Here is a 70,501-nt window from a genome sequence, read left to right on the forward strand (position 1 = left end):
CAAGCACATCTAAAGGGCCCAAGACTTCCGCAGGACAGGAACAGCTTCTGTACGTTTCCCAGCACTGGATCAGCTACTCAAGTAGTGTGAAAATGCCCAGTCATCCTTAGGGAAGCTTTAACAGCCACGCCCTCCGCCCTTCAGCACTGTCCCTGCCTGGCTCTGCACCTGCCCCGCACTCATACATTCTATGGAGACCTAGGCGAACACTAGAATTCTCAAGCTTTTCTCTGTGAAGCAGAGAAGCAGCAGGGAGTATCTTTTTTTTTTTTTTTAAGATGTATTTATTTGTATTGCTAAGTCAGATATACAGAGAGGAGGAGAGACAGGAAGATCTTCCATCCAATGATTCACTCCCCAAGTGACTGCAATGGCCAAAGCTGTGCCGATCTAATGCCAGGAGCCTCAGAGTCTCTTCTGGGTCTCCCACATGGGTGCAAGGTCCCAAGGCTTAGGGTCATCCTCCACTGCTTTCCCAAGCCACAAGCAGGGAGCTAGAATGCAAGTAGGGCCACCGAGATTAGAACTGGTGTCCTATGGGATCCCGGGATGCAAGGCACGGACTTTAGCCACTGAGCTACTGTGCAGGGAGGGCCTTAGCAGGGAGAATTTTCTTTACCAGTTCACATTTAATACTTTGACCAGAACCAACTTCTGGCTACTCAATCAAATGTAAGAGAAATATCCTAGTCATACAACTGAGCTGTCTTCTTAAGACTATCTAAAGCCAGATCATGAGAACTTAGAAAATGCTATCAAGTAATCTTGGTATAATGGGTGTGTTAAAATAGTTTAAAACTCTGCATATGGGGCAGTGCGTTGGCTCAACTGGCTCATGCTCCACCCAAGCCCAGGCATTCTATATGGGAGCAGGTTTGACCCCCAGCTCCCCCACTTCCCATCCAGTTCCCCTACTGAGGGCCTGGGAAAGCAGTCCAGGATGGCCCAAGGCCTTGGGACCCTGCACCCAAATGAGACCTGGAAGAAGCTCCTGGCTTTAGACCAGCTCAGCTTCAGACGTTGTGGCCATTTTGGGAGTGAACCAGTGAATTAGCAAATCTGTCTCCTTCTAGCTGTAAATCTGACTTTCTAATGAAAATGAATAAATCTTTAAAAAAACAAAAGAGGACTAAGGAAGTAATTTTTACAACCTCCAATCAATGTGAAAAATGCCTGTGTGGCTTTGCTTTTTGATGGGTCCCCGTCTGTGTCAGAGGAATACCTCAGCCAAGTACAGCTCCAAGGGTCCTGCTGAGTCCTCTTCCCAGATGGAGCGTGGCAGGACACGGGAACTGTTAACACGGCTTCCCGCTGCCACGTCTCCTGCCTCCTCACCCTCCTGGGAGCAGTGGGGATGCCACTCAGGAGCCAGAACGTCCACCTCGGAGTATGGCTAACTTGTTTCTGGAGGTCACAGCTGAAGGAATTCTGAAGCTTACTGAATGAGCAGTGATTGCAACCAGGGCGGTCAATCCTTCCTTTTGCATTAACCTAGCTTATTGAGCTGCTAATGAAATCATCAAAGCACACTTAGTAGGCATCTCCTGTTTCCATCCACCCCAGCACTTCTGAGTGTTAATCATGCCAAACTCACATCCGTATCAATACATTTTCCAGGCAAACAGGAAGACAGCTAATCAACTGGCAAGATATTTAATTACTACTTTCCAGTAGCTTTAAATCTCATTTTACAAGGATGCAGTGGGACAGCCTGCCAGAGGCTCGCAGGTCCCAAGGGCTTTGCCTTTCTTGGTGTACAGCACAAAGGCTCCAGGGCACATCTTGTACATCTTAACAAGATTTGTGTTTAAAAAAGAAAAAAAAAAAAAAAAAAGAATCACACACTTGGTCCAGGGCAACACTTAGGGCAGAGAGCAGAGCTGTGATCATCGGGTTAGGGCTGCTGTTAGCCCAGCAGGATGAAAAGCCCCTTTTCACAAGCCCTGGGCCGAGGCCCTGGGCAACGGTGGGGGAATGCTCTTTAATAATTTAAATTCTTAAATAGCTTTTAGGCTGTCCCCTGGATCTTTTCCATCTGGCTCCGACAGCCCTCAGGCCGGCCAGGTGAGCAGGTCCAATAGGACAGGTGCCCCCAGCAAGGCCCCAGTTCTCCAGGTGAGGGCAGGCTTGCCAGGAGCTCAGTTTACCAAGGTGGAAGTGAGGAGGGCTTCCACGGACACAGGCAGTGCGACTGGCTTCACACGCGGCTTCAGCTGATGTGATTCGTTGCCTGACCTCTTCTTTTGAGGTACCTCTTCCTGATTTTGATCATCCATTTCACACTCAGTTTGGCAAACTCCGCCGCTTTAAATAGTGCCAAAAAGGCCCCACAGAGAAGCGCGATCGTGTTCCAAGGATTGGCGGTGATGATCTGTGAGACAGAAGCAGACCAGGGTCACGGTCACTACCTGCCGGAGCCGCACTAGAGTTCTGCCTGCAGCATCTCCACGTCACTGGGACTGCAAGCACACACCCCCTCATGCCTGAAAGTGCCACCCACTCTGTGCTCACAGTCCAGACCCTGACCAAGGCAGCAAGCCCCTCCTGAGTGCAGTGGTCCTGAAAGACGGACATGCCTCCTGAGAGCCCGCCGGAGATGGCACGGCCTCTGGCCACTCCAGCAGTCGGGAGCAGCCTGGCTTGGAGATCAATCACCCAAACCACCCGGGGGTCAGCTCTCCTTTCTTCCACCTCACACTTAGCTCTGTGCCACACGTCTGCTCCCCACCTTGCCCCAGTGACTCCCAGGCTGAGCCTTGGTTCCCCCATGTGCCCTTCCCCCCACCGAGGCTTTCCTTCATGCTCCCAGGACTAATCCTGCAGCAGTCCAGGGCCCTGGGCACTGAGCCAAAGTCCTCGGTGATTTCAGCACACACAATTCCCTCAATACTTATTGTCGGGAATAAGCAATTTAAATCAACAGACTTCCCCTTCAACTAAACCTGAACTTTAAAGCAGAAGTTCTAACTTGGATGGCTGAATCTTGAAGCATGGAAAAAAGAAACACTGTTATGTCCAGGTCTGCAGAGTGACCTTGGCCAAGCTGAGCATTCACCCATGCAGAGAGGTCTGTCACCACTGTTCTGGAACTGCTGGGAAGCTCACCAGCCACCCAAGGAAAGCTGGCCTCTTGTAGGGGTCTCTGCTTGGTTCGGGACACGGTCTTCGTGCTGAATACAGCTGTTGAAGATTTCAGGAGTGGGTGCTGTGGGGCAGCACGTTAAGCCACGACTAGGGACGCCCACATCCTGTTGTCAATCCAAGTCCTGGCTGCTCTGCTTCCAATCCAGCTTCCTGCTAGTACACACCTCAGCCGGCAGCAGGTGATGGCTCAAGTGCCTGAGTCCCTGGAACCACGTGGCAGACACTGACGGAGTTTCTGGCTCCAGGTTCCACCTGGCCCCAGTCCAGCCGCTGTGGACCTTTGCGGGAATGAACTATTGGGGGGTAGCTTTCTGTGTCTGTCCCTCCCTCTCTGTTACTCTTTCAAGGAAACAAAAATAAAATTTTTTTTTTAAGTTCAACCACACAGCTCACCTACAGAGTTAAAAAGTATTCTCTCCACCTCAAGTTTCTGTCCAGGAAGCCTCTGCATAAGCCCCTCCCACAGCCTCCCAATCCATAATCAACAGCAGAAGTGAGTGACACAGCACGCAACCGCCTCACAAGAGCCAGAGCTGGGGCTGCAAAGCTTAGGAGTGCGAGACTCAGCTAGGAAATTTCCCTCCTAAGCTGGGATCTTATCAAGATATTTTGTGGTAACCCAAAAGCCAAACCAGTGCCAGGCTAACACTGGCTCGGGTGGGTGCTGGGTCCTGAAGGCTCCTTGAGCACAGCTGTCCCGTCACCCACCCTGTCCGAGACTGGGAGTCGCAGCTGGCTAATCAGTGTACCTTCCTCTCTTCCTAAAAGAAGTGGCCTCCGTTGACAGTCATCGGTGTGGTCTTTCTACCTAACTTATCCAGCTAGTATTACTAGGCAGACTCAGCAGATACTCTGGGCAAAGCACTCTGCCAGATATCAAAGGAACAGCAGACAAATGACGAGGACTCCACCTTCACAGAGACAATGGTCTGAGTGGAGACAAGATGAGCTAAACACGCCACGCCACGCCACGGAAGAAGGCGGGAACAGCTCCGTGCGGCTGGTGGCCAACAGTGCAGCGCAGGGAGCGTGCTCAGGCAACAGTACTCACGTCCTGGACTTTCTGGATGAAAGGATCTTTCCATTCAAAGACCACAAAAAACAGCTGGGCACTTCTCTCGGCGGCTGGCCGCTGGTCAATGTAGTTCACCACACTCGTCTAGACACGGGAGACAGACAGTCACGTCAACTCTGGCCGTTCCCCCTCCGCCTGGGCCATGGGGGAGACAGAGTACAAGGGGAACCCGGGCCTGGGCTCCCCCATTCCACCAGTTCAAGAGCCCAAACTGATCCACACATCTCCTCACCTTGGCTTCCATGGTTCTTTAGGAAATGAGAATCGGAGATTCAGTGGGTACTGTTTCTGAAACCTGTCTTCAGGTATCTGATTAAACCATAGTTAGACCATATTCAAATCACCATGTCACAGTCACAATTAAACCAATGAAACACCCAAAACTTAAACTTCCTGATCTTAAGGGCTGGGTCTTAACCCTTCACAGCTACAGAGGAAGAAGCCCGGCTTCCCGACCTGCTCCGAGCCGGCCCACTGATACCCCCCAGGAAGGAGAACGCCCACATCACTGCGCGCTGGGGAGGCTCAAGTCAAACACCCTCCATCCTCAACTCTAAAACTTGAGAGACAAAGTTCTAGCGTTGTTCCAAAGATCTCACTACCTCAGCGAAAGACTACCAATTCAGATAACAAAAGGCATGAAACTTCGCAAGTTCATAGGCTCCCTGGGGCTTTCACCCCTCTGGCTTCCTGTCACAGCTGGAGCCAGCAGGAGGGGGACAACCAATTTTAGAGTCAAGAGAAAGAATTTAGGGTTCCTGGAGTAAAATGTGCAATCAATGTCCAGGAGAGAAGTTACCCTGCAAAGCGGGAATATTTTAGGGACCTTTCATGGCGGTGGGAGAGAGGACAGGAATGACGGCCGGCCCCTGGGGTAAGGCTCTCCCAGACATCACAACCTGGAGCAGTGCAGGGACCCAGGGGTGCAAAGCAGCAACTTCAGGGTTCAGGCCCCAGAGAGCCCAGGTGGTCGCCAGCGTGAATTCCTGTTTCAACACACACCTTTCCTAATGCTGGCTTCGGAGCCCAGGCCAGGCCACCTCCAGGAGGAACAGGTCCGAAGACATGTCCTGCTCCTCCTCCTCGGTCCCTGGCAGGACCAGTCACGCACAGGATGGCCTGGTCTCGATGTGCATGCAACAAGAAGGCAAAGCCACCAGGGGGCAGGGGAGCCTCAGAAGCAGGGATGGGGCCTTGCTTTGCAGGGGATGGAGCAACAGCCCTTTACACAGCTACGATCCAAGTCCACCTCTGCAGCCTTGCCTTGCCTCGAGGTGCTCCTGTATCATGGGCACCTCTTGCTGGATCACAGGGACTTCCCCCACAAATCACAGGGATCTTGTGGCCTCCAGCCCAGGGAGCTGAAAGCATTCTGATCAGATCTCTCATTTGAAAACGTTCATGTATGCACCCAGCACATTTAAACCCCTAACTCTGATATAGCACACAGTTATTGTTCTAATGTCATATGCATTTTAAAACATTAAAAAACAGGAATGTTAAAAAGTTAATAAACACAAAAGGAGTGATGCAGCACAGTGTGTTAAGCTGCCTCTCGTGATGCTCACTCCCACACCAGAGTGCCCACCCAGGCCTGGGCATAACTTCAATCCGCCTCTCTTCTATGGAGCCCGGGAGAGAGCAGACGAGGATACGCACACTGGCGTTCTGGACACCCAGCCGGGAGAGCAGGATGGAGCTCCCAGCTCTTGGTTCAGGCCTGGTGCAGCCGACACCTCTGTGATCATCTGGTCAGTGCACCAGCCGATCTTTCTGCCAGATATATTTGTCTTTCTGCCAGACTTTCAAGTAAACAAATAAATCTTCTGGGGGGAATACCACAAGAAGAGAACTCGCCTCTCCTGCTGCCTCCCAATGGGCTGTGGGAAGCAGGACAGGTGGGAAGCCACAGACTGCAGCCTCCCTGCCCTGCTACACCATCACAGTCTTTCAGAGCATCTGACAGCCTGGCCGAGGTACCCGACTCTACAGGACCCAGCCATCCCCGCCCCACACCCATGTTCTAGAAGCACTGACAGGCACATGTGCTGCCTAACGAACATGCCAATTCTGGCATGGCCTATGAAGCCCTCACAGGATCCCTGCTCAACCCAGAAAAGGACTCTGCTCGAAGGAGCTTCTCCCTGACGCCAGGCCCAGGCGTGGAGAAGGCACAAGCAGGCCCAAGCGCACCCTGAGCCACCCACCTCCTGCCGGAACTCCACAGCTTCTCGCCCATCCTCCTCCTTGGTCTTCACCAGCGACATCTTGACCCAGGTGCGGAAGCCCCCAGAGAACTTCCAGCTGGAATAGGCACTCTCACAGGCCTGCATGAAGCCCACCTTGTCTGGGCTTGAACACAAACAGTAGAAAGGCCCAGGTTATTCCACAGCAGGCAGCAGGATGCCAGGGTGGTCAGACCCAAACTCCACCCACCAATTCAAGTTGGTTTCGTTGTTAGCTCAAGCAGCGTGATGCCCACTGTTTCCCCAAGACTGCCTCAATGGGGATATTTGTCAGTCACCAGCCAAAGCAAGAACCCCTACATCTCCTAATGAGAGAATCCCTCTTCCTTCCCACTCACCACTCCCATCACCTACTCCCAAGGCAATGGGCAAAGTGTCCAGGGACACAGTGCTTCCAGCTCCATCAGGGCGCCCAGAGCTTCAGGCAGCCTGCCCTGGCTGGTCACCTCCCTCCAGAAGGACCAGAGGAAAGGGTTCCTCACGGAGCTGTCAGTCCGGGGACGCCCAAGGGCACTGCCAATACAGAAAAATCCAACCCCCAGGAGCAAGCAGAAGCTGCAGCCCAGCCACGAGGAAGCTCACCAAGCAAGCAGCACAAGCAGGACCCTCTGGGAACTCTCCCAGGGTAAAGGCAACAGGCCAAGTGTAAGAGGGAAAGAAGAGGGAACTGTGGGTGGCGGACTGGGTAGAAGACACTAAAGCAGAGGCCCTCAGCTCAAAGCAGCCACGGCCACCACCTCCCTGCCTCAGTGAGATGGAGTTCAGCAGGTCCAGCAGGACCTGGCAGGGGCCGAGTCCCCTGAACCCCAGCACACACACAAAACGCTCTGACTCCTGGGGGGCACCCCAGTTCCCATAGCCTCCAGAGCCCGGCAGACGAAGCAGACAGGAACCTGCTTACGGTGGGACACTCCCAAGCAAAGCCAAAAGCATCTGGCAGACCCACACCCCTCATACCCTCTTACAAGGGGGTATCTGAGACCAACACGCATGGCCTTCACAAGGGACAAATGCACACTGGAACCCTCGCACAGCAGGGCAAAGGGACATCTGTACCCTTTAGCTCCCCAGGCGAGGGTGTCTCCAGGAGCAGCCAACACAGTCCTCCTCGGCGGCCTCGCCCAACTCTGGCCCAGGAGAGCCAGCCCCCAGCTGCCGGATCCCCAGACAGCACCACTTCTCTAACTCTGGCCTCGCCTGTATGTCCTCAGCCCAGCGACAGGCGAGCAAGAGGGGAACATGAAATCAAGCAGCTGTGCGCCCAGCGCGAGCCCTGAGGCCACCTTTGCAGGAAGTCCTGGAAGGACGAGAAGAGGAGGTAGTCAATGGCGCTGAAGTCCTCGCTGCTCTGGTTCAGGCGGAACTGCAGGAACACCAGCTCCCGCTTCTTCACTTCCTGGGGCCCCCGGACAATGAGGGCCGACTTCTGCAGGGAGACAAGCGCAGACTCGGTCCCAGGGGCCCCACGGTTCACAGGCCACACATCTTCAGGTACATATGACCCCGTGCGGCCCCACAAAGCCCACAGCTGTGCGCCCTGCAGCCTCCCAACCGACTTCCGGCTACTGTCAGCTGGGCAAGGCGCACAGGGCCTCGGCCCAGGCTCCTGCTCAGACCTGGGTACTCAGCACCAGACCCAGAGCAAAACCCAAAGTGGCCAGTCTCGGCCCACTTTCCTTACTGGCAGACTGCGCCGTGGAAGCTCCAGCTCAGTAAGGAGGGTCTCTTCATTACATCCTATGGAATGTCTTCTCCCACTGTGTCATTTATGACTGTTTCTAATGCCATTTACTAGACAGAAGGTTTCAATTTGATATACTGAGACTTCCAGGTCTTTTTCTTTACATCAATACTTTAGTATATATTTAAATACTTTTTTTGAAACATTTTTTTTTATTGGAAAGTCAGATATACAGAAGATCTTCTGTCCGATGATTCACTCCCCAAGTGGGCACAATGGCCGGAGCTGAGCTGATCCAAAGCCAGGGGCCAGGAGCTTCCTCCTGGTCTCCCACATGGGTGCAAGGTCCCAAGGCTTTGGGCCATCTTCCACGCTTTCCCAGGCCACAAGCAAGGAGCTGGCTGGGAAGCGGAGCCACTGGGATTAGAACCGGCACGCAGATAGGATCCCATTGTGTGTAAGGCAAGGACTTTAGCAGCTAAGCTACCGCACTGGACCCTCCTTGAATACTATTTAAAATGTTTACATGTACATACCTTATAACCAAAGTTTTGCAGACAGACAGTATGAGGCCCCCTAACTCTGACCCCCTGACTCACATAGGTCCTCTCCTCCTTTACCACATGGTAAACTCAAACACAAAACCAACGTGTCTGCTGAGAGCCCTCCTGCAGGCCACCAGTCTCCCAGCCTGCTGCCCGCACTGCAGCTTCTGGGCTTCCCACTGCTCTGTCACCTAGCCAGGCAGTGCCCTCCACGTCCTCCTTCAAAGCTCTGTCACCTAGCCGGGCAGTGCCCTCCACGCTCTCCTTCGAAGCTGTCTCGGACCTGTCCTATACATGTGCTCTTCCAAATGTACTTGGAAACCAGCTTGTTCACTTCCACAAAAAACAAAAAACATTACACTTTGTTGATGAACTTAACTGATACATTTTCTCCTCATACTATCACCTTTTTAAAAAGGTCCTACAACTCAGAAGTGTAAGCTTTACACACACACACACACACACACCTCACACACACCTCCATTCTTTTCCTTACCACTCTGTGCCTACCTGATCTTGGGATTCCAGAAAGGCGTGTTCAAGTCACCCGCTAAGAACTGAGGCTATTTTTAATTTTGCACAGGTTTCGGCTGGAGCACAGAATGGTGCAGTCTTAGCCCTACCGAGGTCTGCTCAGCCTCCTTTACTGGGGGCTAGCGGCTGTTCTTATTCAATCCCCTGCCCTGGGATTCCATCCTGACTGGCAGCTGCAGCCCCATGCCCGGGCCTTCGGGGTACCTTTACGATCCTCATCCACTTGTGAACTTGCCCCTGTGTGCCACACTTAGTTCTCACAGTGCAGCAAGGCAGGTTCACTGTGCCAGTTTCCACTGCAAGGCCTTCTTCCAGTATGAGCAAACTGCTTTCCCATGCCAGACTGTGGCCCAACAGTCACCCTGCTGGCCCTCACTGCTGGCGCCTCGCACATGCTCATGTGATGGAGTTCCCAAAACCTGGGTAAAAGTGACTCATGCAACTCAGTGTCTTTTTTTTTTTTAAGGGAACCATTTAGAGGCCAGGGCCAGAATAGCCCACTAAGCCTCTGCCAGCAGCACCAGCATCCTACGTGGACACCACGAGCTTCTGCCCCAACTACTTCACTTCCCACCCAGCTCCCTGCTGATGGCCTGGGAAAGCAGTGGAGGAGGGCCCAAGCGCTTAGGCCCCTGCACCCACATGTGGGTCCTGGCTTTGGATTGGCTCAGCTCCAGCCATTGTGGCTGCTTGGGAAATGAGCCAGTGAATGGAAGCTCTCTGTGTCTCTCCTAATTTTGCCTCTCAAACAAAAATATTAAAAAAAAAAAAAAAAAAAAAAAGCAATAGCAAGCCCACTGTCACTTCCCAGGAGTGGGAATCTGCACACACGACAGCCAAGTGGACAAGGGCAGCTCCTGGGGACAGCACAGGGACAAGACAGAAGTGTCTGTGCAGAGTCCTTACAGCAGCTCTGCTCGGTGCACTGCCCGTGTTGTTCCCTAAGGGACATGGAGACTTGGCCCTGGGAGTCTCCCTGCTGCACAGGAATCGAACGCATGCTTGAACACAGATTTTGTGAGCTGGAAGCAGAATTTTGTACCCCAAACACCCCAAGAATGAGGCCCTGGCTTCACGGCTGGGGACAGCAAGCAGCAGGAAGGCAGACAGGGACCCTGCAGGCGGGAAGGCAGCCACCCTCACAGCATTTGGTAAAAGCTGATAGCACAGGAGGGAAACCACAAAAATTAGTGAAAATCCGGACTGCTGAAGAAGAGAGGATGAGACCCTGAAAAGGAATGACTTTTGCACTCTCCTGTATGCAAAACAGCCAGGAGCCCACAGGTTCCTGAAAAAACAGACTCAGTGACAACAAAGGCAGTGGGAGCAGGGTGGTAACAAGCCCCGGTGCTCAGTCCTGGAGCCGCCCTGGAGCCGCCCGACACCACACAGCCCTGCAGGAGGCTGTTCCCTAACGTCCACCGCAGATTCAAGGCGGAATCTCCCTGCCAAAAGGCCACACACACAGAGGCTACCCTGGGGCAACGCACTGGACACACAGACTTCCAGCCTGTCCCGCCATGGGGAGGGTCCCATGGGTTGCCCTGTCCCACACCTGACTGGGTTACAGGCTCTCGCACATTTGTTTATTCCACCACTGATCCCAAACTGTCTTACCAGCTTACACAACTCCCTCAAATGCCATTCTCACCCCCTCAGTTTGCACAGGAGTATTTCCAACATCCTATGGTATCCATCTTATTTATTTATTGGCAGAGGTGGGAACGATTTCAACAGGGTTCTAGAAGTATGGCGTGAAGAGCCTGGCGTGGTAGCCTGGCAGCTAGTCCTTGCCTTGAATGCTCCAGGATCCCATATGGGCACCAGTTCTAATCCTGGCAGCCCTGGTTCCCATCCACCTCCCTGCTTGTGGCCTGGGAAAGCAGCCAAGGACAGCCCAAAGCTTTGGAACCCTGCATCCAGGAGGGAGACCCAGAACAGCTCCTGGCTCCTGGCTTCGTATTGGCTCAGCTCCAGCCGTTGCAGACACTTGGGGAGTGAACCATAGGATGGAAGATCTTCCTCTCTGTCTCTTCTCTCTGCATATCTCACTTTCCAATAAAAATAAACGTTTTAAAAGAAGAAATATGAAGAGAAAACACACATACACACATCCCCCATGTGCCTATTTCATCTCAGACCTCCTAACAGCACCCCTTTACCCAGCCTGGCCCCCAACAGAATGCACATGGATTCTCCCATTTCCCACCTCTCTTGTGGGGTGGGGATACCGACCCCCAGAAACATGCTCCCCTAGAGCCGTAAAAGCTGCCTGCCATCCCTCCCTGTCATCATGGGCAGCTTCCTTTGCCTAGCAAACCCTCCCTTTTAATCTGCAAATCCCATATACAACCCTCTTCACCCTTTCTGAGGAAGGTGGGGCAGGAGAGGTCAGATGTTAATATAAACTCCCTCCCAGCCTGCTCTAAAGGTGCCACAGCTCCCCAATGCACTCAGGGCCCCAGCCCGGCAGGCCCCAGCTGAGCAGTGCTGTGTGTGGCAGCGCAGCCAGGCCAGGCCCACGAGTTCTCATCCCCACACCAGCGTTCCCTGTATACACTGGCTTACTGACGTCAAAGGAGGGGGCGTTGCAGCCGGGTCTGCAGAAATTACAATCCAGCTGGCCTCACATAGATCCTGTCAATCTGCATTTTCACAAAGTATCCTGGCAATTCTATCATGTCATCAGGCAGGGGACCACCTGACTGTGTCACAGCAGCCCCACTCCTTGGCCTTCGCTGAGCCATTCTTCCACCAGCGTCAGGATGTCACCCCACTGAGACTCTGAGGGGCATGCATGAAGCCAGGCACAATGGGAAGACCTTCCTGGGGAGGACTCAGGGCGATGGGTGTTACCAAGGACTGATTGGAGAAAGGGTCCGTGTAGTTGATGGTCCGTGTGGTGCAGTTCATGTCACCTGGCTGGCCGGGGCTTCGCAGAGGCGGAATGATCTCGTAATGGTGCTTACAGCTGAGCAGCTGGGCCTGACCAGGGTACAGGGCAATGCCTGTGGACACAAGACAGGGCAAAGAGGATGTCAGGAGTCACTGCCCCAGCCCCACTACTGAAACCATCTCACACAGCAACTGCCTATAGTGTGGACCGGCCAGGGAACTGCAGGGGAAGAAGGTTACAGCAGTGGTCAAGCCCATCTCTACTGCAGGGCACAAGACCCTCAGTAAACCCCCGCTCTGTGCTGTAATACAGCCTCCTGATTGGCTGAGCTCAGCCACACACTCCGCCTGCCCATCATCAATGTGCACATGTGCCAGGAGGCTCTGGGTTGTAAGATTCCCCAGAAGTCCCTTTGTCTCTCACCTCTGCTCTGACGGGAGTTCCCACAGGCAAATCCATCCCAGCAGGCCCAGCCTCTCCCAGCCCAAACACCTTGGGCACGGCTCTACTGACAGCAGCCACCCACTTCAAATGAGAGCAACATATGGCACCAGACAAAGTTCAGGGCGACCAAGAAACAAGGAGCAGCAAGGAAAACCCACAGTGATGAACCTGAAGCAGACACAGAGAGGCAAACACAGGATGACTGTGCTGGGAAGTGTCAGGGAGCCAACAGGGTGCAGGGGCAGCTTGGGCTCAGACTCTACGCCCATGACTAAGCCACTGGATGGTCACTCGGGGAGGCCTGTACACAGAACAGTTGCACTGCACCAGGTGGCCAGAGTCCAGAAGCACAGCACTCAGGCTTCCCCATCACCCCATGGCTTCCAGGATGCCCAGTGCCAGCTCCACGCTGGAGCAGACAGGACCCTCGGCAGCAGAGGTGACTTTCTGCTGGGAACTAGACACACAGTGAGACAGGCAAGGAGTATATGGTATGGCCTGGGAGCTCCTGCCCACCACTGGACGGCCTCCATGCCTCCAGCCAACCTCCACACCATGCAGTCCAGCCCTTACTCCTGCTTCTCCTCACCTCTGGCCTTTGGCTCCAGCCAGGCCAGCCTCCTCCTTTCTAGAAACCCTTCCCTTATGCCGATGGTCTTCTGAGAAGCACTCTCTCCCCACTCACAGACCTGTTTCCAAACCCAGCTCCAGCCCTCCCCCTGCAGAGCTGGCCCAACCTCGCCGGCTTGGTGCATGTCTCCCCAGTGCACAGCACACTCTGCAAGGCCTGCTGGCCATTTTCATCTAGACCGCAATTGGCTTCCTCCACCCTGCCCAGGGCCCAGCAGTGTGCTGGGAACACAGCAGCTGCTCAGGGAGGACCTGCCTGGCCCAGGCCGACCCTACCTGGGGCATCATAGCGATCCACTTCCTTGTAAGACACAGACATGACGGGGTGCTTGAGTTTCTCACGGAAGTCTGTGATGGTCTGGTAGACCAGGAAGACGGCCACAGCCATGAGCAGCAGGTAGATGAAGATGAGCAGGACTGAGAACACGTTCTTCAGGCAGGCCTTGCTGAAGCGGATACTGCTGGAAGCCGACTCGCTGTCCAGACCTGACAACAACAAAGCAAAGCTGAGGTCAAGGGCCTGGCAACAACTCTGGGTGCTTATCTGCCTCCCAGGGAGGTGACCACCCACCATACCCAACCCCCACACCCAAACCCTACAAGTCACCTGTGTACCTTCCCTACACAGCCTGGCCTGCCAGGCAAAGCAGAGTCACTGTGTAACGCCTTCGTGGAGACTGCTCTAATCCCGCTGAAACAGGCGCCCTGATCTCCTCGGCACTCTCCTTGCCCAGCTCCACAGCTTCAGCCCATGAAGGCAGCTCCCCATCTCCCAGCAGGCACTTGCTCTCCCGCACATGCTGCTCTGAAGCACTCATCATCACCCTGACTCCTTACTCTTCCAGTTTGAGGGATTTCTTCTGGGTACCCTTCTCCGACTCCTTAACCTTGCAAGTGCCCCCTCTGCCCTCCCAGAACCCCCAGCACGTCCCCTACTGCACCTCTCATTAGTGTCTGTGCTTTCTCAGGCCAGAAGTTCCATTTGAGGGCAGGGACAGGGCAAGTCTCGCCTTTGGCTGAGCTGTCAGCACATCACAATGTGCCTGGGACAGAGTAGGCATTCTGTATTTACACTCTGACCAGTAACACAGCCGCACCACACAGCTCTGCCTCCTGACCTGTCCTTCCATGTCTTAGCGACTGAGTCATGATCATTCTCTTGGACTCAACTCCCCCCACCATCTCCTCATCCTACAGCAACATTCCTAAGTGTAACCCCAGTGCTGCTGTGTGTGGAGACAGAGCCTTTAAGGTGGTAACAGATTAAGTGAGGTCATAAGAATGTCCTTAGAAGAGGAAAAAGAGCCACAAGCCCGGCACGCTCACATGGAGAGGCCACATGAGGACACAGTGAGAAGGGAGCCACATCTGCAACCCAAGAAGGGGTCTCATCAGAATAGCAAGCCTGCTGGCCCTGGGGTCCAGAATGTCTCACCTCCTGAACTGGGGGAAATGTATTCCTATGGTTTACACACACACACACACACACACACACACACACACGCTACACCTAGTGAGATGTCAGCCTTCTGCTTGAGGATACGCATTGATCCCTATATGGCCTGGTTCAAGGTACTAAGGACACAGCATAGTGCAGGGGAAAAGACAGAAAGTTAAGGAAGTTCTGGAAGGGAGTATCCAAAGCAGGAGTGAACCTCCAGGTCTGCTGGAGATCCCTGAGGGCCCAGGAAAAAAAAAAAAAAAAAAAAAACAGCAGAGGGAAGCAGAGAGAGACTGACAAAGGCAATACAGCCCAGAGCTTGCATGAACCCTGCCAGACCACCTGCTTCAAAAATTCATCAGCTCATAACAGAATCCTGATTCTCTAGAATATATCTTGCCTGAAGTTCAGTGTTCAATCAAAAATCAGGAGAGGTGAAAAGAAACAAGAAAATGCAACCCATACTCAAGGGAAAAAAATGTGATCTACAGACACTAATACTAAAATGAACCAGATAAAGCAATTACATAGGGATCTTCAGCACTTAAAGCAAAATACACAGATAAAGGGGGCTGATAGTGTGGCATATCAGCTTAAGCTGCTATCTGTGACAGCATCCTATATGGTTCAAGTCCTAGCTGCTCCGTTTCTAATCCAGCTCCCTGCTAACGGGAAAGCAGAAGACGGCCCAAGTGCTTGAGCCCCTGCACCCAAGTGGGAGACCCAGTAAAGCTCCTGGCTTTTGCCTGGCCCAACCACAGCCACTGCGGCCATTTGGAGAGTGAAGCAGCAGGTGGAAGATCTCTGGAAGATGTCTCCAGCACATGTTCACTCCCTAACTTGGCCCTTCGAACAAATAAAACCAATCTTTAAAAGTATACATATATGGGTAAGGAGTAAACAGAGGGCAAATAGAGAAACTAACGTCAAAGAACCAGATATAGCTTCACTTATACAGGATGAAGCATCAGTAGACAGATGTGCTAACAGCTGCACAGCAATGTAACCACTGGACCATACACTTAAAAACAACTATGATGGTAAATTTTGGTACACACATCTTGTCACAGTAAAACATTATTAAATTTAGAATGAATCAAATAAGAAATTCTAGAGCTGAAAATAAAAAGTTAAAGTTATAAAACCTTAACAGAAGATACCAAAATTGAGTGAAATGAGGTCAAATAAGCAAATAATCCAATCTAAAGATCAAAGACAAGTATGAATAGAGCCTAGATAACTGTGTCACAGCCTAGTCTAACACCATTAATAGAGAGAAAAAAATGAGGTATAGGGCCTGGCAGCGTGGCCTAGCAGATAAAGTCCTCTCCCTGAATGCACCAGGATCCCATATGGGTGCCAGTTCTAATCCCGGCAGCTCCCCTTTCCATCCAGCTCCCTGCTTATGGCCCGGGAAAGCAGTTGAGGATGGCCCAAAGCCTTGGGACCCTGCACCTGTGTGGGAGACCTGGAAGAAGTTCCTGGATCCTGGCTTTGGACCGGCATAGCATTGGCCGTTGCACTCACTTGGGAAATGAATCATCGGATGGACAATCTTCCTGTCTCTCCTCCGCTCTGTATATCTGACTTTCCAATAAATAAATAAATCTTTTTTTAAAAATGAGGTATAAAAGGTATTTGAGAAAGCAATGATCCAAAATTTCCCCAAACAAGAAAGACATGAGCTTACAGATCCAACATAATGCCAAACAGGTGAAAAAGAGCACCACAAACAAATCATAGTCAAACTACTAACACAAACGGAAAACTTTTTAAAGCAGTTTGAAAAAATGACATAGCATGTACACAGTATCGCTGCTACCAATGACTAGCTTACAATCAAGAACAACAGGGGCCAGGGCAGGCACTGGCACGGCGCTTACCTGTCACCTGCAACATCCGCACACCTGAGTCCTGGCTCCACTCTGGATTCAGCTTCCTGGAAATGCTCACTCTGAGACAGCAAAGGTGGCTCGGCACCCATATGGGAGACCCAGAGTGAGCTTCTACCTGCAGGGTCTCTAGATGCAGAGCATGGTGGTCTTTGCACAGGAACCTACTGGTAACTACTGCTTGGAAGGCACTCCCAGAGTTCATGTGGAATCACAAATGCACTTCAAAACATGGCTGATGGGGCCAGCACTGTGGTGTAGCAGGTAAAGCTACTAGCTGTGATGCCAGCATCCCATATGGGTGATAGTTCATGTCCTACCTGCCTCACTTCCAATCAGCTGCTTGCTAGAGGCCTGGGAAAGGCCACAAAAGACAGCCTGAGTATGTGGGACGCTATCACCCACATGGGAGACCCAGATGAAGCTCCTGGTTTTGGCACGGCCCAGCCCTGGCCACTGCAGCCATCTAGGCAGTGAATCAGAGGAAGGAAGATCTGTCACTCCCTCTTTAAAATCAATCAGTCCATCTTTAGGAAGGAAGAACACAGCTGGTGAAAATACACAGTCAGGAGCTGCTCACGGCTGTATCTGCTTGCTACAATTCTCATGGGATGTGAAAAGATCCCAAAACTGAAGCAGCTCTGAAGTGACTGATTTGGTGGCTAACATCTGAAGAGTCAGACGAGACTTACACAGGTGCCCCGCCCTCCTGTTCCAGATCCCACATCGGGTCAGCGGTACAATCAGAACTGGAGTCCTACAGTGCCAATGGCCAACCCAATGTTCTTTCTCCAAACAGCCTGATGAGTTCAGTCTAGTTATTAAAGAGCTAGCACATTTCAAGGCAAGCTACTCATAACTTTCAGGCTGGTCAATACAAATTCTAAATCAATCAATATAAGGCCCAGAAAGTTCACTCAGGACAACCCCTCCCTCAGATTCAACCATGGTATCTGGATGAGTTACTCTTGGGAACACCGACCACGCGTCTCTCCCTCAGTGTCCTCCACAGCAGCCAAGCCTAGCTTCTTTACAGGTCTTCTGATCCACAGATAAGCATGGAACGCAAATAAAAAGCATCCACGCACTGTCTCACCCACTAGGCTAAATGCTCAAACCCTAACACTTACCCCTTTTTAGATGAATACATTCAAGGTTTTGGTATATTCAAAGTGAGCAATCCTCAGAACTTCTAATTACAGAACATTTTCATTAATTAAATAGAAATCCCAAACCCCTTATGGTCCCTCTTCCTCCCACTCAGTCCCTGGAAAGTAACCTATCAACCTCTATGGGTTAGCCTGCTCTGGACATACCCACAACAGAATCACACAGTCTTTCTCTTCCGGTTTCTTTTACTTGGTATGCAATGAGCAAATCCTAGTCTCTTCAACTACTTAACAACCATTTGTGCATCGAAAGAAACACCCATCCAGAATACTTTGCTTGTTTTTTAAACTGGGTCTTTCTTGTTGAGCCATACAAGTTCTTCAAATATTCTGACACAAATCCTTTATCAGATATATGATATGCAAGAATCATCTCCCATTCTGTATTCTACCATTTCACTTTCTTGTTAGCTTTGATGCTCAACCTTGATAAGATCAAATCAATCATTTTCTTCCCTTAGTTATCTATTAGTTATTTACAATGAGAAGTGACTGCAATGACTAATTAGCCAACTGTTTTCCCCAATTTGATTCGATTTTGATGTGATAAGAATACTCTGCATGTTTGGTGTCATTCCTTCCTTTACAGGTCCCAAATGTGGACCTGCCCAAGATTTCGTCTTCCTGGCCCTCCCTGCTCATTTTCCATGTGGATGGATCTCAGCTCCACCCAGATCCTGCCTCTGTGAGTACTCTCCGACTTACACAGCGCCACCAGCCCCCCGGCCCCCCACCCTCGCTTCCTGTTCATCTTGCCTCTTCATTGCTCCTGGCCATCTGCCTCACATACACCACTGCAATGAAAGCCTGCATGGGGACACAGACACACATCTTCTCCCAGGCACCTGCCCATGCACACTTGACCTGTCTGCACAACAGCATCCTGTCACACACCTGATCTCAAACCTCAGAATCACTGACTCTTTTCACTTCCCCTTCTCCAGGTCAGAGCAGCCTCTCACCAGCTTTTGATGTGGCTCAGGTGTGTCCCTTTACCTTAACCCAGCCACACTGATTTCCCTTAAATATCCACTTTACTCCTACTCTCTTGTGCCACTCTTCAAACTCCCTAGTGAAGTACAAACTGATACGTTGGCCAGAATCTGACCCGGTCTACTTTGTCCTTCTTCCCTGTGTCATCTTCCTTGGTCCTTTCTCATTAACCCTCTGCTTGCTGCAGGCTTCTCAGAAAGGCCCTAATGTACCTCCTACCTCTTCACAGCTGCTCACACCATCCCTCCTCCTGGCCCACATGGCACCCTTCCCTTGATTAGCCCCACCATCACAATCCAGGCCTTTATTTTTGAAACACTCATCTGGGTCATTCTGGGAGCTCTCACTTCATTCCTTCCAGGCAGCTCAGTTCTTGTAGATGAGATATTTTCCTGCCCCAACCCCACACCTGCCTGCTCAGACTACAAAAGGACAGAGTACCCAGAGATGGCCTGGGTCCTCTACACTGAGCACTGGGGTACAATGAAATCTTTGTGGTTCACAGAACTTGGGCCAGGGACAAGTTGTTGATAACAACTGGTTAAAGAATTACACTCAGTAAAAAATGACCTTTGAACTGCCATTAAATACTACAAAAAAGAAATATCAAATGAAAATGCAAACACCTATGACAGAAAAAACTGAGATGCAGCAAAAGCAGGTCTAATAAGAAACCTACAGCAATGCATACCTAAACAGAAAAATAAATAAATAAATATATAAACACATTGCCATGAAAAACGAAAGCAAAAAACAAAATCAAATCCAAAGCTGATCAAAGAGAAAAAAAAAGACCAAAAACAAAGGGATTTAAATAAAGGGATTTTAGATAAAGCTGGATTTTTTTAAGATTTATTTTTCCTGGAAAGGCAGATCAGACCCAGGCCCCAGAGGGTTTTGCTTGTGTTTTTTGTTTTTTTTTTTTCTTTTTCATGTTAGGATTTTTTTATTAAAGATTGTTTTTTATTGGAAAAGCAGATATACAGAGAGGAGGAGAGAGGGGAAGATCTTCCATCCACTGATTCATTCCCCAAATGGGTACAATGGCTGGAGCTGAGCCGATCCAAACCTAGGCGTAAGGAGCTTCTTCCAGGTCTCCAATGTGGGTTCAGGGTCCCAAGGCTTCAGGCCATACTCCACTGCTTTCCTAGGCACAAGCAGGGAGCTGGACGGGAAGTGGAACAGCCAAAACACAACCCAGTGCCCATATGTGACCCCATAATTTGCAAGGGGGAGGATTTAGCATATTGAGCTATGGAGCTGGGCCCAGAAGTTCTTTTTTGAAAATAAGCAAAAATCAACAAAAATAAAAGAAAGGAGACAAAAAAATCAGATTAAAAAATATAACATTACAACTACAGAAATACAAAAAGGCATCAGAAACAACTATAAACATCTATATGCTAATAAATTAAGTAATCTAGAAGACTTGTACAAATTCCTGAACACACAACCTAACAAGACTGAATCACAAAGAAACACCTACGTGGTGGCACAGATGGTAAAACCACCACCTGTGGTGCAGACATTCCATAGGGCCGTGTCAACAGCAGTGGCCTGGAAAAGCCAAGGACGATCCAAGCCCTGGGCCCACGCACCCACATGGGAGACCCGGAGGAAGCGCTTGGCTTCAGACCAGCCCAGCTACAGCAGCTGCAACCGTTTGGGGGAAGAGAACCAGTGGATGCAAGCTTTTCATGTGCCTCTCTCTCTGCAGGTAATCTTAAATAAATACTTTAAAACAGAAAACCTGAACTGCTCAATAGTAATGAGATTCATCAGTAATAATAATAAAAAAACAAAAATACTTCTAGCAAAGAAAAGCCAAGACTCCACGGTTGAATTCTACCAACATCTAGTCCATGGCTAAACCACGCTGAACGCGCCCGATCTTGTCTGAATTCTACCAACACCTGAAGAAAAATACTACTTCTTTTCAAACTATTTTTTAAAAAATGGAAAAGGATTGTCCCAAATTCCCTCCATGAAGCTATCATCAACCTGATAGACAAAAAAAAGACACCACAGAAGGAAAACTACAAACTGATAACCCCGAAAAGCACAAATGAGAGAAAAACTCCTCCGCAATATACCTACAGAAGAGCAGAACAAAGATTCATCATGGGCCCGGCACAATAGCTCAGCCGCTAAATCCTTGTCCCACACGCACCAGGATGCCACATGGGCACTGATTCACATTCCAGCTGCTCCACTCTCATCCAGCTCCCTGCCTGTGGCCTGGAAAAGCAGTGAAGGACAGCCCAAAGCCTTGGGACCTTGCTCCCGACTGGGAGACCAGAAAGCAGCTCCTGGCTCCTGACCGGCTCAGCTGTGGTCACTGTGACTAGTTGTGGAGGGAGGCTGAGGATAGAAGTTCTTTCTCTGTCTCACCTTCTCTCTGTAAATCTGTCTTTTCAATAAAAATAAATCTTTAAAAATTCATTATAATCAATGGGATCAGTCCTTAGAATATCAGTGTTCAATAATCTGAAAACAAAGTTGAAACACTGCATGAACAGAATGGAGAAAAAATACTATTGCCTCATTAAGTGCAGAAAAACTATTTAACAGAACTCAACACTCATTCATGACTTAAAAAAAAAAAAAACACCAAAAAAAAAACCTCCTAGCAAATTAAGTATGGCAGGAATCCAAGGACCATGTGACAAACTCATTTCTAACATCTAAACTGGACCAAGAGGAAAGCTTTCTTCCAAAATTTCAAATAAAACAAGAACAACCACTCACCACTTTATTCAACTGTCCCAGCAAATAGGCTAGCAGAAGAAATAAAGGGTATCCTGGGGCCCAGCGGCGTGGCCTAGCAGCTAAAGTCCTCACCTTGAGGGAGGGATCCCATATGGACGCCGGTTCTAATCCTGGCAGCCCCACTTCCCATCCAGTTCCCTGCTTGTGGCCTGGGAAAGCAGTCAAGGACAACCCAAAGCCTTGGGACCCTGCACCCGTGTGGGAGACCTGGAAGCAGCTCTTGGCTCCCGGCTTCGGATTAGCACAGCACTGGTTGTTGCAGTCACTTGGGGAGTGAATCACCGGACGGAGGATCTTCCTCTCTGTTTCTCCTCTCTGTGTATCTGACTTTGTAATAAAAATAAATAAATCTTTAAAAAAAAAAAAAAAGAAATAAAGGGCATCCAAACTGAACAGTTCAACTGTCTTCACTCGCAGCCTAATCTCATATACAGAAAACCTTTAATATGCCACCAAAAAAATCAGCATTAATAAATGAATTCAGTAAAATTGCAGGATATAAAAGCAGCATTCAACAGTCAGTGGTATTTCTATAGCTAAATAGCTGGAAAAGGAATCATGAAAGGAATCTCACATGCTAAAGCTTATTTAAAAGGTGAGGGACCTGGTGCTGCAGCCTAGCGACTAAAGTCCTCTCCTTGAATATGCCAGGATCCCGTATGGGCGCCGGTTCGAATCCCGGCAGCCCCGCTTCCCATGCAGCTTCCTGCTTGTGGCCTGGGAAAGAGGTCGAGGACAGCCCAAAGCCTTGGGACCCTGCATCCATGTGGGAGACCTGGAAGAAGATCCTGATTCCTGGCTTCTGATCGGCGCAGCACCTGCCATTGCGCTCACTTGGGGAGTGAACCATCGGACAGAAGATCTTCCTCTCTGTCTCTCCTCCTCTCTGTATATCTGACTTTGCAATAAAAATAAATCTTTAAAAAATAAATTAAAAAAATAAAAGGTGAGGAAACCACAGACACATCTGGGTTGTGTTCAGTGGGCAGGGAGAGGAACTGTGGAAGCCAGACACTTCTACTTTCATCCTGTGTCTGCATGAGCACGCCCCTCCCCTGTGCCCTGCTGTCCCACCGCCCAGTCCCAGGGGAGGGCGAGTACAGCCTGAGGAAGCGGGCATGTGACCAACAAGCAGGCAGACAGTGCTGTGTATTACACAGGCTAGGGAGGTATGGCTTCCAAGTGGTAACCCTAAGCTAACTGCCTGCCTGTCCCATTTCATTCATTCATACTTCCAATGGAATCTCATTTATAGCACCTACAAAATTACCTAGCAATAAAATTAATCCAGGATATGAAAGACTTTACAATAAAAACAAGAAAATACTAATCAAAGACATTGAAGAGGACACACTGAAAGATGGAAACCTATCCCATGCTAACAAACTGGAAGAACACTGCTAAAATCCGTGCTACCCAAGCATTCTACACTCAATGCAGTTCCATTAAAGGAGCAATGACATTCTTCAGAGGTAAGGAAAACAAAATCCTAAAATTTGTACAAAACCACTGAAGAACCTGAGTCCAAAACAGTATTAAGCAAAAGGAGCAATGAACCTGACTTCAAAATACACAAAGGAAAAATAAAGCATGGGACTGGCATAAAATCAGATAAATAAACCAACAGCAACAAGTCTACAGCTTTACACCAACTGATTTTCAACAACGGTATCAAGAACACACTTTGGAAAACGGACAGTGTCTTCAATCACTGGTGCTGGGAAAGCTGGATAGCCACTTAAAATGACACTAGATCCCTCTCTTCAATGACAAGAATCAACTATAAATGGATGAAAAAACTACATGTTAGAACCAAAGTTATAAAAAACTAGAAGAAAGTAAAGCAGAAATGCTTTACGACATTATTCTGGATACTGATTTTTTTTGCAGCTCTGGGGGGCAACAAAAGGAGAAGTAGACAAATGGCATTATACCAAATTCTAGTATCTCTACAGCAAAGGAAACAGGAAACAGGCAAGCTACAGGAGAAAATTATCCACAAACTATGCATCTTATTAAGAGTTAATACTAAGAATATTTAAGGGGTCAATCAACTATCCTAGCTATGTGTTGGCAGTGAAAATCTGGGTAAACGGAGATGCTAAGGTGGACTATATCAGCCAGTAGATTCTGGAGAGACTTCTTTGTGCTTGGAATGGCAAGACTGGCAGCGATTCACAACTGCTGAACTATCAAAACCACTTGAGCAAGACCCTCAGAGCATGCCCCACATCGGGGACCTGGTTTTGGTTGGGAGGCTGAGTGGGGCTTCTCCCTTTATCTCCCCCTTTGCCCCAAATACAGAAAAAAAAAAAAGCAATAATGTGGAAAGAAGTCTTACCCACTTTCCTGTAGCCCTTGACCCTTTGTGGCCTAATCAACTATGTAAAGATTGTCAAAATAAAACAATTTCAAAACAACAACAAAGAAACTTAACGGGGCCAATGTTGTGATGCAGCATGTTAATCCACTGTGTGTAGCTCAAACCAGAGCATAACTTCAAGTCCCAGATGCTCTACTTTCAATCCAGCTTTGTTCTAACAGACCTGGAAAGGTAGCAGAAACTGATTTAAGTACTTGGACCCTGCCATCCACATGAAAGATTGGGAGCAAACATCCAGCTCCCACCTTCAGCTTGGCCCCGTCCTGGCTGGGGTGGCCATCTAGGGAGTGAACCAGAAGATAGAAGATCCAGCTCCATTCTCCCCCTGTCTTGTCAAATAAAATATTTTTTTTAAAGATTTATTTTTATTATTTTTTTTTATTGGAAAGGCGGATATACAGAGAGGAGAGACAAAGAGGAAGATCTTCCGTCCGATGATTCACTCCCCAAGTGACCACAACGGCCGATGCTATGCCGATCCGAAGCCAGGAGCCTCTTTCGGATCTCCCACGCGGGTGCAGGGTCCCAAAGCTTGGGTCATCCTCGACTGCTTTCCTGGGCCACAGGCAGGGAGCTGGAAGGGAAGCAGGGCTGCCGGGATTAGAACCGGTGCCCATATGGGACCCCAGGCGTTCAAGGCGAGGACTTTTAACCACTTGCGCCATCGCGCCGGGCCAATAAAATATTTTTTGAAAAAAAAAAAATTTAAGAAACTCAGACATTTAAGAGCAAAATTGGAACAATCCAACTCAAAAATTGCAAGAGATATGAACAGACATTTCTCAAAATAACACAAAAACGACCCCTAGGTTAAAAAAAGACACTCAATATTATTGATCACCAGTGAACTACAAGTTAAAGCCATAACAAGCCATTATCATTGCAAGAAATAACAAATGATGCTGTAAGGCTGTGGCAAAGGGAAAACTCACACGAGGTTGGCAGGAATGTAAATTGGCATGGCCAGTAAAGAGGGTGTTGAAAGACTAAAATTACCATATAATCCAGTAATCACTTCATTAAGTATATATCCAAAGGAAATAAAACCAGTACATCACCGTGATCTTTACATCCCATGTTTACTGCCATCACTAGTCATACGAGCTAAGATTTGAAACAAACCGATGGAGGAGCCTGGGAAACTCCTCCAGTAGGACACAGTCCCTGCAGTAAACACAAGAAGCATGATAGGAAACAGCCCAGAACAGGTCATGGAAAATTTCCCACTGGCATACATTTGCAATGGGTCGGGAGCAGACCAGGCTGAATCAGTTCACGTCATCCACTGGCAAATCCAAGCACCAGAACAGAGTGTGGGTCGAGCCAGGTTTGGTCACGACAGAAACCAGTGCACATTACGGAATGCCAAGGTGAGGCTGCCTGTACGGGATGTGACTGCAGCACCCAACAGCACACATGAGAACCAGGAAGGGAGGGGGCAGAGCCGGCAGGAGGAATAAAGGAGGGTCCCCTTGCCAGACTGCTACTCCCACTGGAGAGCATGGGCTGGGATGGGGGCAGACCAGACTAGGCAGGGCTACAACACCTGTGCACCTCAGGTGGACTAGATCAGGGAGAAGCCAGGCTGAGCTGATTATTCCTACTGGTGCAAGCATAAATTAGAGTGGGTGAGGGTTGTTTGGCTTAACCACAGTATCAGCTGGCAGAAGCTGGCACTGGGGGATAATTTTGTCAAGTCAAATGCCAGAACCACCTGAAGAGTGCATAATCCTGGAGAGAGACCTGGGAGGGAAATAGTGGGCTCCTCCCTCTTGGGTTACCACTCCCACTGGAGGGCACAAAAACTAGGACAAGGGCTAGGGTGGCTAGACAGAGAGGCACCCAACAGCATCCATGAGGGCTGGATAGTTGAGCCTGGTTGGATGGAACTAGGCTTCAATGTCCACAGACATGTATGAGAGCTGAATGGGATGTGGGACAGACTGGACTAGTCTGCTACACATACTGGCAAACCAGGGTAGGGGACGGGCCTGTGGGGGTTATTGCATGTCACTCTGACTAGGCTGCAGCTTCCACTGGTTTATGTGAGGGCCGAGTATGTGCTGGGCAGAACCAGGCTAGACTGCAACACCCACTGGTTCCAGCGGAGGACAGGGCTGGAGATGGGTCCAACCCAGCAATTGCAACCATCAGCTGATCTGGGCAATGGACTGTGCCGGGCCCTGTGCTTGCTAGAACACACAAGAATCTGGTCTGGGAATACCTCAAAATTTCTTTGGGGCTCTCCCCAATCAAAATGCCAGACTGAGAACCTTAACCAAGAAAAGACAGAAGAGAGAACAAGTTAACCAACCACCTCAGCTATTTGTCGGCAGCAAAATACTGGGCAAATGGAGACTCTATGAGGGACTGTGTCAATCAGTGGATTCTTCAACGACCTCATCGTGCTTGGAGTGGCGAGATTGGCAGCGATTCATAACTGGTGAATTATCAAAACCACTTGAGCAAGTATCTCAGAGCATGCCCCACATGCGGGACTTGGGGTGGGTGGGAAACCGGATGGGGTTTCTCCCTCAATATCCCTCTTTACCTCAGATACATGAAGGAAACAATATGGAAATAGTCTTACCCACTTCCCTATAGCCCTTGAATCTTTTTACCCTAATTAACTATGTAAAGATTGTTAAAAATATAATTAAAAAAAATTGAAACAAACCTAGTTGTCCAACATCAAAGAAAACATGATCTATATACATAATGGAATATAAATCAGTCAATAAAGGTGACATTTTGTCATTTGTGACAGCATGGAAGGACCTGGAAAGCACTGTTAGGATTTCATGTATGATCCCACTCTCCAGTAGAATCTAACAAAGCTGGCTTTGCAGAATGAGAGAGAAGAGTGGTTTTCAGAGATGGTGGTATGGAGGACAGATGGGGAAGAGGTTGGTCGATGGGTACAAATGTACCTGAGACCAGCTCTAGCCAAATTCGGAGCTCGGAAAGGGTACGTGGAGTCAGCGATAAACAAAGACATGGACACTGTCACTTGGTGCCCTCTCACAACAGCTCAAGAAGCTGTCCTTTCTATTTACTCAGACACACCACAAGCTTCTACACAAACAACCAATTGTTCTATTTTTACTCCAAGACTAAGGGGGCATGCACAGACATTTGGTCGTTCCGTCTGTACTTCAGGGCTAAGTGGGTGCCCCTCAAGATAGTTCTGCAAAATACTGTATTCATATTCTTCAAAGCAAGCCATTTTTCATTCTTCAGAAGTAGCCATGGAGAAACAGCCAGGACTCCAAGGCCAAGGCACATGCGATTACCTGCTAATCAGTAATACATTCCTACTACATTTCTATTTCTACAATTCACCATCATTTAATGGGAAAAATATGCCACAAGGAAAAGACATAAAAAGACATAAAAATCCAAGACAAAAGTTTCAAATGTTAAATTCTTCCTACAACTATAGGCTCTACACTATAACAATCAATAAGTAAAAGCGTATTTCTTTAACAAAAGCATCCTTCATTCCTCTAGCTAAAAATTATGAAAGTGACTCCACAGAAATTACAAAGACAGCCTAGCCTTTGAGATCACAGTAACCATATTTATTGCCACAGCAGTTTCAGCTCTTACTCCCATCACTTGTATTAATATTTAGGATATTATCAAACCCTTACCCAGAAGGTGTGCTACATGACTGGGCCAGATTCTGAGGCAATGCTTAAGTACCCAATAATGTGTCCGGGAATGACATGGGCTTAATTGTGCTCTTGTGTGTAAATTGTCAAAGGCCCACTCACCAAGACATCAGCGACATTAACTCTCAAGCTCACATGGTTGCAAAAATCATCTCGCATGAGCAAACAACAATGCCTCAATCGATTACAGAATTCTTCGTGGGGTGCTTGAGTGTCCATGCAAACGGGGTGAAACCGCATCAAGGTAGTCAGAAAGATATCCACCGGGCCCTGCCAAACACCTGGAAGCTCCCTGGGCTCTGCCAAGCAGGGAGCTGTTCTCTTCACACCTACACGTGATCCACCTGCTGCACAGACCTCAGCACAAATGGACGAAAGGCATAAGTTCCAGCATTCTACTGCAGGTCACAGGCTGGTATTACCTGCTTCAAAATAACTGGACGAGATTTGGGAGAAATTATAAGTACATGAAGTGATGGACATGTCAACTGCTCCAATCTGATCTCACATTGTACCCAATAAATATGCACATTATGTATCAGTTAAAAAAAATCACCAGTATAATAGAAGGCATTTGGAGTCAAACACAACTTGATTCAGTTGGCTTACTAGTCAATGTGGTCTTCTGTTTTACTTAACCTGTCTTAGCCCAGAAATGAGGCGATTCTCTGTCAAATGAGGATCACCACCTGGGGAAGGAGAGGAACAGGCAGTGCAACAGCAAGAGCGTTAAGACACAGACTGTCCTGCTACATCTGACTGGGTCTGAGTCCCCTCTCTGCTGGGAAGCTCCTGCCATCCACGTGGGAGATCCAGGCTCCCGATCTGGGAGCCCTGACTATTGTGGGCACACAGGATGAGGAACTGTCTATATTTCAACTACATAAAAATTATTTTTAAGAAGAGAATTATATGAGCAGTGGGTATGACAGACTCTCAGCACAGCTGAAGCCATCAGAAACCACTAACTGCCCAGCAGGCCTCTTCTTTTTCACCTGTCTTCTCTAAGGAGTAGGAATAATTACAGAATTTCCTTTCCCATTCTTATTATCCACAATTATTGAAACCAGAAGGAACAGAATCCTGCTTTTCCTATTTCACCCAAAAAGCTAGCCCCACCCTCTCATTCATTCACAAATCTTTATTGAACAGTGAAGGCAAAGAGCAAAACAGATGGTGTTTGATCTCAAGAAACTTCATTCTAGTAGAAGAGACAAATGATAGTCCTACAAATAAATACAGTCAAGGTTAAGGCTGGCAAAGTGGCTTAACCTACGCACCACAATCAGATGCTGGCATACCATAGGGTTGTCACTCCTTGTCCTGGCTGCTTTACTTTTGATTCAGTTCCCAGTTAATACACCTGGGAAAGGAGATGGCCCAAGTATTTGGGCCCCTGCCACTCATGTGGGAGACTCAGAAGAGGTTCCCGGCTTCAGATCAGCTCAGCTCTGGCCATTGCAGCCACTTAGAAAGTGAATCAGGAAACGGAAGATCTTCCTCTCTCCCCTCCTCTCTGTATATCTGACTTTTCAAAATAAATTAATTTAAAAAAAAAAAACATGTCCCGACAGTAGTGCCACCAGGAGGTGGTAGATCCTTTAACAGGTAAGGCCTTGGGCCCAGCAGCGTAGTAGAGACTAAAGTCCTCACCTTGAATGTGCCAGGATCCCATATGGGTGTCATTTCTAATCCCAGCAGCTCCACTTCCCATCCAGCTCCCTGCTTGTGGCCTGGGAAAGCAGTCAAGGACAACCCAAAGCCTTGGGACCCTGCACCCGTGCAGGAGACCTGGAAGCAGTTCCTGGCTCCTGGCTTTGGATTAGTACAGCACTGGCTATTGCGATCACTTAGGGAGTGAATCACCGGACAGAGGATCTTCCCGTCTCTCCTCCTCTCTGTATATCTGACTTTCCAATAAAATAAATAAAAAAATTTTTTTTAAAAAAGGTAAGGCTTTTGAGGAGTCCTAGGGTCATCAGGAAACTGTCCTTGAAGGCGAATGTGGGACTGCAGACTCAGTCTCTACTTCCTGTTTGGAAACATGACTGCTGGCTCTCATACACACCCTGCAACTGTCACCCACGAATCTCATCAGAAGCCAGACCATTACCTCCCCCGACCCTAGATCTAGGACTCAACTTCCAAAACTGTAAGTTAAATAAATCTTTTCTCTTTGTAAGATTAATTACCTTAGGTTATTGCACTGTAATAACACAAAACTAATACGTGTGTCTATCTGAGAGACAACACTAGAGTACAGGTGATCTGTCAGGAGGCCAACAAGGTTAAAAAAACAAAATCAGCTGAGAGTTGAAGAAAGGATTAGTCATTCATTAACAAGGTGACAGAAAGAAGAAAATTCCAGGCAAAGAAAAACTAGAACAGGGAGCCCCTACATGAGAAACAAATGACACGGAAAGCAGAAGACGAGCATAGCAAAGGAGCAGAGTGAAGGGGGATGAAAGGAAGACAGACTCTGAAGCAAAACTAAGTGTGGTGGTTCCATTCCTGCAAGCACGACAGGTTAGAAGAGGACCAAACAGGGAACAGGAACACCAACATGTCCATACTGGACATGTGGCATGTCGGGTACCCTAGGGACATCCACACAGAGCCATCATCTGCACACTGGCTGTCAAGGCTGTGCGAGACAGGAGTCTACAGGTCATCTCTAGGCTACAGATACACACACAGGAGCTTCATGGGAGCAAGCCTGGTACGCATACTCACAGGACAGGAGGAGGTCCACAACAGTCGCTCAACCCCTGAAGATTGGGGATGACTGCAAAGGAGGCTGGAAGAAGTGACCCGACAACAGCTCCAACAGGACAGCCAAGAGAGCCGAGTGTAGCCAGGAGCAGGCAGTCCACAGAGCCACACACACCTGCCAGGGGTTCCCTGTAGGCCTCTCCAGCAGATGCCAACAGACAGGACCCTGCTCACCCAGCTGGGCAGTGACACTGAAGAGGCCTCATGTCCGCAAGGTGGCACCTTGCAAATCTCCCAGAATGCTCTGCAAGTGGCCCAGACATCAGAGGCTCACCAGCCAGCAGCCTCCTAGGAAAGAGGACTGGACAGAGACCAAAGCAATGCGCCATTGTACCCAATGCCCTGGCCTCAGGAATGGCTCCAGCTACTGACAGACAAGATACCAAGCTACACATATCTCCTGTCCTGAGGCTGGTTAAACATGTATAGCTTTAAAACTAGGGCAGTACTCGAAACCAGACACCAAGGTCACAGGCTAGGGGTTCCTCCATTCCCACAGCTGGCGACATGCCTGGCCTGGTCTGCAGCAACAACACAGCACCATTTTCCAGCACTTTCCCCTGGCCCCAGCACCAAACCCACTCACCTGGTAAGATGCCCGGACTTTGGATTTTGATCGACTCCTTGTCTCGCTCGTCGGCTTGCTCTGAGTTCTCAACAACTTGGTCCAACTCCTCACTCAGCTAATGGGAAAAGCAGAAAGAGCCAACAGGTCAGCTCAACCAGCCTTGCTTTCTTAGAATAAGGAAGCAGAAGTGCTCACTTAATTATCAGAAAAAACGCACGACATAGGGTGTGTTACACCAGTTATACAGAGTAAGACAGTAAAGCTCAAAACATTCAAGAAACTTCCTGTAAGTTTTCTGAAACTATGGGAATAAAGCACCACACACCGAGTAGCTATAGACAAACAGAAAGGTCTTCTCTCCCAGGTACAGGGGCCAAAAATCTTAAAGTCAGGTGTTGCCAGGCTTGGTTCCCACTGAGAGCTGCAAGAGAGACTCTGTCCCACATCTCCTGGCACAGCTTCGAAGGAAGCCAGCCACACCTGGCATATCTTGGTGTGTAGATACATCAATTTCCCATATCTCCTCCATCTTCACAAAGTGTTCACCCTATGTCCTCACATGGTCTATTTTTAAAACATATTAGCTTATATTTAAAAAGCAGAGTTAAAGAGCAGAGACACAGAGAAAGATCTTCCATCTCCTGGTTCACTTCCAAAATGGCCATAATGGTCAGTGTCAGGCTGACCAGAAAGCCGGAAGCAGGAGCTTCTTCTGGGTCTCCCACATGAATTCTGGGTCCCAAGGACTTGAGCCATCTTCTGCTACTTCCCCATGCCATAACCACAGAGCTGGAGGTCCAGCACGATGGCTCAGTGGCTAAATCTTCTTGCACGTGCCGGGATCCCATATAGGCACTGGTTCTGGTCCCAGCTGCTTCACTTCCCATCCAGCTCCCTGCTTGTGGCCTGGGAGATTAGCAGAGGATGGTCCAAAGCCTTGTGACCCTGCACCCACACCCAGAAGAAGCACCTTGGCTCCTGGCTTCAGATCAACTCAGCTCTAGCCACTGTGGCCATCTGGGAAGTGAATCAGGGGACAGAAGAACTTTCTCTGTCTCTGCTTGTCTCTGTAAATCTGCTTTTCCAATAAAAATGAGTAAATCAAAAAATATCATGGAGCTAGATGGGAAGTAGAGCAGAGCAGCCAGGACTCGAACTAGTACCCACACAGGATTCTGGTGACACAGGCAGAGCCTCAGCCAATTATGCCATAGTGACAGTCACATGGTCTTCTTCAAAGGACACTAGCCATGACTGATTAGGCGCTACTCTGCTCCAGTGTAAGATGTCTTAACTACACCTGTAATAATCTTGTTCCCAAATACGGTCAGTGTCTGGAGTCAGGACTTCAACGTGTTTTCCAAAAAACACCAATTTACTACACAACACCTCTCATGGCCACACAAGCCAATGAAAGACAAGACCAGGAGTCAACTCCAATCTGCTTTACATCTAAAGCCCATGATGCTAACCACTTTCCAAAGGAAGAGGAAATGTGGTTTGGAGTCAGCTGAGAGGGGCAAAAAAAAAAAAGGCGAAGCTGGCATCAGCTTTCCAGGACTCTGGGTGAAGTCGCCCCATTGCAGCTGCCACTGGAAAAACAAAAGAGGAGGGGCAGTCCAGGTGCCAGACACCACTGAGCAAGCAGCCTGTGGCAGGCCCCAACCCGGCTCCCTCAAGAGTCTCATCCATCAAAGGGCAAGAGCAGAGGCACCTCAGTCACCAGCCAGCACAGTCAAGACCAGAGTCTGCAGGAGTGACCACTGAATGCAGAGGCACAGCGAGGCTCATGGTGTCATCGCTTAGGCTTTCAAGGTTGTTCATTAAAAATTCACCTCCAGGAGACTGGAGTTAAACAGCTCTCATGCATGCATTTGTTTTCTCTTCTCTCTGCCCACACCTGCACTCCTCCTCCCTCTTAGAATCAGGCAAAACCTCCAGTTTAAAGCCTTCCAAACACAAAAGCAGAGAGGGAGAGGGGAAGAGAATAGAGTGAGAATAGAGTGAGGGAGATGGAGAGAGGAGGAGAGAGGAGGAGGTGGAGGAAGGGAGGAGGAACGGGAGGGAGGGAAGAGGCACAGGAAGGAGAGAGACAGAGAAAGAGACAGACTCAAGGCCTCCGTCCTTGGCCTAGCATTGCAAACAGAATGACTGTAGCCTAGTTCAGTAAAGACATTCCAGGAGTCCCGCTAGGTGAGGAGGCCACGCCTGGCTAGTGAGGTGCTACCCAGAACCCTGAAGCCTCCCTGGAAACAGGAGCCCACATCCTGTAAGACAAGAGGGTCTTCTTCGGCCTGCCAGGCCCTGAGTACACAGGTGTAGCTGGTGAGGGAAACGGGTGGGCGCCACAGCTGCCGTGCTGAGCAGAGCAGAGCTGCAGACGTTGGCTGGGAAGTCTGGAGTGTTCTGGGAAGACCAAGGGCCGCTCCAGAGCTATGAGCGGAGGGCGCACACCGGGCAAGGCTACACTGGCGCCAAGGCAGGGCCTCAGGAGGAGACACTGCAGCATCACACAGATGGTCCGGCAATGCCTGCCCGTGCAAGAGACAAATTGGAGGCGCTCCGGTGGGCAAGTGCGAGGCCTTGGCAAGTGAGGGGGCCGCGGTGGAAGGTGCTACCAAAGACTGGGGTTGGGGACCTGGGAGGCGGGGGGAACAAAGGGGAGCACTTCCACTGAGAGTGGGGGGAGTCAGGAGCAAGCGTTGGCATGAAAGAAAATGCTGGAAGCACAGCGTGCAAAGCAGGGTAGACCCGAGACAAAGAACTGGAAAAGTGACCACCACTGCAATCGTGCGAGGCACAGCGGCAGCGAGAAGCAGCGACGCAGGAGAAAGCACTTTCTCAAAGTTGTACGGCCGACAGAACGAGAGGTCGTTATCCCTGTCCGCAACCAGCTGCTGCCGGGCCCCCGGGGCCTCGCCCGACGTCCACCGCGAGGACGACGCGGGCACCTCCCCCAGCTGCCCACGCCGCTCCCGCCGGCCGCACATTCACCTGCTGCCTCCGGGGGACCCGACTCCATCCCTCGGCCGAGAAAGCCGCAACATCCGAAGCAGGCAGGGCGCCCCCGCTCCGCCGCCCCGCTTCCTTCCTGCGCCCTCAGTGGCTGCTCAGTCCCCGGGGACCCGTCTCCGGACGCACTCACCCCGGGCTCCGCAGCGCCCTCGCCGCGCAGCCCGGACGCCCACCCGCACAGACGCCCCCCGCCTCACGAGAAACTTCCCTTCCGTCCCCGACTCCCTCCTACCTCCTGGTAGGATGTGGAAAGCTCCTGCCGGATCATGGCATTGACCGGAGCCGAGGCACACCTGACCCGGCTACCTCCAGGGAGGCGCAAGAAGCGAGCGCCGGGACCAGCCGGCTCCGCGACGCGAAACCGGTTCCGAGGGGCGTCTCCAAAAGACCCAGGCGCGGCGGCACCGAGCGCATGCGCCTCGCTCCCGCTGGGGCGGGGACCCGAGAAGGCTTTTGGGAAATGTAGTTCTGGGGCGAGCTGCGGCGTAGGGGCCCCCAAATCGCGTGCCTCTTGATCACCCCACTTCCCGTCTTTGTTGGGGCGGGAGACAGGTGGAAGAGGGACAGAGGAAATGAGTGGAAAATGGAACTCAGGGGCTAGGTCGGGTTCGCCGGAGGACCTGGCCTGGCACTCCGCCACCTTTCTAAACGTGCGAAGATCACTTCTAAATGTTAGAAAGGGGTTTAGCTTATAAGATAACGCTGGATCCGGAAGGGCGCAATTCCTTCTTTCACAGTTGCAATAGGTGTTTTGCTTCTAGAGGAGGAGCAGGCAGCGATCACCTGACGCTTGTAGCACCCAGGTATCAACTATGAAATCCACGTTCTTCCCATTATTCCTGCGAGTTGGGCCCCTGCTTGCTTTCTTGTCCTGGTTCCACCCCTCATCTGTGGAGGGCTCTCACCTGGAGCCCTCTTTGTTGCACCTCGAGAGGCTCCGAGCTAAATCCCACCCCATCACGCGGGGCCTGTAGCAGAGCTCCACGGGCTAGGGCAAACGGGAGAATGCAAACACGAACTGGTCAGCCCGCACAGGAAGCCCTCACTGCCTGAATGGGTGAGTGGTGGCCTGGGGTGGGGTGAGGCTGACCACAGCATCTCCCCTCCCTCCGGTGGCCTGCACAGCTGCTCTGGGAGGCAGATAGAGGGTGCTTCTTAGGCCTGGGTGAATGCTGCTCTGTGCGGTGTACAGCTGCTGCTCCGTAGCTCCTCCCTCAGCCCACCCCATCTCCTGGGCTGTCCAACACTCCTTCCCTCCTCGGGGCAAGCACAGAAGCATGCATCAGCAGAGAGCCAGCCCGGGGAAGCCCCAACACCTCCCCTTGTAGCTGGGGGATGCAATGTGGGTGCTCCACAGGTGTTTGCTAAGTTGATGAAGAGAACGCTTATTCCAGCCATGGCAGGGAACACCGGCTGGCCAGAACGAGCCAAGAAGAACAAATGAATTCTTTACTGTAGTAACACAAGACGGCTGATGGAACAAGACACATGACCACAGAATTTTAGCACTAGAAGGAACCAAAGCAGTCCCTCCTGGAGCCTGTAATACCTGCTGTACTCTGTGGAGGTGACCACATCACAAGGAACTGGCGCCACAGGTGAAGGGGATACTGGCTGAATAGTCAACATGGTTTCATGCACACAAGTGTGCTGGGTTGCTGTAAATCAGGTGCCCAAAGGCCCTTGCTCAGAGCTGTCCATGGATGGTGTGGAAAGCCAGGCCATAGAGGTGTAGGTGCATAGTTTTCTGTGCCCAGGGCCTCTCCTCCCGCTCCCTTCCAAGCACACATCCCATCCTCCAGGCTTTCATCCCCAGACACCTGTGACCTGCAGGCTGTCAAATCACAGCACTTCCCCCAACTCCCCTCTGCAGACTGCTCAGCTCCATCAGCCTTGACCGGCCTGCCCTCCTCCTAGCCATCCTGGCCTGTCCTGGCTTCCAGGAACCAACACGTTCCACTCCCTCTTCCTTTGCTGCTGCCTCTGGTTTCTTTGGTCAGTCTTTTCTCTCAGCTGCAGGGGAAGACCTTTCTCACAGCTCCCTCTGCCATCTCATTGCCCAGGGGCTAAGGGCATGAGTTCCCCTATCCTTAAGGCCTGAATTTTCCTCTATGTCCTAATGAGTCCTGTTATGAGCTACCCAAGTCTCTTAAAAATCTGTGGGAAGCCTTTATTTCTCTGCCTTTCAAAATAAACAAATGTTTTTAAACTAAAGATGCACGGTTGGGGCTATGGCATAGTGGGTAAAGCTTCCAGCAATGCTGGCATCTCATAGAGGTGTTGGTTTGAGTGCCAAATGCTCCACTTCAGTTCCGCGCTAATGGCCTGCGAAGATGGCCCAAGCGTTTGGACACCCCCCACACACATGTGAAGGAAGTGGAAGAGGTCTCAGGTCCTGGCTTTGGACAGGCCCAGCCCCAGCCACTGCAGCCATTTGGGGAGTGAACCAACGGATGGAAGATCTCTCTTTCTCTCTCCCTATCTTCTGTAATCCTGCCTTTCAAATAAATGAAATAAATCTTTTAAAAATAATAATAATAAAAGAAGCAATATGTTCCAGGAGCCTGCGTGGTGGCATGTCAAGCTATTCCTCTGCCTGTGGTGCTGGCTTAGTTTCCTCCTCCTCCACCAGAATAGAAGCTCTTTCCTGAGCAAAGAGCTTACAGATTTGTTCTCAACTGCCCCTTAGTACCTCCAGGAATGCTTGTAATTTTCTAGGTTCCTCAAATCATAACTGAAGAAATAAATAAACCAAATGACAATGAGTGCTCAAAAGAAAAGTGAACATGGCTTAGGAGAGAGACAGGGATGACCTGTGATGGGAAGGGATTTTGTTAATTTATTCAGTGACATCGATAAAAATGTTCTGATGGTCACTACTTTAAAATATGTATATTTGGAAGAGTAACAGAGGGAGAGACAGAAATCTTCCATTTGCTGGAATGACTGCAACAGCTGGACATGGGCCAATCCAAAGCCAGAAGTTCCTTCCAGGTCTCCCACCTGGGTGCAGGGGCCACCCTCCAATGCTTTCCCTCAGGCACATTAGCAGGGAGCAGGATGGAAGTGGAGTAGCCAGGACTCGAACCAGCACTCATATGGGCAGGATGCTGGTGCTGTAGGCCATGGCTTAATGTACTATGCCACAACACCAGCCTGGATAGTCTTTTCAAACCTGAATGACCCACAAAGGGACCAGCACTGATGATCTCTGCCTTGGGCAGAGGGCATGAGCACAGGACAAGGGCTGCAAGCTGGATCAACAGAAGGCAGTGGTACTGGAGGGGCCCACAGAAGACACCATCAGAGTCCTGGGCTTGTTGGCGCTCAGATCTAGTCCTTGCCTTCCATCACTCAGCTTTGGCCACAGGGATGGCTGCATGGGGGTGGATTTCTCCCGGGTTCAGTCAAAAGAAGCACTACCAAGAGACTAAAGGGAGGGATTTGCTGTGGGTTTCTAGTAGCTCCATTCCAAGGCTGCAGTGGCACACATGAAGGCCTTGTGTGGTTCTGAATTCTGCAGCCAGGTGACCGAGAGGCCCCAGACCCTGATTCTACTGGCAGGATGGCGACTTCCGTTGGCTGTTAATTCCAGGTTGCCCTGGGGTTATTATCCCAGTTTCTCCATCCCTCCTGACCATCTTTCTTGTAACCAACTCCCCACCCTGCAGCAGTTGTTTTTCTCTGATTGTTAGCAGAGATGAGTGGCGAGAGGTCTTAGCACACAAAGGAGTTGAATCCTGAGGCAGACCGGAGTGGCCAGCAAGGTAGCAAGGTTTAATGGGGAAGGGCATCAGTAAGACCAGATGGACCCCTCTCCAGGCAGAAGTGCAGGGCGTCTTGCCAGTCAGACTGCCCTACACAAGGTGACACAGTGTAGTGAAAGACTCACCAGAGACCCCAGGCAGGCAACTCTGGCAAGGGCTGAGAATGTACTCTGCATTCAGACTGGGGCTCCTAAGGGCAGGGGAGATCACTCCATCCCCTCCTCCTTCCTCTCTGGTGGAATGGGTTTGCTGGATGCCAAAGAGATGAAGTGTCAGCAGACTGGGTAGCCCACTGGGTGCTGGGCAGAGAGAACTCTGCTGGGGGGAGCGGGGGAGAGAAGGGTTGGGGCCTGGGCATAACTGCAACATAAAATCCTGGGCTGCTCCCATGGGTGCTTTGTTCTTCTTGGGTGTCTCTCACATACATAAGCCAACATCTAACTTCCTAACAAGAATAGCCTGGAAGTTTCTTTGCAAGTCACTGATGGATCCTAGGGGCTTTGAGAAAATGACTCTGGATTTGAACGGAAAATTTCAAAATCAGTGTGTCTGTGTGTGCTTGTGTGTGTGTGTGTGTGTACATGTGCATGCTACCTGGAGAAACGCAAGGCCATATAAACATGTTATTTAAAATTACAGGCCCATAGCTAGCATTTCCAGAAAGAAACTTGGTGCAATCATTAGAAGTTACAGAGAGCATTTTTGTTTGTTTTGACTTCAAGAAGCTTCTAACACAGAGACAAGCAGGAGCCCGGGCTCAAGCTGAGGGCAGCAACGCACGGGGCAAAGATTCTATCAAGCCCCATCATGTGGCAGGAAGTGGGTGACACTCAGGGGTTCAGGAGCGCTTCTCATAATGCCAAGTTCCTGTGACACAGAGTGTTGACACAGACACTGCTCTGCCTGTGTACACAGCCTTCCACGTCCACTGACCTTCTGACTCTCAGCATGCTCCTGGGGAGGCGGCAGGTGGGCACGAGGGTCTCTGACGTAGGCGCTGAGACAGAGCAAGCAGAGGCTGTGGCAGTCACGTCGCACACATAGCCCAGTCTGTGAAATGAGCAGAACATGGAAACCTTTGCCACAGTTGGCCTGGTGACCAGGGGCAGGTCTGGGGACACATGGCTTGCATGTTGGCTCTGCCACCCATAGTGGGATTCTGGACCAGTGGTGTAAGGTCCCTTCAGTTAAGTTTTATTATCTGTAAAACTGATTGGAGAAATTGCTGTGGCTCCCCAAAAACTAGGTCCACTCACCTGACACAAAATAAATCAATTACTGACCCTTGAGTGGTAGAAGAAAGTAGGTGTTCATTGCAAATTGCAGAGCAAGAAGCCAGGCAACTATGGCTCCACCCCTGGGCTCCCAGAAGTCGGGCGGGGGGGGGGGGGTGAGGCTAAAGGTCCCTGTAGATTGAAGTTGGGACTGAGAAGGGGTGTTCAACTCACGACGAAGCTCCTGGTTGGCCTGTAGTGCTCATGGCCTTCCTTTGGTGGATAACACTGTGTTCTTTAAGGAATTTTTAAAAGGCTTTACTTATTTATTTGAAAGACAGAGGGACAGAGATGAAGGGAGAAACAGAGAGAAAGAGAGAAACCTTCCATATACTGGTTCACTCCCCAATGGCCACAATGGCCAGAGCCGGGCCACGCTGAAATCAGGAGCCTAGAACTCCATCCCAGATTCCCATGGAGGTGGCAGGGTTTCATGGACTCAGGCCCTCTGCTGCTGCTTTCCCAGTGCATCAACAGGGACCTGGATCAGAAGTGGAGCAGCCAGGACACAAGCTGGCACCCGTATGGGATAATGGAGTCACAGGCAAAAGCTAACCTACTGTAATACAGAGCTAGCCCCTGTTCAGCTGAATTTTAGTTATAGGAAAGTGGACTCCAGTCAGTCCAGGGCTGCATGTAGGTGATGGTTACTATTTTTTTGCTAAGGGGCTGTACATTTATAGGAGAGAGAAATGACCTCAGGCTGTCATCAGGGACCTGTAGGGGTCAAGCGTACCAGTTACTTTGCAATCACAAAAGTAGAACCAGGAAACCTTAAGGTCAGGGAGAGAGGTTGGGAGGCCAGAAGAGAACCTTGTGGTACCTAGCACCTGTATCCGAGGCGCCGGGTACTGTGCTCTGCTCAGACACACCGCGGGTACTGGACAAATCAGTGCACGGGAAAGGGCTGTCTTTGTTCCTCTCCACACACATGCACGTCACTGGCCATTTCATCCTCTACCAAAGCTTTGAATATAACCTACATGAGAATGATTCTAAACTTGACAACTCCAGCTTGGAACTCTCTCCCAACACCAGACCCAGGCATTTGGCAGCCACTCTGATCCGTCCACATCCACATCTGATACACATCTCTGACTCAGCCAGTCCCTGTGGGTCTTGTTCTTTTCTCTGCTCCTCCCACTATCTCTCCTCTCTTGGTAAGTGACAACTCCATCTTTCCTGCTTCTCAGGCTTGAGGCTTTGGGTCATCTGTGACTCCCCTCTGTCCCTCACACACCAAGGCTCTGCCTCTCACCACCACCATCCTGCTCCAAGCCTCCATCATCTCTGGTATGGAATGTTCCAATAGCTTCCCTGCTTTAGCCTATGTTATTTGATTAGCATTGTAACTAATTCCTTGTTTGCACTGGCTCAAAGTCAAGTCTTTACAAAAACAAAAAACAGAGCCTGGCATGGTAGCCTAGCAGCTAAAGTCCTCGCCATGCACAAACAGGCATCCCATATAGGTGCTGGTTTGTGTCCCTGTGACCCTGCTTCCCATCCAACTCCCTGCTTGTGGTCTGAGAAAGCAGTGGAGGTCAGCCCAAAGCCTTGGTACCCTGCACCTGGGAGACTCAGAAGAGGCTCTGGACTCCTGGCTTCAGATTGGCACAGCTCCAGCCATTGTGCTCACTTGGGGAGTGAATCAATGGATGGAAGATCTTTTCCTCTCTGTCTCTCCTGCTCTCTGTATATCTGACCTTCCAATAAAAAAAAATGAAAACAAACAAAACCAGCATTTGCCCCTCACCTTTACCTCCCAGACCTCTGCTCTTCCTGTGTCTTCCCTGCTGTTCCCCAACAAGCAGGACACTGTCCCTCCTTCCACGATGCAGCTGACCTTTGCCCTGGACTACTCCTCCCTCTGGGGTCCCTCCCTCACCTCCTGCAGATTTTTACAAAGAGTTCATCTTCCACTCTCTCCCTCACCTCCCACCCTGGGAGAGCCAGCCCCTGGCAAAGTTAAATCACCCCTTGACACTCCTGCGTCCTGTTCCAGAGTTCCGGCCACTCAGCTTTCAGTTCCGGCTTCTTGCCTCTCAATGCTCCTTGGCCATTCAGCGGGCTGTATTTTTCTCCATCTCTTATGTGTGACTTAGCTGCCACACCTAACTCCTGGCCTATCTACCTGTGCGACATAACTTCCACCTAGACACGAATTTCCTTCAGTGATCTGCGCCTGGGGACAGGGTACATGGAGGTCCTGAGAAAATATTTAAATTCATCAATGAACTCAGCATTATACAAATGCTGAATATTATTATTCCAGAACATATTGATGCCACACTCCTACCCTTTGCAAGAATGCCCTTGGAAATCACACAGAAAATAAACCAAAACCGGGCCTAGCGCAATATACGTAGTGGTTAAAGTCCTCGCCTTGTATGCGCCGGAATCCCATATGGGTGCCGGTTCTAATCCTGGCAGCCCTGCTTCCCATCCAGCTCCCTGCTTGTGGCCTGGGAAAGCAGTCAAGGACAACCCAAAGCCTTGGGACCTTGCACCCATGTGGGAGACCTGGAAGCAGCTCTTGGCTCCTGGCTTCGGATTAGCACAGCACTGGTTGTTGCAGTCACTTGGGGAGTGAATCACCGGACGGAGGATCTTCCTCTCTGTCTCTCCTCTCTGTGTATCTGACTTTGCAATAAAAATAAATAAATCTTAAAAAAAAAAACCTATAAGACAAAACATAAAGTAAGCTAACGATAAAGTTGGAGTGCTGTTTTATAAACACATCTTCCTAGAGCTCTGAAGTGTCACGCAGTGTCCCGCGTGTACCCAACACAGCAGCTACGGAAGACACCTGTTGTTCCCAGTAAAAAGCCGAAAGCTGTGACCCTTTGAGGCCCGCGCGCGGGGGGCGGAGTTCCTGGCTTCGGGGCGGGGTTCCCGGGCGCGGGGCGGGGCGCGCCGTCCGCAGCTTGGGCCGCTCCGGTTGTGCGCCGCGCTCTAGCCATGGCCTGCCCAGTGCCCGGGCGGCGGCTGCGACCACTGGCAGCGCTGGCCCTGGTCCTAGCACTGGCCCCGAGACTGCCCGCATCCGGGGCCGGGCAGACGCCGCGCCCCGCCGAGCGCGGGCCCCCGGTACGGCTCTTCACCGAGGAGGAGCTGGCGCGATACAGCGGGGAGGAGGTAGGCGCCAGCTTGTGTTGGGCCTGCTGCAGTAAAGCCAGGCCCGAACCCTGCAAGTGTCTGCGGAGAGGGGCGGCCTCGGGGTGGGGTGCTGTTCGGGGGCAGTCACCAAGCAGCCCCGGAACTCACGATCCCCGGGCTTGATGCTGGGCCTGGGCCTGCTGTGTCTCTTCCCAGGCCTGGACGTGTTGGCTGGGTGACTGGATGGCTGGGGATAAGGACGAGGAAGCCTCCATTGTCGGGGTACCCTGCTAGACCCACACCATATTCCTGCGGGCCTGCCCCCATCCCCTCCCTAGTGCGCTGGCAGTCTGAGTGTGAACTTCATAACTTTGTTTTGGGCGAGGATCACTGATGGGGGGGGCGGGACAGAGGGCACCTGCTGCCTGGCTTATGTGGATACTGGGACAACTCCAGAGATGCTCTGGGCTTTCCCTGCAATTCCTTTTCCTGTCCTTGAAACTCCAACCCTCAAACACCAGGGGAGCCAGAGGTTACAAAGATATCTCCCTCCTCCCTACCCTATGCAGACACACACACATACACACTGATCTGGAGGAGCCAGAAAACTCACAAGGCACCCCACTGGGCTGGCACCCAAACAGCAGCCAGAGGCAGACACACAGAGCAGATGTACACACACACACTGACACAGGGAGGGCCCTGCGCAGGGAGCTTCCTTCCAGTCCCCAGGCAATGGGGCACACGCGTGCCCAGCCCACTATTAACTTCTGGGTCCCCTTCACACTGGTCTTCCCACCAGGAGAGTCCCCGACCCTATCTTTCATTCCATTTTGTTTTTATTTGAAAGGCAGAGTTACACAGAGAAGGGGAGACACACAGAGATCTTTCGTTTTATTTGTTTTTTTTTTTAAATTGTTTTATGATACAATTCCACATACATTGTCAGTTTGAATCCTGGCTTCTTATTTACTGTCAGGGAAACCTTTGGCAAATTAAATTCTCAGCCTTAGTTTCTTCATCTGCCAAAAACAGACACAGAATACTTTCCTCACAAGCTACTTAAACACATTAGGTGTTAGGGGCCAGTGCTATGGCATAGCAGGTTAAGCTGCCGCATGCAATACCAACATTCCATATAGATACCTGTCTGAGGCCCAGCTGTTCCACTAATGATCCAGCTCCCAGCTCATGTGCCTAGGAAGTGGCAGAAGATGATACACGTGTATGGGTCCCTGCATCCATGTAGGAGTCTCAGAAGCAGCGCTGGGCTCCTGGCTGCAGCCTGGTCCAGCCTGGCCAGCTGTTTGGGAAGTGAACTAGCAGATGGAAGATCTTTTTTCCTTGGTCTCTCTTTCTCTGTGACTCTGCCTTTTAAATAAAGTACTTTCTGGTTGTTTTTTTTTTTTTTTTTAAGTTAGGTGTTGACAGGTGTTTGGTGGGGACCCCATCCTGTTTTGGAGAGCCAGAATCCCTGCTCTGCTTCTAATCCAGCTTCCCGCTAATGCACATTCTGGGAGGTAGCAGCAGCCACCAAAAGTCTGGATGGAGTTCCTGGAGCCTGGCGCCTGGCTGGCCCCGGCCCTCGCTATTGCGAACATTTAGGAAGAAAGCTCTGCCTCTATCTCTTTGTCCTTCAAAGAAATGAAAATAACCTAAAAAGTTACATGACAGTTATAAGTATAAGCATGTATTTGGATCAAACATAAAACTGAGCACAGTAGATGCTCAGTAATGTGAATTTCACTGTTGTCCCTTGGTTTGCACCCAGACTAATGTCCTGGAAAATTAGCTGAGTCCCAAACCCCTGGTGAACTTGGCTAAGGTTGTGGCACCTGAAATACACACTGTCCTGTGTGGCTGGCACCAAGGGGCAGGTTCCTTTCTAGCTTGTGGGGTTATTGTCTGTCCATCAGCCATTGACATCTTCAGAAGTTTCCACAACCAAGACAAATCAGTGGCAGGTGAGTGCTATTTTTGCCCGCCCCAAGGATGATGGGGAAGGATCCACGAAGACTGGTTTGTTAGGAAGCCATTAGCGTAGGGGGAGGGAGGGTGGAGCAACAATGTGTGCCAGTTCACCTCTGGGATCATTCTCCACCTTCCTGATCTGGGACAACCTTCCTGATCAAGTGCAAACCTGATCTGGGACAATTCCATCACACTGTAGCTTACCAAACCAAGGGATAGCCTCCTGCCCTCCCCTGCTGGCCTTGACATCATCCGTGTGAACCTCTGGAAGTTCCCCTGGGCATGGACAGAGACCTGGCCTTCTCACAAGCAGGTGAATAAAGGCGTGGAAGTGTCCTCATGAGACAGTTAGCAGTTGACAAAGTAGCCGGGAGTCATGTGTGTCGCCTTCCAATCCAGGACACACATATAACCCGGAAGCTGAGCTTCCACAGAGCATCTTGTTCATTATTATTTGTTTTAAAGATGTACTTATTTTTATTGGAAAGGAGGATATACAGAGAGGAGGAGAGACAGAGAGGAAGATCTATCCACTGATTCACTCCCCAAGTGGGCACAATGGCTGCAGCTAAACTGATCTGAAGCCAGGATCCAGAGCCTCCTCCAGTTCTCCCACGTAGGTGCAGAATCCCAAGGCTTTGGGCTGTCTTCCACTGCCTTTCCAGGTCACAAGCAGGGAGCTGGATGGGAAGTGGGGCCTGCCAGGATTAGAATCGGCAGATTGGGATTAGAACTTTAGCCGCTAGGCTACTGTGCACCAGGCCCTATTCATTTTGTTAGCATTCTCTGGCACGTGCTCTGCCATTGTCTATTTGAAATGCTTGCTAGTTTCTACCTTATTCATTACTTTATTTGTAAAAACTCTTACCAGACCCAGTGTGGTAGCCTAGGGGCTAAAGTCATCACCTTGCATGCACCATACACGCGCTGGTTCTAATCCCAGCAGGCCCTGCTTCCCATCCAGCTCCCAGCTTGCAGCCTGGGAAGGCAGTCGAGGACAGCCCAGAGTCTTGGGTTCCTGCACTCATGTGGTAGACCCTGATGGGGCTCCAAGCTCCTAGCTTCAGATGGACACAGCACCAGCTGTTACAGCTGCGTGGGGAATGAATCAACCGACGGAGGATCTTCCTCTCTGTTTCTCCTCTTCTCTGTATCTCCTCTTCTCTGTATATCTGCTTTTCCAATTAAAAATCTTAAAAACAAAACAAAACAAAACAAAAAAAAACTCTGTCGCCAGGTCACTAAGTTCATTTTGTGACCCACTAATAGGTTCCCAATGCCAATGGCAGTAGAAAAACTAGGCCTTTGCCTGCTGGTGAGGAATGAGCCCAGCAGTTTCACTTTTTTCCAAGAATGGCTGGGTTCCGTCAGCTAGGTGCCCCTGGCCTTGGCTCCAGTTCTGGGATGAGACTGCACACTCTGAGCAGCTCTTGGATCCCCACGTCACCACAGTGGCCACAGCATCCTCCTTCTGCCCTGCTTGATGCCTACAGCAGCACTGCAGCCTCGGGGTTGGGACAGCAGTCCTCCTGGGTTCCTGACTCCTTCCTGGTGACCCTGCCCCAAGGATGTGGGCATTACTGACCGCCTCCCAGGGTGACATTTGCAGGAAACTGGCCTATGGATCAGACCTTGGACTTGAACCCTCCCACTCAGTATCTTCCTCTGTACCAAACTGCCTGCCTCCCGTGCACAGTTTATCGAGGAGATGTTAGTAACTGTTGAAGAAAGGAGGTAGCAATACTGCCTGCTTTCCCGTCTTAGATACGAGATTGGTGTTCAGATGACTGCATGCATACAAGGAATAAACACCAAAGCCACAGTGGCAGAATGGGAGTTACAACAAAATAACTTAGGGGAACTGTAGCTACCAGCAACTTGGGAAAGGCGCTCTAAGTACATGACCCTGCTTGGTGAGAGCTGCTTGCCATGACACAGCAAAGGCAAGGCAGGTGGTTCCCAGCAGGGAAGACAGGCTGCTGGCTATCCTGACAGCTCTAGCTAAGCAGGGCTGGTACTGGTGTTGATGGAGTCAGTTGCTGACCTGGGCATGCCTGGGAGCCACTGGGGAGGAGTGAAAGCCAGCCACTTTTTTTCTGAGCTCCCACCTGTTGCTGCCAGCCACTCTCAACAGGCGCTACTATCCCATGTGATGGTTCCGGAAGCCTGAGCCCCAGAGGTTAGGTGGTGCTGAGAAACCTGTCCTTGGCAGGCCTCTTGACTTCTTTGAGTCTCAGTTCCTCTGCCTGTCAAATAGGATTGTAGAAGATCTTGGCCATAGAGGGAGCCTGAAATCCCTAGACCCACAGGGGCTCACACTCCTGGCTAATGTCCTGCATCCCCAGTGGGGCTGATGCAACAGGCTGGCATGTTCTTGGGGGATCTGGAACTGGGCTGCCACCCCAGCCCAAGCCCCACTCGGTGACAATGAACCCACCAGTGCTGTCTGCTCTTGTGAGGTTCTAAGATAAAATTTTGCTTCCAACAACACAGCAAAAATGAACTCAGAAGACCCAAATAAGAGACTACAAGGAGACACCATTGCCTGCCTATTTCTAGCCCTTTAAGCAGTTTGATCTTTTTTTTACTGTACAAACTGGCAGAATATGAGTGATAACGTTATTCATGTCCTTGGGCTCAGGAATTCTATATAAGGGTATTGAAATAGGCCTCAAGGAATAACCCTCCAGAATTTGGAAGTGGCTGGTAGGAGGGCCTTCCTCCCACTCCCAATTGTAGTCTAAGAGCCAGGAACACTCCAGCCTGGTGCCAACAGCCTCAACAGTGCACGTGCAAGATGGGGTCTCCTGGCACCATGGGAGTGACAACTCTTTCGTTATTTCATCTATGGAAGTGCTTACGTGAAGTCATGTCACTTACAAGAAGCAAAATGCCAAGATCATTCACCCCAATCATGTCCATGTGTGTTCATTCATGATGAAAATGAAGGGCAGCTTGGACTGTTTTAAGTATTCATCACTTGACATTGGAATGTTTATCCACATGATTTGCTTCAGTTCCTGATTTTTTTTTTTTTTGGTGAGGGAGGATGGGGTACTGCATGGTCTTGTCATGATGTGTCATCTCTCCCCCAGGTTGTGGGAGTAGCAACCCTTTATCCAGGGAGGTGGCAGGGTCACTTCCTGCTCTGGGCTTTGCCCTACCTCATATGGAGGAGCTGGGCCCTCAGCCTCCTCCTCACAGCTTCTCCCCTGCCTTCCAGGAAGATGAGCCCATCTACCTGGCTGTGAAAGGAGTGGTGTTTGATGTCACTTCCGGGAAGGGTAAGTGGCAAGGCATTCTAATCTTTACATGTGGGAAGTTCAGAAGCCAGAATGGACACCTGCAGGGCATGAGAAAAGGGGCAGGGATGCTGGGCAGGTGCTTGTCCTCCCACCTTACATGACCATCTTTGCCAGTGTTTATGTTAGCAGCTGTTTTCCTGGTAATACCATGCTCCTCTACCTCCCCTTGGCTCTGCCTTGTCTGTAGATCCAAGTTCATTTTTAAAATTTACTTTTAATATTGTTTATATAGTTGAGAACAACACATGCCCATGTGGGGCTCTGTTTAGGTTGGGGAGGGTCAAGGCATGGAGGAAGGTGGGTGAGACAAATATTTCATTTCTCTCTTTCTCCTGTGTCAGCCAGGGAAGAAGGGCAGCGTGCTCAGCACCAGGGGCAGGGGACACTCACTTGATGATGTCTTAAGAGATCCTGATGTGGGGAAGAACGTTCCAAGGGTGTTACTTGAGTGGTTTGGATAGTCCTGAGATGTTGTTGTACCAGGGTTGAGAAAATCTCGCTTCTTCTCACCCTCCCTTCCCACTGCAGAGCTCTATGGACGAGGAGCCCCCTACAACGCGCTGACCGGGAAGGACTCCACCCGAGGGGTGGCCAAGATGTCCCTGGACCCTGCAGACCTCACCCATGACACTGTGAGTGAGTTCAGTTGCCTTTGTGTGGGCTCCCCATCCCCTCGGCCATATCCCTCCACCCCCTGACAAGACCAGGCTTCCCAATGAGACCATTTACCCTCCAGTCCCCTAAAATTGTTGATCTTACTATGCTGCTTCTATTCTGAAACCTCCTGTGGCTCCCCACTGCCTCCAGAGCCAAGTCTAGACTCTGGTCAATGTGTGACCCCACTTGTTGAGGTTCACAGAAGGACCCCCACATGTTTTGGGAGCCCACTGCCCACCTGGCTCCACCCCTGCCCCTGCCACCCCCACAGTCTCATTGGTTTGGAACTCCTTGCTGGCACCCATTGCCTAGACCACTCAGTAGCTTAGTGGACAGACTGGGCAGGGAAGCAAGGGCTTCCTGTATGCTTGGAGTTGTAGGGAAAGAACATTCCAGAACAAAACCAAAGCCAAGACTCTGGAGGTGTTAGATAATCCCAGGAACAATGTTGGCACTCACCCCATTTGGACAAGATGTCTAGCAGACACTGGGACAAGTTGAGATGAGACCAGCCCGAGGCCCAGCTGTGTAGTAACGATAGGACACTGACAAGGGGGCGGGGCCTAGAGAGCAGCCATCCTGGCCAGGTACGGGGAGGGATGCAGGGCATGGGCCTCAAAGTCAACCATGTATCCTTGGGTTTTTGTGGGGATTTTTCACCTGCTTTAGGAGTGCTTGGAGGGTGAGGCAAGGAGAAAGGCCAAACACGATTCACTCAGCCCCATCCCCCGTGTCTCTTCTCTGCCCCCCAAGACGGGTCTCACAGCCAAGGAACTTGAGTCCCTGGAGGATGTCTTCACCAAGGTATATAAGGCCAAGTACCCCATCGTGGGCTACACAGCCCGCAGGATCCTCAATGAGGACGGCAGCCCAAACCTGGACTTCAAACCTGAGGACCAGCCCCACTTTGACATCAAGGACGAGTTCTGAGGTGCCCTGGCTCAACGTAGGACTCCACGCCTCTTGGGGCCAGATCCATGTGAGCCTTCTCTGCACGCGTGGTCAGGTGCTCTGTCTCCCTGGGAAATCCTGCCCCTCCACTCCTGGTGGTGATGGCCCAAGCAGGAAACTCCCTAAATGCCAGCAGAATCCCAAGTGACCTTTATTTCCCCTTGACATACGGCTGTACAGGTCCGATTTTCTACCGTGACTATGTTTGCTTTATAACAAGAACAAAAATAAATGTCCTATTCTTCGTAAAGGAGGGTTCTTTCATGCATGCCATTCAGCCCTTGCTTCCTCTGCTACTTCCTGCGCCCTGATAGCGTGCAGAGGGGATGGAAGGGGAGCAATGAGTGGGGGTGGACGAGCCCTGGCCGCAGAACGCAGGGCAGTGTTCAGCAGGGCAGGGTCGCATTGTGAGCAGAGGTGGCTGGAGGTCACTGCATGAGCAGGAGGCATAGTCTGGGTGCTTGCTCCAGAACGCAGCCCTTCTTGGGAGGACATTTTTTGCTCCAGAAGACTATTTTATTTTATTTTATTTTATTTTATTTTATTTTATTTTATTTTATTTTATTTTATGTTTTCATTTTGGTTTGTCTTAGCTCTGAGTGTTGCTGGTACCTTGAACCACGGGATGCCCTGAGTACCCCTACCTTGCCCAAGTTACCTGCTCCAAAGTGTCAGTTATATTGAGCCTAAGAAGCCCTAAATTTGACCAATCCTGGAAATTTTACAGTAGAGATGAACTGCTTTGACATGAGACTATATATATATATTTTGCTAAATAAAGAATAAACCACAAATGCCACAAGAGAGAATACCTACATTGGGTAGAAGAATCTCCTGTTTTTTTTGCACTTTCTGGTGGAGCTTGCATTTGTGCTTGCTGGGCTTGTAGTGGGCCTGGAGGATGGTGTCAGCCAGGAATGTACGGGGACCTGGGTGCTCACATCCAGGCAGGCAGAGCAAGCCTGGGAATTTCCCTATATGCTTGGTCCTAGGCAATGTGCGGGGAGGGGAGAGGAGAGCCCTAAGTTAGCATGCTGGCCTGGTGTGCTGGTAGACCCAGTTGGGCCTGCAACTTGGTATGCAGAGGAGTAACTTTCCAGGCCAGCACACATGCCAGGAGCTTGAGACCCTAGTGAGTGGGCAGAACTACAGGCTAGTACACTATCCCACTGGAAGACGGGGCTTCGCAAGGCTAGGCTGCAGAACCCATCACTCCTAGATGTGGGGACTGCAGACTGATCAGGGAAGAGGGAAGGGGATGTGTGGGAGAGAGAACGGCTGAGGGAGTATGTTGCAGGTGAGGAGTGATTTCTGAGGGACTTCTATTGGCAAGGCCACTTCCTTGCAGGTAAGCAGAGTGCAGGAGGGGGAGGTTGGGGCTGAAACCGAGTGGTTTAGAGGGGTTAAACTGGAGGACCTTTATGGGTCAGACCAATGATCAGCCCACTGACCACCATTTAGCAGTGCAGACTGAAGCTAGGGCTGGAGGCCCACCTCACAGGGCTAGATCATAGTATCCACCAGTGATAGTCAGAATAGGGGGCGGGTAATGTTAGGTTGAGCCATGACACTAACCAGCACACAAGAGAACCAGGTCTGGGGGCAGATTCCATGGGGGATATGTAGGCCCATTCCTATGGAATTACAATTTCTGTTGATTTGCTTAAGAGCTGCAAGTGGTAACGGGCTGAGCTAGGCATGACCATGGAACTCTCTGACACTTATGGGTACTGAGGTTAGGAACAGGCTGAGGCTGGTCCAGGCTGCAGTACCCGCAGGCACACACAAGAATGAGGTGTGAGGCAGGCCTGGCCACAATATCTACCAGCTCAAAGGCTGGGATGGAAGGGGCAGACTATGCCAGGTAAGGGCCTAACACCTGCCAATACATGTGAGATCTGGGTCTGGGTGGGGGAACTTGGGAAACTCCCCCAGTGGGCTGTAGTACCTGCTGGTGAGCATGTGATTCAGGCCTGGGTGTTGGTCAGGATGGGCAAGGTAACTGCACCCATCAGCAAGTGTTGGTCTGGAGGCAGATGGACCAGGCAGGGTCAGGCCAAACCTTAGCCCACTGGCATGTGCAGGAGCCAGGATGGAGTGCAGGTCATGTTGAGCTAGGCAATCATACCTACCAGTTTGCATGAGCCAGAAACGGGAAAAGATTGGGCAGGGCTAGGCTGTAATACTGACCAGCAAGAGTTGAGTCTGGGGGCAGGCCAGGCTGCAGCATCCAATGGCAAAGGCCAAGATGGGGGATGGGCTATGTCGAGCTGAGTCAGAGCAACCACAGGCACATGTAAGATCTGTGGCTGGGAAAAAGCCTGGTTCGGGAGCTAAGGGGATGTCCTGTCTGGGCTGTGGTTCCCACTGGTGAGTGAGAGAGCTGGAATGGGGATGGTGATCTGGGCTGGACATGGCTGCAGTATCCCTCAGCATGGCTGTGCACTGGGTCTAGGGTGCACCAGACTGAGCTAGACTCCAGCCCTCACTGGTGCTCATGAGAGCCAGGGTTGGTATAGGACGGGCTGGGCTAGGTCTTGGCACCTGCTAAACCACACCAGGACTGTGGCTGGGTGTGGACTAGATGTGGCTGGGCTGTTACACCCAACAGTAAGAACCAGAATGTATATGGGCCACATGGGCAAGGACACTGTTCCTGCCAGGACAGGATGTGACTAAGTCAGTCTGGGCCAAGCAACCACCTGTGTGCTCAAGATCTGCCACTGGGAGGAGACCTATTAGAGGAGCTTGGGGAACTCCTCTGTCAGGACATAGTCCCTGCAGGTGAGTGCAAGAACCAAGGCTGGGAGCCACAGAGAGCAAGTCAAGTTATGGCACCCTCTGGCACATGTGGGGGTCAGGTCTGGGGGCAGGCCAGGCTGGGCCAGTTCCTAGTACCCATTGGCAGATCTGAGAACCAGGAAAGGGTGAAGGACAGGCTGGATCAGGCTGCAATACCAGCCAGTTCACATTAGGACCGGGACTGGGAGCTGGATGGGCCAGGCTAGGCTACAGCACCCACCAGTAAATGCTGAGGTAAGGCAGGCCATGGCAGACTGGGGTGCAGCACCTACCAGCACACATGAGACCTGGGATGGGGGTGAGAATGGTACAAGACTGGCATGGAGAATGTGGAGAGCTCTCCCACAGGGCCACTACTCCCATGGTGAGCATGAGAACTGGGACCAGGGACAGACCAGACTTGGCAGGGCTACAACATCTGTTGGCCTGTATGTGAACTGGGTTAGGGGGAAAGCCAAGCTGGGCCAACCAAATGTATCCACGGGGGCATACCTGAGCCAGAGTAAGTGCAGGCTGGTTGGGCTGTGTCACAGCATCAGCTGACAAGTACTAGGACTGAGGGCAAGTCCTGTCAAGCTGGTCTGCAGAACTACCTGGAAAGTATAAGATCCAGGACTGGGAGTGGACACCTCTCTGATGGGCTGCAACTCCCATTGGTGAGCATGAGAACCAGGGCTGGGGCAGGCCACACTAGACCGGTGGTGACATCCGTTGGCATCAGTGTGGCTTGGATAGTGGGGTCAGTTGGGTTGAGCTAAGTTTCAATGCCCATTTTGTGTATGAGAGCTGAATGAGATGTTGGGACTGACTGGGCCAGTCTGCTGCCACACATACTGGCATGCACATGAACCAGGGCAGGTAGCAGGCCTAGTGGAAGTTATCAGGGGTTACTCCGATTCGGCTGCAGTTCCCACTGGTGTACGTGAGGGCCAAGTATGTGGGGAGGCCGAGCAGAGCTGGGCTGGGCTGCAGCATCCATTGGTATGTAAGAGACAGGGCTGGAGACAGAACTGACCCAGTAATTGCAACTACCAGTATGTGTGTAGGCTGATGTGGGGGAATGGACTGAGCTGGACCCTGTATTGGCAAGCATATACAGGAGTCAGGTCTGGGGTCACCTCAGACAAGGTTTCTTTGAGGATCACCCCAACTGAACTGCTGTATTCAGAACTTCAACCATGGGGAGAATTGCAGGTTCCATGGTCTGATTGTGGAGTGCATGTGTCAGAAGTCGGCCTCCTCAGTGGCTTAGACAGAGCAGCGAACAGCATGTCCAGCCACACTTGGAGGATATGACAGTCCATTGGAGCCTGCAGAGGACATCTGGTACCATAGCAGAGGGAGAAGAGCAGAACAAATTGGTCAACTACCCCAACCAAGCATTGACAGCAAATATCTGGGCAAATGGAGATTCTATGATGGACTATGTCAGCCAATGGATCTTGCAAGGATTTCCTTATCCTTTGAGTGGCAAGACAGACAACATTTCAGAATAATCAAAAGCCCTTAGGCCTGGTGGTGTGGTCTAGTGGCTAAAGTCCTCTCCTTGAACGCACCAGGATCCCATATGGGTGCCGGTTCTAATCCTGGCAGCTCCACTTCCCATCCAGCTCCCTGCTTGTGGCCTGGGAAAGCAGTCGAGTACGACCCAATGCTTTGGGATCCTGCACCCATGTGGGAGACCTGGAGAAGTTCCTGGCTCCTGGCTTTGGATCAACACAGCACTGGCCATTGCAGTCACTTGGGGAGTGAATCATCAGATGGAAGATCTTCCTCTCTGTCTCTCCTCCTCTCTGTATATCTGACTTTGTAATAAAAATAAATAAATCTTAAAAAAAGAAAGCACTTGAGCAGACCCCTCAGAGCATGTTGCATATCCGGGACCCTGGATGACCTCGGGTGGCCACTCCCCATCCCTGATACTGAGGTGGTTGTGAGACTGGGTGTGGCTTTTCTCCTTCTCTCCCTCCTTTCTCCAGATTTAGGAAGAAGAAAATTTGGAAACAATGGTCTTGCCCACTTTTCCCTAATCCTCAACGCTTCCCACATGAATCAACTATGTAAACATCATCAAAAATAAAATTTAAAAAACAAAGAGAGGGAAGAAGAATCTCCTTGGTAACTACTTAAAGGGCCCCACACCCAAAACTTATGATTCAGTATTTCTAGAACATCCTTAGGAGCTACATTTCAAAAGGAATGGGCTTTCAGCCCTTCCGAGGATGAGGTATGACCTCTGCTTCTCTCTCTGGAACTGTCCAGGACTGGGCGGTCTCTTGGTGAATGCCGGGTTCTGCTTGACAAGATGGGCTTGAGGCCACTGAGAGGAGCAGGCCTGGGATTCTAGGAGTTAGGAAGACCTTAGAGGCAACCTTCTCACTTAGGTACCTGCTGGTCCTGCGCTACCATGCCACAGGGACCTGGGGGGCTGGAATTCTACTCTTAGTCCCTGGTTTCCACAAGGGTGGAGTATTGCAGTCCCTGGGGACTTTTCTGAATGCAGATGCCTCTGTGAGTGCTAGCTGCACCTTCCCAAGGTAGACTACACCAATATCAGGTAGACATTTAGGGGACATGTACTTCTCTGCACCCCCAAAGGGTCACTTGCATGTTTCCCCGGCACACCCAGGGCCTACAGTGGCTCACAGCCTCCCCCTTATAGGAGCCACCAACCTATTCCTTTGCCGTAGCAGTGAGGACATGGACACAGGCCCTGGAGCTGTTGCTTTACTTGGAATCCATGAAAAATCATTAAAATGTAAGAGCTCTTCAAATGCAGGTTATGAAAAATAAAGTATGCATGAATTTCGAAATGTTTTGCACAAAATTATCTGTTTTTTAAAAATGCGTCATTTGTTTACCTAAGAGACTTAGAGAGAACTCCCATTTGCTGGTTCTCTGCCTGGATGTCCACAATAGCTGGGCAGCTGAGGCCAGGAGCTGGTCTCCCACCTGAGTGGCAGAGTCTCAAACACTTAGGCCATCATCTGCTGCCTCCCCAGGGTCTGATTAGCAGAAAGGAAAATATCAGGCTCGGCAGGGTCAGTGTGATGACTCAGTTGGCTAATCCTCCAACTGCAAGCGCTACCATTCCACCTGGGCACCAGTTAATGTTTCAGATGCTCCACTTCCCATTCAGCTCCCTACTTGTGGCACAAGAAAGCAGTGGAGGATGGCCCAGAGCCATGGGTCCCTGTGCCCATGTGGGAGACCCAGAAGAGGTCCCTGGTCTTGGATTGGCTCAGTTCTGGCCATTGTGACCATTTGGAAAGTGAATCAATGGATGGAAAGTATTTCTATCTCTCTTTCTCTCCGGCCTTTCAATAAAAATAAATAAACCTTTAAAAAAATCAAGCTTAGAAATAGAATTCAAACCTAGACATTCAAATAAGGGAAATAGGTATCCCTGCCGGAGTCCAGCTCCAGCTGAGTTCGGAGCTCGGGAAGGGTGCGTGAAGTAGGCGTAGAAAGAAGAGACGGACCACTACAATTCCAACATCATTGTGGACCACGCGAGAAAGCTGTCTGCTTTATTTATACAGAAGCAGTACACAGTCTTTTTTAGGGCATTTTGACATAGCTTCAAGGGGGGCACAATTTACAACTGCTTGAGAGGCGAGTGAGGGAGAACCCCACATTCTTTGCTTATCTCGGCTTGCCAGCCCCTACTTACTTCCCTCAAGTCTGGGTCCCATCCTTGGTGCTGTCTGTGACAACCAGACCCCTACCTTGAATTATGCATGGGAAAAGGGCTGAGAACTTGGTTTATGGGGATTAGGGTATTGGCACCAAAGGTCATTAGGTCTGCAGGCCCACACAGTTTGCTAACTAAGCAAGAGTTACAACGACGGAAGGAACTGCAATTAGCAATGAGCCATGTTTACTCCATTTAGGTTTCTGCTCTACAATGGGCAAGTAAATGTTTCCAAAGATAACTCTACAGATAGTTTCACCTTAAGACAGGGCATTATCCATTCTGATGTTGCAGCCAACATTTTCTCAGTAGACAACACATCTTATTCAGTAATACATTCCTACTACAATTCTTATTCTATAACTTATCCATCACTTAATGAGAGAAATACATTAAAAGAGAAAAAATATAAAAATCTAAGACAAAAGTTTCAAACATTAAATCCCTTTACAATTGTAGGCTCTACAACCTCATAAATGATCAAACAATAATCAAAAGTATACATGATGTTAGTAAAGTCACCCTATATTTTCTCTAGTTAAAAAATTATGAAGGCAGCCAAAGCAACTACATTTACTATGTTCTAAAGAGTTGAGAGTTGCAAGGACAGGCTAACCTTTAAGGTCACAGTAGCTATATTTTGCCATAGCAGGATAGCCTTTAGGGTCACAGTAACTATATTTTTGCTATAGCAGGATGGCCTTTTGGGGTCACAGTAATTATAACAGGATAACCTTTAGGGTCCCAGTAACAGGATAGCTTTTAGGATCCCAGTAACAGGATAGCTATATTTTTTGTCATAGCAATTTCAACCCATACTCCCATCACTTCCATTAGTTTGTGAAACTCTTATCAGGCCATTTCCCAGAAAGTATGCTAAATATTTGGGCCAGGTCTCAGAGCAATGGGTAAGCACACAATAAGGTGTCTGGAAACAGCATGGGCTTAATTGTACTCCTGTGCGCAGTTAAAGGCCCACTCACCAAGACATTATCAGTAACATTAACTTTTAAGCTCATGTTGGTTGTAAAAGCCATCTCACAGGGGCAAACTATGCCTAATAGATTGCAGAATTCTTAGTGGGGTGGTTGAGTGTCCATGCAAACAGGGGGTGAGACTGCATCAAGGTGGTCAGAGAGAAAGGGAGGGGAGCCAAGCAGGGGAGCTGTTCTCTTCACACCTTCGTGTCATTAACACCTACTGCACGGACACCAGGATATCCCAACAATGTCTCGGCTTCTAAGTCAAATGCATGTTCCCAAATTTCTCCTTTTAAATCTATTTTGTTTTTCATGAGCCTTTCACACTAGCCTCATAAGGCCAGTGGTTATTGAAGGGTGAACAATGGGGCTGACTGTGGCACATGAGGGGTGAGCCCGAGGGGCCTAACCAGCACCCCAGCTCCCTTGAAGTGTGGCTCTAGGTCACAGATCTGCAGATTCACTTCTCATCCCTCAAGGCACCTGCTCAAGGGGCAGCCTTCACCATGTGGATGACTTCCAGCAGCAAGAACCAGGGTGTGACCACAGCAACCTCACCCTTCCATCAGCAAGCCACTCTTCAACTGCAGGCTTGAATAGCCTAGTCTGCTGGGCACGGGCAGCTTCCCAAGGTTCTTCTGCAACCTTGTGAGGCAGGTGCCCTGGCGAGGTCCTCTCCAGTAACCACTGCGATGCCCAGACATCATCACCCACTGCTGGCCTCTTTGGCCAATGCCTGCAGTAAGCACGCTGAGGTCTGGCTCACACAGGCCTACCAGTGCCCAGCTATTCCAGGCCACCCTGTGGCTGGTACAGAAGTGTCCAACCAGGCAGGGGGTGGCTATGGGCACTTGGTCCAGGGCATCAAATGCAACCACTGCTTGGATGATGATTTGATGTTGTTCTGTGAGGGACACCTTTTATGCTTCCCTTTGCAGCCTGAAAACACTGCATAGCACAGCACATGGTACTCTCTTGGGGTCTGGTTCAATTACCAGATGACCATCCTGGGTCATCTGCAAACCAGCATGTGAAAGCAGTTGGCATCCCCCAGGGAGGAGCCCTTGGAATGGCAGAGGTTTGGGTAAAGAAGCACTCCCCCTGCAGCCCAGATGCCCTGAGCCTGCACTGCTCCCAGCGCTATCAACTATAGCCAGTCTTGGATTGGCAAAACCTCTTCCCCAGGTTCATTCCCAGCAGCCATGGATCATTTCCCAGATGTGTGGACCTACATAGAAACATCTATCCTATTCTCTGCTGTGCAGGAGATCTCAGACCAACATGGGTTTATACCTGCAGACACCAAAGCAATCCCACTATGACAAACTCAGGCTCACCTGTAACACCTTGCATGTGTATAGCATCTTAGGAATCATCAGAGTTCTCATTCCATTTGCTCTATTGTAGAGCCAGTTGCCCCCAGGACTTGGTGGCGTGAAATCAGTTATGTTCAGAGCTTCTGTGTGCCAGGAATTCCAAGATGACACAGAGGAATCAATGTGGGGACAGTATGGGGATGGCGTGTCTGTCCCTGACAGCTGAGGCCTCAGCTAGGATGATGAAGCGCTCCCCTCCCCCACTCTCCTTTCCAACAGCTGAGCTGCCTGCTGGCCAGGGGCACTCTTCCTTTCCTTGGGATTCCTCGGAGGGTGATGGCTGGGCTGTTCCTCCTCCTATCAACCAGCCTCCCATTACTATAATGAAACTCCCCGAAAGGCCACAATGGATTGGAGCCAAGCTGATCCAAAGCCAGGAGCTAGAAGCTTCTTCTGGGCCTCCTGTATGGGTACAGGGTTCCAAGGCTTTGGGCCATCCTGGATTTCCCAGGCCGCAGCAGGGAGCTGGATGGAAGTAGAGCATCCAGGACATGAACCAACACCTATATGGGATACCAATTCTTACAAGGAGAGGAGTTAACCATTGTGCTGGCTGTGAAGTGACCCTCTCAAAGGCTCAAGCCCAAGGACTGGTATCCCCTGGTTTGGCACCTGACAGGGATGGCAGTAGTGCAGAGTGTGCAAGGTCACAGGGCGAGCCAGGGAGGACAGACAGAACTCAGGCTCCTCCAATCAGACCTGTCGTTATAATGACCTTTGGGGGATACACACCCAGAGTCCTAAGGACTTCCCACTAGCTCCCCTCCCTAAATACAGTAACTAGGTTAACCTATGACTTCCAAGGTTGGTTTAAATGTCTGTGGGAGTTCAGGAGCCAGACCTTGTTCACATGATAGCAGTGACCCAGCCTCAGGGGTCAGGCAGTGTAACTTTGCTCCTCAAGTCAACCACAGAGACCTGCCCTAGGGTCAAGGGGCGCCAGGCCATTCTGTAAAATACAGTCTTCCCCATGATCTCTCAGAGTCTCACACACAAAATGGTTGCTTGCCCTCCGTCAGCAGGGCTTCGGTGGCTCCCTGGCCCCTGACAGGTGTGCCTGCCAGAAATTACATTTGCCTTGTGGACAGAAGCAGGGTTCAGGGTTATACTGACCTAACCTAATCATAGGTTTCCCAGATGCCTACTGGATGAGCTGTCCTGGTGCTGGGCCTTAGCCCACACTCCAGAAGGTTGCTGACTTTGGCCCATCCTCAGAGTCCCCTCTGGGCCCTTTGGCTGGAATGCTTGTCCCCTTGGCCAGGGGGCCTGCCTAACTCCATAAGGAAGTGTTCCTGGACCCTGTCCCTGCTGATGCAGGCATCTGGCAGCTAGCCTGCCCCTGGGCTGACCTTGGTCCTCTCACGGCTGCCCTTACACTTGCAATGCCCACACAGGTGGACAGACAAGTGAGCAGTGATTGAATGCCTAAGTAACTGCATCTGTGCTCCCTCCTCTGGGCAGGCCTGGCTCCTCCCCCCACCCCTGGGGATGCTGAGGCCACACCCCTATGCTAAGGTCTTTAGCGCTGACTGCCAGGGTCATTCCTGGACCAACATCCTTGGAGCCTTTCCAGGGCCTGGTCAGCTGGGGAAGGTGCAAAAATAGCCCAAGGTTCTCCTGGCAACCATGACAGGGGACGGGCTGGGCAGGCCTAGGACTGGAAACAAAGCCAACTGCTGTCCTCAAGTGTTCACTACCCGACCTTGGTTGGCCAGGGCTCCACCTGGGTTGGAAGCTCGCAGGGGCAAAGTGGGCTGCAGGGGCAATATCATCAGACCATGTGGCCCTTCCATGCCAGGTCAGCAAGAAGCCACAGCACTTAGGGAACCACCCCCAGCAGGAGACTGAGTTTTGCTGTCTGATAGGGGGGTGCCCAATGTTCCCTCAGTGACGAGCTTGTCTAAGCCAGTCAGGATCTGTGCCCTTCCATGGCCTCTTTGTGCCAAGGCATGGTCCTGTTCCCACCAGCCCCTTCCGCCTTCCATCATTCTCATCACTAGCTCCTCAGCTCATCTCTAGAGGGATTGGGAGCATAGACTCCACAGGCTGAGGTGCTGGAGGCCCTGGGGGATGGCAATTGGGCATGGCGAGGGGGCAGTGCCAGGAGAGGATGGCTCAGGGTTGCCCCAGGATGAGGTCAGAGCAAGGCTGTGTGTTGTGAGTCAGGAAGCCGGGCTCTGCAGGGTCAGTGGGGGAGATCTTACATTGGACATGTTCACACACTCAGAGGCAAAGCCCAGGGCTGGGTTAAGGGCTCCAAGCTGGCATTGGTCAGGGGCTACTCTCATCCCTCCCACTTCACTGGGGTTCCACCACAACCAGACCAGCCCACCTTGTGCTCATTGCCCCCAGCTGATTGCTGCTCACAACCTTGGACCCCATGAACCCCAGGAGCGCCTCTGGGGTCCTGCATGCCTCTCTTCCAAGTCCACTGCTGTGGGGCTGATGAGTGGCTGAGCCGTGGGCCACAGGTATCACGTACTGATGACAGATGCCATGAATGACAGGTGGCTCTTGGGAAGCCACGCCTCCAATGGCTGCTAGGTGGGTGCTACTGTGCTCTTTCTATCCCATGATCCCTTCCAGGGAATTCTCAACCTAGGCAGGTGGGAGGATGCAGGAAAGGAGCGTGGGGTTGGTGGCAGAGATGCCAAAATCCTGGGCACGGAGGGGCCTTGAGGTCTTCAGGAAGCTCTTCCTTCCTCTTCTCCCCCCGTTTCCAGTCCTAGGCCTGCCCAGCCCGTCCCACTAAACATCATGCCCCGGTCTGCATGGTGCTTCACGGTGAACAGTAGGGCATCGTCCTTTGAGTCAGACTTTTGCATGGAGGACGTGTGACACAAGGCCCTTAAGAAATGGAATTAAAATATGAGCTTCTTTTTGGTGCAAAGGTTTCTGAAATCCAGGTTTGTTTCAAACAATGTATTTTTCACAAACTTTCTGAAGAGTTCAGGGTGCTGATGCCCCTGCCCTCAGAGGGGAGGGAGGCAGTGGCACCATCTAGTCCTGCCAAGGGGAGCTGGCTCCAAGCCAGCCTGGGACATAGGGATGACCAGGGTCTTGTGAATGGGGAGTGGCCTGGGGCTCCTGGGGGCATCTCCCCTATGCTTCTGGGCTGCCAGTCAGGGCCCTGGGGAGCAGCTGTAAATCTACACTGGTGAGCCTTTCTACCAGGGACCGCTGACACATCTTCCTGCTTCCTGCCCAGCATCCTACCACTGTACCTGAGAAGCAGTAGGTGGTTACCCATGTGCCCGAGTTCCTGCTACCCACACCCTGGGGAGACCCAGAGAGAGCTTCCGACCACAGCCTGGCCCAGCCGCAGTTGTTGTGGGCATCTGGGGGAGAGACCAGTGGATGGAAGGTCAATCTCTCCGTCACTCTTTCAAATAAATAGATAAACAAACCCTTCATAAGTTGCTAATAAAAGCCAACCAGACTGTGAAACACAATGTGTTGAAATTTTGCTCTTTGACGTTTCCCACAACTTAATATTCACTCCAGATTTCATAGTACCACCATCAGCCAATAAGATTGACAACTCATGCCTACTACATGTCTAGCACTGTGTGGTCTCGGGGCTGGGCTAGTAGGAAGCAGCAGGAATCAGCCCAGACCTGAGGGTTTCCCCAAGGAGTAGGCTAAATGGCAAAGTGGTTCTCCCAGGACAGGAGTGGGGGCTCTGCAGGGAAGGACTTTTCCTGGCAATTTGCAGCCTCTTAAGGTGCACCTAGGCCACCTAGAGCCTCCTACTTGGGATGACTGTGCCCCCTGGTGGACGTTTCCTGGAACTCTCCAGCAGCTGTTCAGCACAGATCAAGTTTCCCTCAAGAACTTCTATTTTTGGTTTCTATCTTTCCATAATGAAATGCTGACAGGGACCGCCAGATGGTTTCCCACAGGGCCTTGCAAGCTACATGCCTGACCAGCGTTCTCTGGCTCGTTGTCCCCCGGGGGTCTGACCTGTTCTTCATTCTTAGATGCAGGCCCCCATTCCACATGGTCCCGTGGAAGGGTCCCAGGGCAGCGGCCACAGGCTCGCTGTACTGAGTGCCAAGTATGGCCTCCTGGGGAAGCCGTCCGTGTGCGCACTCAGAATGACGTGTTGGAAAGCACACTGGAGCCAGGGTCAGGAGACCTGGATGCTCGCCCCATGTCAGCCGCTAAGCAGGGCTGAGATAATGACGACAGTAATAGCTGCATTTATTCAGGTTTTGCTCCAAGTCAGGCAGTTGCATCGGGAACTTGGCAGCCATTGTCCACTATGGTCTCCCCACCAAGCCTGTGAGGTGGATCCTGCTATTGGCTCTGTTTAACAGGTGAGGAAATCAAGGCCCAGAGAGGTGAGACCACACAGCAAGTGACAGAGCAGGACTTGAGCCTGTGCTTGTGTGGAGCCCCTAAGCCACACTGAACTATGGACTGGACAGAACCAGAAACTAAGGAGTAGGAGCCACATTTGGAAACCTACAGGGTCCCACCAGCCACGATGGCCTCTGATAGGTAGAGGTGAGACTGTGATAGGAAGATAAAGCTGGGTGGGGGAGCCCCCAGCCCCGGAAGTGATGCATGGAAGAGGAGAACATTTGGCAGCCACAGCACTCCTCAGGACTTGTCAGGCCACTCGCCAGGAAGCATGAACACGGGGGAACATGTGCATTATTGCAAACCATGCAGAGACTTCAAAATCTTTTGCAGCAAAATAAACGTATCTTTTAATTCCATTTTCCCCCAAACTTTTTGAAGTATTCTTATACGTTCCTAATTCAGTTGATTCACCATCTGTCAATGATCTCAACTCTTTAGGACTATTAGATATGCACACAGTTTTAAAATGTATATGCAAGATAGTACTCGTATCACTGGTTCAACTCCCCAGAAGTCAGCAAAGGCTGGGGCTGGGTCAGGCCAAAGCAGGAAGCTGGGAACTCACCCCAGGTCTCCCATGTGGGTGGCAGGGACCCAGTGCCTCAAGCCATCACCGTGGCCTCCCAGGATCTGCACCAACAGGAAACCACAGTCAGGAGCCTGTGGTATGTGGGCATCTCTTGGTCAACATCCTATCTGCTTAGCTGTATGCCCGCCCCTGTGTATTATTATGTGGATTTGTTTGATAAATGCTTGCCATCTGCAGGGTGCCAGGACTGAGGATGCAGCTGGCAGTTCTCCACCCTTGAGAGCCAGTTTGTCAGAGGTGGCGACAGGCAGGGAATGAGTGAGCCACAGGGGGGAAAAAGCATCCCTCTCTGTGACATGAACTCTCCAAGAAGTGACACTGCACTGACGTAGTCAGGCAGTGCGGGGGGAAGGGGGACCTAGTTACACCGAGCAGGCTGGCCTTAGCTGAACACTCGGGAGCGCTTACAGCTCGTCCCTCCTATCAGTTAATGAGTGCCACTGTGCCAGCTGCACCCCAGGCAGCTGAGCAGCCCCTCCAGCTCTTTGGTGTCCCCCCTCAGGACAGTGGGGTGGCCTTGTACATGTCTCCTCTCCAGATGCAGGGGCGGGAGAGGAGGGGGAAGTCCTTCCACAGATGAACTTGGAGCTTCCTTTGCAGAGAAAGGTCTCACACTGCGGTGTTTGGGGCTGAAGAAGTGACATGGGCTGCAGGCGATCCATGGCCAGGTTCATAAAGCTTGCGGCTTGCCTAGCTGCTGGAAGCATGCTTGAGGCCTAGGATATGTGCACGCATGAGAGCAGGCCCAGCTCTGGTGCACTAGTTTTTCTTTTGTTCTCCATTTGGGACATAGTTAACCACATCTGGCTCTACCAGCGCCTCCCTGCAGGACTGGATCCATAGGAGGCCCTTGAAGGAAGCTAGAAAGCTGGGTGGGGGGGAGGGTCCGCCCTTTGTGGTTCCCTCCTGTCCTAGCTTGTACCTCACCTCACAGCAGCCACTCACTCCAATTCACACTTTCCCCCAACAGCTGTAAAACCGACATCAAGACGGCCCACTTGGAGCAAATCACCCCAGCCAGCAGGTGCCACCTTCCAGCTCCAAGGGGTGCTCCTGCCTCTAAGCTCTCATGATCCCAAACACTGCTGTGTGTTGCTTCACCTGGGGGTAGTGCTCGGTCCAACCGCAGTACCATCCTAGCATTCTGATATTGGACCTGCCCTGGCCAGGGGCCATCAGATCCAGGTCACGCCCACAGTCAGTAACTCCTCCCCGCTGAGGAAGAGAGGCTGCTTTGAGCTTGGATACTCAGTGACACCCTTCTGGGCCCTTCCTGCTCAGGCCTCCCCTCGGGGGGAAAGGGCAGTGAGGAGAAAGTGGACCAGGGCCATGATCTCTCTCTCTCTCTCTTTCTCTCTCACACACACACACACACACACACACACATACACACATATCCTGCCCTGGGCCCCTGTGGCCCCACATTTCAAGCAGCCCATCGTATCCACACAGTACTCCCAGGAGGATGGACATGACCAAGTGTGAACAGGACTGAGGCACTGGGAGGAGGGATAGGTACAGCGATGTGGGAGAGCCAGGATTCCAGGCAGGGCCCATGGAGCTGGCTGCCTGGGATCTGGGAGTATGCCCTGTTGCCAGTTTCTGCTGATTAAACCACTTGTCCTACAAGTGACCAGATGGAGTTCTTGCAAGAGGAAAAGGCCACAAACGCAAAGCAACTTGACAGTCTCTGAGGTCCTGCCACTACTTAAGACAGCTGCTTGCTGACGGGACAGCTCTGGTGGGCGGCGTGTGTGTGGGGGGGGGGGGGCAGAAGGCAGAGGGGAGCACAGGGAGGGGGAAGCCAAGCTCACAGACTCTGAGTACTATGCAGAGTTGCGGCCACCACTACTCTTCCCTCCTGCTCCCTTGCCTGTCTCTTTGGGTTGTGTGGGGGTGGTGGAGACACAGTCCCTTTCTTTCTATAGCTTTGATTATTTCTAAAACTGTTGAGTGACAACTGGCAGACAGAAAACCTGCACTTACTTCAGGTGTGTAGCACACAGCCCTCTGTTTAGTCCCCTGGCATGCTGCCCGCACAGCCATTTCCTCTTTGCTTCTGCGGGCCTCTCTGCCAGCCACAGAAGCCATGGTGCCAGTGTGTTGGCAATGTAGGTACCATAGGCACAGCCAGCTCACTCACTTATTGTAACTGGAGTTTTATACCCACAGCTCCTATTTCCCCCTCTTCCCAAACCTTAGAACTACAGTTCTAGCTGTGGCTCCTCCCAGCTGAACTTCAGCTGTCCCCCGTGGGTGGAATCATGCAGGATCTGTAGTTCTGGGACTGACTTATCTCACTTAGCATCCCGTCCTCTGGTTCCCCTGTGCTGTTATAATTGGCAGAGTCTCCTTCCCTTATTTTTGTAAAGACAGGATTGTAATGCCTTGTATGTTACGCCACATTATCTTCACCCATCTGTGAGGAACATTAGGATTATTTCCAAGACTTGGCTAGCTATTGTGAATGACAAACAATACAACTTCTCAACCAAAAGCAAACAAAGAAACCTGGCCCAGAATAGCAGTCTGTTGCCAGAGAGGCCAGGCTTGGAGGGTGCTGGCTGGTGGTGGCACCTGTGAGACTTTTGAGCATCCTGGGGGCTGGTGTTGCTCTAGAGACACTTGTCAGGGCTTTGCAGAGATTTGCCCTGTGGTGCGCTCTCAGTGCTAGAACCCAGACTGGGATGCTCTGCCATGGTTGTGCCCAAGAGGACTGCCACACAGCACCCCTGGACTGGCCCCACTTGCACACTTTTGGAACTTTGATAATCACCGGAGGGTCTGACTCCTAAGAACCAGCTTCACAGGCTTGCTGTGACAAATGAGTATGTGAACAGGAACTAGAACTCTTCTGTGGGCTTTGCTCCTGCCCAGCTTTTGAACAGGGTTTCTGGATCCCCCCGCTCTCCCGTTGGGGCTATCCCAGGTGCCACATCATATGTGTGTGGGGGTACTCACCTATACAGAGGACAGGCAGCCATGGTTGAGCGGGGTGTCCTGCGGCTGCCCTGGACCACACATCAGTCCCAGTGCTGTGGCTCTGTGCTGGCCAGGACTCCCCATGATTCTTGCGGGAGCAGTGTTCCCCGTAGTCTCCAGCTCAAGCCTTCAAAGGGCGAGAGGCTAATCTGAGTGGAATGCCCAGTCGTCCTCCCAGCTGTCCCTGCCTAGCACACATGACTCTTGGACCAAGACCTTCTTTCTGCCTTTTGTTGTGGGATGGGTTCTTTCTCAAAAGATGCCTCAGAAGCAGGTGTGTGGTACAGGCCTGTAGGATGCTCAGATCCCCTCTTGGAGGGCCTGGCTTTAAGTCCCAGCCCAGCTTTGGACTCCAGCTTCCTGCTAATGCTCACCCTGGCACCGTGGTGCCAGTACTTGGATTCCTGCCACCCAGATTGGAGAGCTGGATGCAATTCTGGCCCAGCTGTGCCTGCTGTGGACATCTGGGAAGGGGACCAGTGCATGGAAGAAGATAGCTCAGTTCCTTGTGCTAGTAGACTCCTGGGCTCTCAGCCAGAGGACACGTCTGAATCTCAGAACAGATACCCTTTGCGCATCAATACTGGTACCTTGTTATGGTAAGGAAAACCAAGGCCGTGGGTATAGATGCCTCACCTGTGATGACACAGAGGCTCCTGAATCCCAGTACACAGGCAGTCCTGCGCTTGCCACACCTAGGTGGGGTCTCACTCAGGGTCATGTCAGAAGGTTGTGTTTTGCTGTCATCACATCACATCACAACACAGGAGGGCTCTGCATGGATGGCAGGGGTACCTGCCCAGGCCCAGCCTCAGCCTTGCCTGAAACACACAGGTACTGGGGTGCAAGCACCAGACATTCTAATTCACTAAACCTGGGCAGTCCTGAACAACATCACAATGAATACCCAACTACTGGATCCTGTATCACTTCTCCAGGGAAGAGACGCAGCTGGGGTCCTCTGAACGTCCAGTTCTAATACTGTTATCAACTAATCAGTCCAAGGTGTGTGTTCTCTGTGCTTCTTCTTATAGATGCCCCATTCACCATCTATTGTCGAGTCTTTAACTGCTCTCACAGCCAACACATGCCTGAAGGAAGCGGGGCCAACCCATGTGCTTTCTCTGTAAGACTCTCCACAACTTTCTGTGAACCTGCAGCACTGTGCCGGGGGCTACTTTAAACAGTGAAATTACCACCCCCAAAGCACCAACACTGTGGAAAACAACGGTGCTAGAAGGCCCGTGTGGAGAAACACGTTTACAGAGCGAGACAGCAGCACATTGTCTTGTTCCAGCCCCACTGGGTCGGGGGCTGTCCCTAGTTTGGTGTGCAGCTGGGGTGGCGACAGCAGTGCGTGTCCTGGTGGCCTCTACCCCGCAGCGTGCACAGCAGAGCCGTGGTGGGATCTGCCTGCCACTCGCCAGCACAGGTGTCTGATTTCTCTCCCATTGTCCCTGCCCTGCTGCTGGTCAGTCATCCCCTCCAGCTATACCACACGTGATCCTGGGAGCCAGCCAAGAGACCACGACCATGAAAATCTTGGGTCCAGCAGTGTGGCATCCTCTTTGGGCCCTGAATGAGTCTAGTTGCACCACTTTCCACACAGCTCCTTGCCTATGCTCCTGGGAAAGCAGCAGCAGCAGCAGCAGGTGGGTGAGAGCCCCTGGACTCCTGCCACCAGCATGGGAGACGTGGATGAAGTTCCTGGCTTTGGGCTTCAGCCTGGTCCAGCCTTGGCCATTCTGGAGCTGAATCAGCAGATGGAAGATCTCGCTCTCTGCCTCTCCCACTCTCCATAAATTTGGCTTTCAAATTATATATATAAGATGCAAGCAATCCAAACCCTGGGGAAGGTGGTGGGGAATTCAGGAAAGGGAGCACTGTCTGAGAAAAGGACAAAGACACAACAGAGATGGCACAATAGAGATCATGGGCTTTGGAATCCCCATGTCACCACTCACTAGCTGTGTGACTTCAGGGATGATACTCAGTCTGTGGCCCTCGGTCTTTTCATCTCTAAAATGGGCACATCAATATCTTTATTGCATCATTGCTGTGAGGATTAAATCCGACAGCAAATGTGTTGGGCACCTGTCTAGCCCATGTAGGTCTTTGTAAGTAGCACCCCAGAGCAGTTTAAAGTAGACACAGGAACTGCATGACCTGGCTGAACCCTCTTCAGTGACTATATGTGCTCGGGCAAGTTGGCTGTGTGTCTGGGCATATTGCTTATGAGCTCCCTGGCATCACAGGGCTGGTGGTGGGATGGGGTGGGACAGCGCTTGTCCAGGACTCCAACTGCTTCTGTAAAAACAGTCTGAATGCCTCAGTGATTCCTTAGGTCCTTCTGAGGAGGGCGAATGTGTCCTATGCACCTAGTGGGCTGGGAAGTTAGCGCCATCTCCTAGCCTGCAGGAGAGCTTGACCGGACTCTCCCTGCACCTGCCCATCCATTTTCTTCCCCGAGTTCTCCCAGCAAGGGGTCTCCCATCTTTCAGGTCTTCTGTTTCCAGCTGAGACCTCTGCAGACACCTCCTCCCTTCCTCTTTCTACAAATTCATGGACTCAGGGCTGCTGGGATCCTTGTCTTACCCTGGTTGGCAGTCTGAGAAGCCCTACCCATCCTGCCCTCGCTCTGCACACGCCAGGCACGCTGAAATGAGTCACTTCTCACACTGGGTTCTCCCCTGCCTGGCTCGCAGCAGAGCCCTGAGTGGTAAGTTAAAACACAGTAGCCACTTAGCCATGTGATCCCCTTCATCTACCAAGGAACTGCGAGCGAGGGGCAGCTGGGAAACCCTCGAAAGACCAGAGGGCAGTTGTGACTGCCAGCAAGAGGGCTGAGCAAAGGGGACTGAAGTTAGAGCTCATGACATCAGCTCCAGGAAAACAGCACAGGGGGCTCTGGCATTGTGAGACAGGAGCCTGCCCACGTGAACCACTGAGCACTTGGCACAGAAGTTAAGCTACTCTGTGAGATGCTTGCACCTGAAGTCTCCTCAGATCTGCCCTGTTTCCTGCTAATGTGCATCCTGGGAGACAACAGATGACTTCTCCAGTAAGCTGGGTTCCGGCCACCTTCATGACAGGCCCCGTGGAGTTGCTGGGTTCCGGCCACCTTCATGACAGGCCCCGGGGAGTTCAAGGCTCTGGCCACCTTCATGACAGGCCCCGTGGAGTTGCTGGGCTCTGGCCACCCTTATGAGTTCCAGGCCCAGTGGAGTTCCAGGCTCCCAGTTTAGGTTTGGCTGTTGTAGGCATTTGGGCAGTGAACCAACAGACAGGAGGAGCACATTCTCTTTTTGTTTGTGTCTCTGTTTTTCTCCATCTCTTTGCCCTTCACATAAAATGAAAAAAAAAAGTTTAAGTTAACTGGGACTGGGACAGATGCGGTGACATAGCAAGCTAATTCTGCACCTGCCAGCACTGGCATCCCATGTGGGTGCTAGTTCATGTCCTGGACATTTTACTTCTGATTCAGCCCCTTGCTTATGTCCTGGAAAGGCAGAGGAGGATGGCCTAAAGCCTTGGGACCCTGAACCCACAGGGAGACTCAGAAGAAGCTTCTGGCTCACAGCTACAGACTAGCCCAGCTCTGGCGATTGTGGCCACCTGTGGAGTGAACTAAATGGATGATCTGTTTCTCTCTCTAACTATGACTTTCAAGCAAAATAATACAACTTTTAAACAAATTAACTGGACCACAATCATGTGGCACTTGTACCCATTCAAGCTCCCAGAAAAAGTATGTGACCATCAGAATATAAAGGTGAGTTTTGTTTGCACAAAAATCCTGACCAGTACAGAAAATCACCAACAAGAAAGGGCCCTCCCTGCACCCCAGACACTGCACTAGTCACCCCCATCCCCACCTTCTGTAGCCCTTCAGGCAGACACTTGCCTGATATGCTAATCTCCTAGCCACAGCACAGGGCTGATTCTACTCCAGCCCCTGCCTTGGCCCCTTTGCTTTCCAGCTCAGGAACAGGTGACTCCCAGGTAGCCAAAGGGCCTGGGTTTTAGGCTCTCCTGCTCCTCAGCTGGCCATGTAGCCTTAGGTAAATCACTATGAGTCTTACCTTTTCTCTTCGGTTGAAGACAGGATAATAGTGGGGCAGCTTTGCTGAGAAGAGGAACAACATGTGAGGATGCTGAGACAAGTGCAAAAATCACAACCCCTGCTCCATGGGAGGGAAGTGCTGGCAGGTGCTCATTCAAGGCTAGTCTCAGACCCAGCTGTCCTGTTCCCCTGCTGCACTTGGCTGGCTCACAGGACCAGACGACTCCCCCAGACCCCCTTGGCATCATCTCAGAGCAGGGAGATCTCGGGCCATGGCCCCTGGGACGTACCTAGTCCAGAGGAACTGCACGCCAGAGAGGAGCTGTGATAAGCCAGGCCCCGTGCAGAGCCTCCCTCCCAGCACAGCTGCGTTCCTCCTCATCATGCTCGCTCAGAAGCCTTTTCCGGCTTCAGGAAACTTGGTGGTCTTTGTTTCCTATTGTAGACTCCTATTTGCTTCATATTGTATTGTAGACTCTTGGTGGCATGAAAAGCATTTATGTGCTTACAATGGGGCACGCCAGTGTGGAAGCCCTCAAAACACGCCTGTGTCCATCTCTGCACTGCACCTGAGAAACAATACGACCGCAGTGGAAGCGATTGCTTCTCTGCTTTATACAACAAAAGGCTCAGGAGACCAGTGTCCATCCGTAGCACCCAGAGACCCCATTCCCCATGCAGAGGCCTCCTGAGCCAGCCACTGACTCTGTTCTGAGACCCTTGATGGAAGTGAATGCATCCTTGCCAGGCTGACA

General features: G+C 50.9%; 2 protein-coding genes across 6 annotated transcripts; one reads left to right on the forward strand and one right to left on the reverse strand.

The window, feature by feature from the left end:
* Positions 1 to 1,639: 1,639 nt before the first annotated feature.
* On the reverse strand, positions 1,640 to 34,247 carry PACC1 (proton activated chloride channel 1). Of its 4 annotated transcripts, none has more exons than XM_040985643.1 (8): positions 34,104 to 34,247; positions 30,875 to 30,971; positions 13,472 to 13,681; positions 12,082 to 12,233; positions 7,749 to 7,891; positions 6,427 to 6,571; positions 4,196 to 4,303; positions 1,640 to 2,371 (listed from the first exon to the last, which is right to left on the reverse strand). In XM_040985643.1, exons 1-8 carry the CDS (start codon positions 34,137 to 34,139, stop codon positions 2,210 to 2,212), a joined length of 1,053 nt encoding a protein of 350 aa, XP_040841577.1. In that variant the 5' UTR covers positions 34,140 to 34,247; the 3' UTR covers positions 1,640 to 2,209. The 4 variants fall into 4 exon arrangements, with proteins under 4 accessions (XP_040841577.1, XP_040841580.1, XP_040841578.1 ...); XM_040985646.1 differs by lacking the exon at positions 34,104 to 34,247 and adding an exon at positions 33,851 to 33,905; XM_040985644.1 differs by lacking the exon at positions 13,472 to 13,681.
* Positions 34,248 to 41,539: 7,292 nt separating this feature from the next.
* On the forward strand, positions 41,540 to 49,140 carry NENF (neudesin neurotrophic factor). Of its 2 annotated transcripts, XM_040985297.1 has the most exons (5): positions 41,540 to 41,544; positions 41,869 to 42,047; positions 47,203 to 47,263; positions 47,813 to 47,916; positions 48,695 to 49,140. In XM_040985297.1, the coding sequence occupies exons 2-5, from the start codon at positions 41,871 to 41,873 to the stop codon at positions 48,869 to 48,871; spliced, it is 519 nt and encodes a 172-aa protein (XP_040841231.1). In that variant the 5' UTR covers positions 41,540 to 41,544; positions 41,869 to 41,870; the 3' UTR covers positions 48,872 to 49,140. The 2 variants fall into 2 exon arrangements, with proteins under 2 accessions (XP_040841231.1, XP_040841230.1); XM_040985296.1 differs by lacking the exon at positions 41,540 to 41,544 and having other exon boundaries at positions 41,854 to 42,047.
* Positions 49,141 to 70,501: the final 21,361 nt, after the last annotated feature.

This window comes from Ochotona curzoniae, unplaced genomic scaffold, assembly GCF_017591425.1.
Source record: "Ochotona curzoniae isolate NIBS_2020 unplaced genomic scaffold, NIBS_Ocur_1.0 contig_430, whole genome shotgun sequence".
Classification (NCBI taxonomy): domain Eukaryota; kingdom Metazoa; phylum Chordata; class Mammalia; order Lagomorpha; family Ochotonidae; genus Ochotona; species Ochotona curzoniae.

Excerpts from the sequence above, each read along its gene's own strand:
- PACC1 (XM_040985643.1), bottom strand. The coding sequence starts at position 34,139 with ATGATCCGGCAGGAGCTTTCCACATCCTACCAGGAG. Across the intron at positions 12,234-13,471 it reads GGATCGCTATGATGCCCCAG|GCATTGCCCTGTACCCTGGT; the intron begins GTAGGGTCGGCC and ends TTGTGTCCACAG. Across the intron at positions 6,572-7,748 it reads TTCCAGGACTTCCTGCAAAG|CCCAGACAAGGTGGGCTTCA; the intron begins GTGGCCTCAGGG and ends TTTGTGTTCAAG.
- NENF (XM_040985297.1), top strand. The coding sequence starts at position 41,871 with ATGGCCTGCCCAGTGCCCGGGCGGCGGCTGCGACCACTGGCAGCGCTG. Across the intron at positions 42,048-47,202 it reads CGCGATACAGCGGGGAGGAG|GAAGATGAGCCCATCTACCT; the intron begins GTAGGCGCCAGC and ends CCTGCCTTCCAG. Across the intron at positions 47,264-47,812 it reads TGATGTCACTTCCGGGAAGG|AGCTCTATGGACGAGGAGCC; the intron begins GTAAGTGGCAAG and ends TTCCCACTGCAG.